Source organism: Choloepus didactylus, chromosome 2 (assembly GCF_015220235.1).
Source record: "Choloepus didactylus isolate mChoDid1 chromosome 2, mChoDid1.pri, whole genome shotgun sequence".
In the NCBI taxonomy this organism is placed as follows: domain Eukaryota; kingdom Metazoa; phylum Chordata; class Mammalia; order Pilosa; family Megalonychidae; genus Choloepus; species Choloepus didactylus.
The window spans coordinates 35833004-35905092 of record NC_051308.1 but is presented as its reverse complement, the minus strand read 5'-3'; the positions used below and the strand labels follow the sequence as shown (position 1 = coordinate 35905092).

The window sequence follows — 72089 nt, the reverse complement described above, 5'->3', positions numbered from 1 at the left end:
TAACTCAAAATGGACCAAAGATCTCACTATAAAAGAAAGTACCATAAAACTCCTAGAAGATAATGTAGGAAAACATCTTCAAGACCTTGTGTTAGGCGGCCACTTCCTAGACTTTACACCCAAAGCACAAGCAACAAAAGAGAAAATAGATAAATGGGAACTCCTCAAGCTTAGAAGTTTCTGCACCTCAAAGGAATTTCTCAAAAAGGTAAAGAGGCAGCCAACTCAATGGGAAAAAATTTTTGGAAACCATGTATCTGACAAAAGACTGATATCTTGCATATACAAAGAAATCCTACAACTCAATGACAATAGTACAGACAGCCCAATTATAAAATGGGCAAAAGATATGAAAAGACAGTTCTCTGAAGAGGAAATACAAATGGCCAAGAAACACATGAAAAAATGTTCAGCTTCACTAGCTATTAGAGAGATGCAAATTAAGACCACAATGAGATACCATCTAACACCGGTTAGAATGGCTGCCATTAAACAAACAGGAAACTACAAATGCTGGAGGGGATGTGGAGAAACTGGAACTCTTATTCATTGTTGGTGGGACTGTATAATGGTTCAGCCACTCTGGAAGTCAGTCTGCCAGTTCCTTAGAAAACTAGATATAGAGCTACCATTCGATCCAGCGATTGCACTTCTCGGTATATACCCGGAAGATCGGAAAGCAGTGACACGAACAGATATCTGCACGCCAATGTTCATAGCAGCATTATTCACAATTGCCAAGAGATGGAAACAACCCAAATGTCCTTCAACAGATGAGTGGATAAATAAAATGTGGTATATACACACGATGGAATACTACGCGGCAGTAAGAAGGAACGATCTGGTGAAACATATGACAACATGGATGAACCTTGAAGACATAATGCTGAGCGAAATAAGCCAGACACAAAAAGAGAAATATTATATGCTACCACTAATGTGAACTTTGAAAAATGTAAAACAAATGGTTTATAATGTAGAATGTAGGGGAACTAGCAGTAGAGAGCAATTAAGGAAGGGGGAACAATAATCCAAGAAGAACAGATAAGCTATTTAACGTTCTGGGGATGCCCAGAAATGACTATGGTCTGCTAATTTCTGATGGATATAGTAGGAACAAGTTCACAGAAATGTTGCTATATTAGGTAACTTTCTTGGGGTAAAGTAGGAACATGTTGGAAGTTAAGCAGTTATCTTAGGTTAGTTGTCTTTTTCTTACCCCCTTGTTATGGTCTCTTTGAAATGTTCTTTTATTGTATGTTTGTTTTCTTTTTAACTTTTTTTTTCATACAGTTGATTTAAAAAAGAAGGGAAAGTTAAAAAAAAAAAAAAAAAAAACAAGGAAAAAAAAAAGATGTAGTGCCCCCTTGAGGAGCCTGTGGAGAATGCAGGTGTATTCGCCTACCCCACCTCCATGGTTGCTAACATGACCACAGACATAGGGGACTGGTGGTTTGATGGGTTGAGCCCTCTACCATAAGTTTTACCCTTGGGAAGACGGTTGCTGCAAAGGAGAGGCTAAGCCTCCCTATATTTGTGCCTAAGAGTCTCCTCCTGAATGCCTCTTTGTTGCTCAGATGTGGCCCTCTCTCTCTGGCTAAGCCAACTTGAAAGGTGAAATCACTGCCCTCCCCCCTACGTGGGATCAGACACCCAGGGGAGTGAATCTCCCTGGCAACGTGGAATATGACTCCCGGGGAGGAATGTAGACCCGGCATCATGGGACGGAGAACATCTTCTTGACCAAAAGGGGGATGTGAAAGGAAATGAAATAAGCTTCAGTGGCAGAGAGATTCCAAAATGAGCCGAGAGATCACTCTGGTGGGCACTCTTACGCACACTTTAGACAACCCTTTTTAGGTTCTAAAGAATTGGGGTAGCTGGTGGTGGATACCTGAAACTATCAAACTACAACCCAGAACCCATGAATCTCGAAGACAGTTGTATAAAAATGTAGCTTATGAGGGGTGACAATGGGATTGGGAAAGCCATAAGGACCAAACTCCACTTTGTCTAGTTTATGGATGGATGTGTAGAAAAATAGGGGAAGGAAACAAACAGACAAAGGTACCCAGTGTTCTTTTTTACTTCAATTGCTCTTTTTCACTCTAATTATTATTCTTGTTATTTTTGTGTGTGTGCTAATGAAGGTGTCAGGGATTGATTTAGGTGATGAATGTACAACTATGTAATGGTACTGTAAACAATCGAAAGTACAATTTGTTTTGTATGACTGCGTGGTATGTGAATATATCTCAATAAAATGATGATAAAAAAAAAAATGTATATGGAAGGGTGTCCCCAAATAGTCAAATCCATCCTGAAAAAGATGAATGAAGTAAGAGGATTCACACTTCTCAATCTTAAAACTTATTACAAAGCCACAATAATCAAAACAGAATGGTACTTCTCACAAACATCGAGGACTAACAATTTAGTAGGCCAAGCACTTGAATCTTGGGGCTTGCCTTTATGAAGCTTGTTACTGTAAAGGAGAGGCTAAGCCTACTGATAATTGTGCCTAAGGGTCTCCCCCAGAGAACCTATTTGTTGCTCAGATGTGGCCCTCTCTCTCTCTATACTCGCTCGGCAGGTGAACTCACTGCCCTCCCCTCTACTTGGGACATGACTCCCAGGGGTACAAATCTCCCTGGCAACACAGGACATGACTCCTGGGGATGAGACTGGACCTGGCATCATGGGATTGAGAAAATCTTCTTGACCAAAAGGAGGAAGTGAAATGAAGTGAAATAAAGTTTAACTGGCTGAGAGATTCCAAGTGGAGTTGTGAGGTCACTCTGGAGGGCATTCTTATGCAATATATAGATATCCCTTTTTAGATTTTAGTGTATTGTAATAGCTAGAAGGAAATACCTGAAACTGTCAAACTGCAACCCAGTAGCCTTGATTCTTGAAGGTGATTGCGTAACTATATAACTTACATGGTGTGACGGTGTGATTGTGAAAACCTGGTGGCTCACACTCCCTTTATCTAGGGTATGGATGAATGAGTAGAAAAATGGGGACAAAAACTAAATGAAAAATAGGGTGGGATGGGGGATGGAATGATTTGGATGTTCTTTTTTACTTTCAATTTGTATTTTTTATATTCATTCTTTCTCGAGTAATGAGAATGCTCAAAAATTGGGGTGATGAATGCACAACTATATGATGGAAATGTGAACAGTTGATTGCTCACTATGGATGATTGTATGATATGTGAATATATCTCAATAAAACTGAATTTAAAAAAAAAACAGCATGGTACTGGCAGAAGAACAGACATATAGACCAATGGAATTGAATTAAGAGCTCAGAAATCAATCCTCAAATTTATAGCCAACTGATTTGTGACAAGGGGTCAAAGACTATCAACTGGAAAAGAACAGTCTCTTCAACAAATGGTGTTAGGAAAACTGGGTCTCCATATGCAAAGAAGATGGACCCCTACTTCACATTATAAACCAAACTCAACTCAAAATAAATTAAAGATCTAAATATAAGAGCCAGAACTATTAAACTCCTAGAAGAAAATGTAAGGAAGCATTTTCAGGACATTGTATTAGGCAATGGTTTCTTAGACTTTACACCTAAAGGACAAGCAACAAAAGAAAAAAATAGATAAATGGGGCCTTATCAAAATTTAAAACTTTTGCATCTCAAAAGATTTTATCATGAATGTAAAATGACAAACTGCAAAGTGGGAGAAAATATTTGGGAACCACATATCCAACAAGGGTTTGATATCCAGAATATACAAAGAAATCCTTCAACTCAAAAACAGAAAGACAAACACCCTACCCCCTATGTGGGATCTGATTCCCAGGGGTGTAAATCTCTGGGATATGACTCCCAGGAATTAATCTGGACCTGACATTGTGGGATTGAGAACATCTTCTTGACCAAAAGGGGGATGCAAAATGAAATGAAATAAAGTTTCACTGGCTGAAAGATTCCAAATGGAGTCAAGAGGTCACTCTGGTGGGCATTCTTATGCACTATATAGATAACCCTTTTTAGGTTTTAATACATTGGAATAGCTATACGTAAATACCTGAAACTATCAAATTGCAACCCAGTAGCCTCGACTCTTGAAGACTATGGTATAGCAATGTAGATTACAAGAGGTGACAGTGTGATTATGAGAGCCTTATGGATCACACTCACTTTATCCAGTGTATGGATGGATGAGCAGAAAAATGGGGACAAAAAACTAAATGAAAAATAGGGTGGGGGGTGTTTTGGGTGTTCTTCTTTACTTTTATTTTTAATTCTTATTTTCACTTTTTCTGGTACAAGGAAAATGTTCAAAAAATAGATTAGGGTGATGAATGCACAACTACATGATAGTAATGTCAACAATTGATTATACGCTTTGAATGACTGTATGGTAAGTGAATATATCTCAGTAAAATTGAACTAAAAAAAATTTTTTTAATGGGCAAGAGATCTGAATAAACATTTCTCCAAAGAAGATACACATGGTCAAAAACACAGGAAAAGATGCTCAAAATCATTAGCCATTAGGGAAATGCAAATCAAAACCACAACAAGATACCAGAATGACTACTGTTCTAGTTTGTCAATGGTGCTGGGATGCAAAATATCAGAAATGGATTGGCTTTTATAAAGGGGGTTTATTTGGTTACCAAGTTACAGTCTTAAGGCCATAAAGTGTTCAAGGTAACCCATCAACAATTGGGTACCTTCACTGGAGGATGGCCTATCGCATCTGGAAAACCTCTGTTAGCTGGGAAGGAACATGGCTGTTGTCTGCTCCAAGTTCTGGTTTCAAAATGGCTTTCTCCCAGGATGTTCCTCTCTAGCCACAGCTCCTCTTCAAAATGTCACTCTCAGTTGCTCTTGGGCTGTTTGTCCCCTCTTAGCTTCTCCAGAGCAAGAGTCTGCTTTCAACGGCCATCTTCAACTCTCTCTCATCCGCAGCTTCTCTCTCAGCTCCTGTGCATTCTTCAAAGTATCCCTCTAGGCTGTAGCATACTTGCTCCTTCTGTCTGAGCTTATATAGTGCTCTAGTAAATTAATCAAGGCCCATGCTGAATGGGCGGGGCCACACCTCCACGGAAATTATCCAATCAGAGTTATCACCCACAATTGAGTGGGGCACATCTCCATGGAAACACTCAAAGAATTACAATCTAATCAACACTGATACATCTGCCCACACAAGATTACATCAAAGATAATGGCATTTTGGGGGACATAATATATTCAAACCATCACAACTACTATTTTAAAAAAATAGAAAATTACAAGTGTTGGAGAGGATGTGGAGAAATAGGAACACTCAGTCATTGCTGGTGGAAATGTAAAATGTGCAGCTGCTGTGGAAGACAGTTCAGTGGCTCCTCAGAAAGTTAAGTACAGAATTACCTTGAGAACCTGCAATCTCACTTCTATATAACCAAAAGAATTGAAAGCAGGGACTTGAACAGATATTTGTACACTGATGTTCATTGCATAGTGGCATTATTCACAGTTGCCAAAAGATGGCAGCAACCCAAGTGTCCATCAAATTATGAATGGATAAACAAAATGTAGTATATATATATGCAATGGAATATTATTCAATTGTAGAAAGGTATGAAGTTCTGATACAGGCAACAACACAGGTGAACATTGAAGACATCATGTTGAGTAAAACAAGCCAGACAGAAAAGCACAAGTGTTGCATGATCTCACTGAAACAAAATAATTAGAATAAGCAAACTCATAGAGTCAGAAGCCAGCAAATTAAATACCAGAGGACAGGATGGGTGTAGAGAACAGGGAATTAATGGTTAAATTGTAGTAAGTTTCTATTAGGGATGACAGAAAAGTTTTGTTAATGGATGGTGGTGATGGTAGCACAACATTGTGAATGTAATTAACACCAATCAATTATATATTTGAATGTGGGCTTTCCACCTGGCTTCAACCAGAGAAAATCTGTTTTTATCCATTCTACATATTGGGGTTCTTTGAAAGATTTTGTTAAAAAAAAAAAAAGGATATTGTGCAATCAAGAGAGAGAACCAATACAGTAATTGGAAAGGGGGAGGTTTGAATAGGGAAAGCTGTTCACAGACAGGTGACTCAAGAGGCACTCTACTTCAAAACCATCCACGTGGGGGTAGGGATACCAGGGAAAGCTGCTGGCCACTGGGTGCTGCCAACTACCATGCACTGCTGGAGACAGAGCTGGAGAAGCCACTGGTGTGCTGCAGGAGATGCCAAGAAAGCACACTAGAAGTGGGAAACAAAACCCTTTCCTCTTGTAATGTCTCTCCAGAGCCCTCTACTGACACAGTTTAACACTCTGTCAGCTAGTAAACAAAAAATATTTAGAGGGCCCATGTCTATTTTCCCAGAGCAGGCAAAAAAGGGTGAATTTGGGGCTCAGAGACAATAAGTCAATTACTGAATAACTGACTAAATGACTTTAAAAGAATTAAAAACAAAAAACAATCACCACTGGTCTACAGAATTCAAGTCCAAAATCCTGTGCAAACATACATTCCCCTTATCTTCTGGATGTTCACATAGTTTATGCTATTTGCTTTTATTGTTGTTTATATTTGAAATATCTTTGTATTCTTCTTCACCTTCTAATTAAGAACACCTTTGAGAGTATCTCAAAACCATCATCCTTCTGGGTCAAGCTGAAATGTAACCTCCTCTGTGAAGCTTCCCCCGATCCTTCAAGTCAGAAATCATTATTTCTGCTTATATGTTCTTACAATTTTTGTTTACACACCTTTCTAAAGGCAAAAGAACATAGCTAGCAGAATCATTTTTGTCTGAAGTACAGTCCAGGCAATTCAGTTTTTCTTTCTGAATATTCAACTTTAGGAAGACTGCACATAAGGGAATAAGGAGACAACTGTCCAGCCTGCCAGATCAATAGAACCATTCAATGGATCCATGGGGTGACTGATATTGCAGCCACAGTCACACTCTCTTGGAGTTGAGAAGCATTATTTATATATCTTAGTATTTTCCCAGTGCCTTGACCTTTTAGCAACCAATAAACAAATGCTGAATTGAAAGTTTGGTGTGCTACCTTTCTCTCAAGTCAAGGTTTTAAATGAAAAAGAATGCATCTAATGATGGAATATCCGACATTAGCCATGATAGGAAACATCTTATCTACTCAAAAGATGGGCCTTTAAAGACACAATTAATTGTGATCCATTGAAATTCTATAACTTCTTTTTAGTTGGGACAGGAGCTCACCCTTAATACTAAAAATACTACAAAACTGCTTTTTTTTTAAATCTTTATTGAAATTGTTCAGATACCATACAATTATCCAAAGATCCAAAGTATACAATCAGTTGCCCCTGGTACCATCATACAGCTGTGCATCCATCACCACACTTAATTTTTGTTCAATTTTTATAAACTTTTCATTACTCCAGACAAGAAATAAAGTGAAAGACGAAAAAAGGGGAAAAAAAAAAAAAGGAAAGGAAACTCAAATCCTCCCATATCCCTAACCAACCCCCCTCAATTGTTGACTCATACTGTTGGTATAGTACATTTGTTACTGTTTATGAAAGAACATTATTGAAATACTACTAACTGTAGTATATAGTTTGCAGTAGGTATATATTTCTTCCCTATATGCCCCTCTATTATTAACTTCTAATTGTATTGTCATACATTTGTTCTGGTTTATGGAAGAGATTTCTAATATTTGTACAGTTAATCATGGACATTGCCCACCATAGGATTCAGTTTTACACATTCCCATCTTTTGACCTCCAACTTTCCTTCTGGTGACATATATGACTCTGAGCTTCCCCTTTCCACCTCATTCACGCACCATTCGGCACTGTTCGTTATTCTCACATCTTGCTACCGACACCTCTGTTCATTTCCAAACATTTAAGTTCATCCTAGTTGAACATTCTGCTTATACTAAGCAACCGCTCCCCATTCTTAAGCCTCATCCTATATCTTAGTACCTTATATTTTATGCCTATGAGTTTACATATTATAATTATTTCCTATCAGTGAGACCCTGCAATATTTGTCCTTATGTGTCTGGCTTATTTCACTTAGTATATTGCCCTCAAGGTTTTGTCATCAACCCATTTTTTTTTTTTAAGATGGTTTTGTTCACACACCATACATTCCATCCTAAGTAAACAATAGATGGTTCTCTGTATGGTCATATATTTATGTGTTCACCACCTTCACCACTATCTATATAAGGGCATCTACATTTCTTCCACAAGGCAGGAGGGAGAGTCAAAGAAGGTAGAGAGGCAAAAGAAAGAGGAAAAAAAAAATGACAGTTAGGAAGCAGCAAAAGGAAAAATAACTTTAAATCAAAGTAGAGTAAAGAGTCAGACAACACCACCAAAGTCAAGTGTGTAACATGCCTCCCCTACCCCTCCCTCTTATCTGCATTTACCTTGGTATATCACCTTTGTTACATTAAAGGAAGCATAATACAATGATTCTGTTAGTTATAGTCTCTAGTTTATGTTGATTGCATCCCTCCCCCAATGCCTCCCCATTCTTAACACCTTGCAAGGTTGACATTTGCTTGTTCTCCCTCGTAAAAGAACATATTTGTACATTTTATCACAAGTGTTGAACACTCTAGATTTCACCAAGTTACACAGTCCCAGTCTTTATCTTTCCTCCTTTCTTCTGGTGTATCACATGCTCCCAACCTTCCTCTCTCAAACGTATTCATAGTTATTTTTGTTCAGTGTACTTACATTGCTGTGCTACCATCTCCCAAAATTGTGTTCCAAACCACGCACTCCTGTCTTCTCCTATCACTCTGTAGTGTTCCCTTTAGTATTTCCTGTAGGGTGGGTGTCTTGTTCACAAAGTCTGTCATTGTCTGTTTGTTGGAAAATATTTTGAGCTCTCCCTCATATTTGAAGGACAGCTTTGCTGGATATAGGATTCTTGGTTGGCGGTTTTTCTCTTTCAGTATCTTAAATATATCACACCACTTCCTTCTTGCCTCCATGGTTTCTGCTGAGAGATCTGCACATAGTCTTCCTTTGTATGTAATAGATTGCTTTTCTCTTGCTGCTTTCAGGATTCTCTGTCTTTGACATCTGATAATCTGATTATTAAGTGTCTTGGAGTAGGCCTATTCAGCTCTATCCTGTTTGGAGTATACTGCGCTTCTTGGATCTGTAATTTTATGTCTTTCATAAGAGATGGGAAATTTTCATTGACTATTTCCTCTATTATTGCTTCTGTCCCTTTTCCCTTCTCTTCTCCTTCTGGGACACCAATGATATGTACATTCTTGTACTTTGTTTCATCCTTAAGTTCCCAGAGACGTTGCTCATATTTTTTCATTCTTTTCCCTATTTGCTCCTTTGCATGTAGGCTTTCAGGTGCTTTGTTCTCCAGTTCCTGAGTGTTTTCTTCTGCCTCTTAAGATCTGCTGTTGTATGTTTCCATTGTGTCTTTCATCTCTTGTGCTGTGCCTTTCATTTCCATAGATTCTGCTAGTTGTTTTTTTGAACTTTTGATTTCTGCCTTATGTATGCCCAGTGTTTTCTTTACAGCCTCTATCTCTTTTGCCGAATCTTCTCTAAACTTTTTTAATTGATTTAGCATTAGTTGTTTAAATTCCTGTATCTCAGTTGAAGTGTACGTTTGTTCCTTTGACTGGGCCATAACTTCGTTTTTCTTGGTGTAGGTTGTAGTTTTCTGTTGTCTAGGCATCTGACCCTCTAGGCCACCCCGATCAGGTTTTCCCAGACGAGAATGGGCTCAGGTCACAAAAGGAGGAGATATTCAGTATCCAGTTTTCCTGATGGTTTTTCTTAGAGGATTGACATACCTGTGCTTTTCTGCCCAGCAGGTGCACTTGTCAGCCTGTCACCAGCTGATATAAGAGGGTGTGGCCCGTGGCTCTCCTCCCCCAGGCTTTGGGGTCTGGTTCCAGTAAGGCAGGCAGTAGAGCTGGGCCCCTCCCTTTCCTCTTGGGAAGCTATGCTCCCTCCGGAGAGGTCATCTGCATATCAATAAGTTCTTTGTTTCTCTGACTTTGCTGGTCAAATTGCTGTGATTTTAAAATGGCTGAGGCTTTCTTTACTGCAAAGAGCTGCAGGCTGAAAATGGCTGAGTCTTTCTCCACAGAGAGAGAAAGGGACTGAAAGCTCCCAGATTCACCCATCAGCCAGGAACAGCACCCGATCCTCTGGGCTCCCCGTCCTGAGACAGATATGTCCCCTGACTGTCTCAAGGTCAGTTGTCACAAAAAGCCTCTGTCTGCTTGTTGGTGATTTGCTGTCTGTATTGAGCAGTTAACATTAAAACCCCAGTTGGAGCTGGGCTGAGAGAGTGCTGCTCTCTAGCACCGCGAGGCTTCCGTGAGGGAGGGGCTCTTGGCTCTCAGTTCTCAGCGCGGGTCTACAGTTTTTATTTACAGATTTTATGCTGCGATCTCGGGCATTCCTCCCAATTCAGGTTGGTGGATGATGAGTGGACAGTCACGTTTGTCTCCCCGCAGTTATTCCAGGTTATTTACTAGTTTTTTGGTCATTTATGAATTGTTCCAGGGGGGACTAACAGTCTTCCACTCCTCTCTATGCCACCATCTTAGCTCCTCCAAATCTGCTTTTAAAAATGGGAAAAAATTACTGGTTTTAGTTGGGGTTCTCTAGGGAAACAGAACCAACAGGAGGTATCTGTAAATATGAGATTTTATAAAAGTGTCTCATGCAACTGTGGGGATGCATAAGTCCAAATTCTGTAGGGCGAGATGCATGAGTTCAAATTCCATAGGGGGCAGGATGCACAAATCCAAATTCTGTAGGGCAGGCAGCAAGCTGGCTACTCCAATGAAGGTCTCTGATGAACTCCCCAGGAGAGGTTGGCTGACTGAAGAAAAAAATGTCTCTCTCTTCTCCCTTAAAAGTCTTCAACTGATTGGATTAAATCCAGCTGACTGAATTTTCTCATTGAGGAAGACATGTCCTTCGTTGATGTAATCAGCCACAGATGCAGTCAATTGACTGATTTAATAAACAAGCCTTCTGGTTTATTAAATAGCCACAAATGTCCTTACAGTAATGGTTAGGCCAGTGCTTGCTTGACCAGACACCTGGGCACCATCACCTAGCCAAGGTGACACATGAAGCTAACCATCACAGAACCCATCTTTCTATGGAGGTGCAACTGAACATCTTAAATCACCCCTCACCATTTCCCATCATACCCAGTCTCACATGGTTTGGAGCTATGTACCCCCGAAAAACATGTTCTTAAATTTAATCCATTCCTGTGGGTGTGAACCCTTGTAAATAGGGCATTTTGATGAAGTTACCTCAGTTAAGGTGTGGCCCAACCCAATCAGGATGGATCTTAATCCTATAACTGGACTACTTTATAAGTAGAATAAATTCAAACACACAGAGAGAAAGCTGCAGAGGGAGAGCATCTAGAAGCTGAGAGTCAAAGAAACCTGGAAGAGAATGGAGAGGCAAGGGAGGCCACGATTACAATGTGACAGGATCCCAGGACTAAGGATCACTGGCAGCCAAACCCAGAATGCCAGTCTTTGGGAAGAATGCACTGCCTTGATGAGGTATGGATTTGGACTTGATTTGGACTTAGCCTCAAAACTATGAGCCATGAAATTTCCATTGTTTAAGCCAACCTATTGTATGGTATTTACTTGAGCAGCCAAGAAAACTAAAACACACACCCTGACCAGGAAGGTAGAAGGATAAGGAGAGCCAGGATAATGTACACTGCCTACATTACAGTAAATTGACTTTATCACCTTTAATCCAAGTAATCCAAAACTTCACTCCTTTGTTTTCTCAGCTCATCCTCATATCAACTATGTGAAGTAAAAGAAGGAAGGAAATATTATTCTATTTTATAAATGTGAAACTAGAAACACATAGGTATCAAGAAGTTTGTATCCATCCTGTACTTGAGTCCTATGGTAATTTGCTGGCACAAAATCACATTTAGAACCCAGTTTCCCTTCTAAAATCCAAATATTTGTTTTAGTTACAAATATTTGTTTTGATTGGAAAACATACCCAGAACAAGTATTGATTTTAATCATTTAAATAAAACAATTTGTTTTGAAATTCTCTTTATTTAAAAAAAATGTGTGGGGAATATAAAGGCACATCTCCAACATACATAAACAAATGGCAATCTAAATGAACTGACTGACAGGAAGTGGCTTAAATTGTTCCCTAAATGTATCCTATTGTTTAGAGCAGAGGTTACCCTGCCCTGGATGTTAACTATTTGACCATACATGGAGAGCTAAGGGAGTAAGAAGGTTTTTCACATGCCCACTTCAAACAAAAACAAATCTGCATGTAAGAATTGGATTTACAAAATAGATAAATTAAGGAGTGACAAAAAGGATTTTCTATGTGTTCTCCTTATATTGAGAGTTCCCATAATGTATTTAAAGTATGATTCCGTTTACAAAAATCTGATTTCAATCCAACCTATTAAGAAAGTTTTTATTAATAAAACAATAGAAAATGAATTTAATTTAGACCAAATTGCAATAGATTCTATGAAGAGATAGCAATTCCTAAGTAGAAAAGTGAAATTACAATTAGTGGGGATAAAATTAATATATTATCAATATATAAACATGTGTCAGAAAATGTAAGCATAAAGAGTATACTGAAATGCTAAGCAACCCCAGGGTAGGGGAATTTAAAAACAAAACTTCAAAGGATTTTGCAGCCTGGAACAATGGTAGGTAAAATGACCAACAGTTTACATGCCCAGGGAATGGGAAAGGATGCCTACTCTCATAAGCTAAACATCTCCACCACCTCCAACTATCTCTTCACTTTAGTTCCAACCACCCTTCCCTTAGCCCCTAGTCATGCTTAGCTTTTTTCTGCAGTCTTCATATCTAACCATGCAAAAATTAGAGTCCAAAACAAAACTCCAAGAGAAAGGGCATATTGGAAACACGACAATTAAGACCAAGAACTAAGGAATGGAAAGCTTCAAACATGCTCTGAACACCTTTAATTTTCTCGTAGGATATTATAAGGATACAAAGATATGGTGTGCCAGTTTGAATGTATTATGTCTCCCAAAATGCCATTATCTTTGATGCAATCTTGTGTGGGCAGACATATTAGTGTTGATTAGATTGTAATTCTTTGATTGAGTGTTTCCATGGAGATGCGACCCACTCAACTGTAGGTGATAACTCTGGATAATTTACATGGAGGTGTGGCCCCGCCCATTCAGCATGGGCCATGTTTAGTTTACTGGGGCACTATATAAGCTCAGACAGAAGAAGCGAACTTGCTACAGCCAAGAGGGACACTTTGTAGAATGCACAGGAGCTGAGAGAGGAGCTTCAGCTTACAGAGACATTTTGGATTTGGCTTTTGAAAGCAGACTTTTGCTCCAGAGAAGCTGAGAGAGCACAAATGCCCCAAGAGCAACTAAGAGTAACATTTTTGAGGAGCTGAAGCCTAGGGAGGAATGTCCTGGGAGAAAGCCATTTTGGAACTAGAACTCCAGAGCAGATGCCAGCCACATGCCTTTCCGGCTAACAGAGGTTTTCCAGACACCGTTGGAAAGATACCCGATCGTTATGTGTTACCTTGAACACTTTATGGCCTTAAGATTGTAACTGTGAAACCAAATAAACCCCCTTTTATAAAAGCCAATCCATTTCTGGTGTTTTGCAATCCAGCAGCACTAGCAAACTAGCACATATGGAAATAGTAAGCAAATTTTAAAGACTCTCTATTTTGAAATAACTGCAAGATAATAAAAGGCACTCATATATGCTCTTCATCCAGATTCAGAAATTGTTAACATTTTGTCATATTTGTTTTATCATTCTCATTTTCTATCTATCTGAACTATTTGAGAGTAAACTGAGATATAGATATCATGCCCCTTTACTCCTAAATACTTCAACATGTATTTCCTAAGAATAAGGTCATTCTCTTACAAGATTACAAAATAATTATACAAGTCGGGAAATTTAACATGATTAGAATGTTATTATGTAATATACAGTTCAAATTCAAATTTTTCCAATTGTTCCAATAATGTCCTTTATAGCTATTTTCCCCATAATCCAGTATTCAATCCAGAATTACCCATAGATTTAGTTGTCATGTCTCTTTAGTCTCTTTTTAATTTGGCACAATTCCCTAGTTTTTGTCTTTCATGGCATTAATATTTTTGCGTATTTTTTATTGTGAACTTTAACATAAATACATAACAGTGATAACTTTCAAAGTACGACTTAACAAGTACAGAGCAAATTTCAAAGAATGTTATGGGTTACAGTTACACAATTTAAGTTATTTCCATTATTGTAAAATATAACATATATACAGAAAGGTGTTAACTTTCAAAGTACAGCTTAACCAGCAGTTATACAGGTAATTTAAAAAAGTATTATGGGTTACAGTTCCACAGTTTCAGTTCTTTCCTTATGTGAAATATAGGATATATACTGAAAAGTGATAACTTTTAAAGTACAATTCAATGATCAGCTATAGAGCAAATTTCAAAGAATGTTACAGGTTACAGTTCTACCATTTCTGTTATTTCCTTCTAGCTATTCTAATATCCTAGCATCTAATAAATATATATATATATTTATGTTTATATTTATATTTATATTTATAAAGTTTTAGTATTTATAATCCATTGTTAAATCCTATCTTGTCTGTTGCTATCCCTTCCTCTCATTTAATCAATTTCTTGATCTTCAGGAGTTGCAGGCAGTCACCACCCTAACTTGTTCATATTGAAAGGGGGTGTCAACAGTATGAGAAGGTGGCTGCATCTTATTGTTATTCTTAAAGAGGCTGTTGCCTCTGTATTTTAGGACTTGTGTGGCATAGGAACACTGGTGGATTTAAGTTTCTGAGAGATCAACTTAGTGTGTGAATCTTTTATAGAATCTCAGGGACTTAGAAATTTTGGGACTACTGGTAAGGACATGGCATACTGTGGCCATTTGGGATATCTGGCTGGAGCCTGCATAAGGAAAACTTCTAGGATAACCTCTCGACTCTATTTGAGATCTCTCAGCCACTGTAACCTTATTTTGTTATCTTTCTTTTACCCCTTTTGGTCAGGTAGGCACTTTCAATCCCTCACTGCCAGGACCAGGATCATTCCTGGTAATTATATCCCACATTGCCAGGGAGATTCACTCCCCTGGGAGTCATGCCCCACGTAGGGGGGAGGTTAATGAATTTATTTGCCGAGTTGGGCTTAGAGAGAGAAAGGCCACATCTGAGCAACAAAAGAGGTTCCCTGGATGTGCTTCTTAGGCATTTAGGCATAATTATAGGAAGGCTTAGCTTCCCATTTACAGCCCTAACTTTCACAAAAGCAAGCCTCAAGATAGAGGGCCTGATTTACTAAGTAGGGGGTTCCTAATTTCACATATATTCTGTCCCAAGGTAAACAGACAGTTTCTCACATTATCTTCACTTAGTTTTACAGTCATCATCACTCTCAATTTTAAACAATTATCATAACAGAAAACATCCCAGAATTCTTATCAGCCTCTAATTATTCTTCACTAGAATTCATGTAGTGCTGTTAAGAGATAATACTGTCTATAATATGTAATGGGTAGTTTTTCCATATATCACTCTGTTGTTAACTCTTTCTTCCAGTGTCATACCTCACAAGTATATCAAGCTTACACTTATTATATTTGGAGTGCTACTATGTGGGTTACATGCCTTTATAAACAACCACTTTCGAACATGTTCTCCTTCAATGTGGCACTGAAACTTAAAATCCCATTAACAAACCATCATCACACCCTCTGTACTGGTTTGTATATATTATGTCCCCCAGAAAAAGCCATGTTCTTTGATGCAATCTTGTGGGGGCAGACATATTAGTGGGGATTAAGTTGGAATGTTTGGATTAGGTTGTTTCCATGGAAATGTGTCCCACCCAACTGTGGGTGATAACTCTGATTGGATAATTTCTGTGGAGGTATGGCCCCACCCATTCAGCATGGGCCTTGATTAGTTTACTGAAGCAGTGTATAAACTCGGACAGAAAGAGCAAGCTTGCTACAGCCAAGAGGGACACTTTGAAGAATGCACAGGAGCTGAGAGAAGAGCTGCAGATGAGAGACAGTTTGAAGATGGCTGTTGAAAGCAGATTTTGCTCCGGAGAAGCTAAGGGAGGAAAAATGCCCCCAGAGCAACTGAGAGTGACATTTTGTAGGCAGGAGCTGTGGCCTAGAGAGGAACACCCTGGGAGAAAGCCATTTTGAAACCAGAACTCTGGAGCAGATGCCAGCCAAGTGCCTTCCCAGCTAACAGGTTTTCTGGATGCCACTGGCCATCCTCCAATGAAGGTACCCGATTGTTGATGCATTACCTTGGACACTTTATGTCCTTAAGACTGTAACTTTTTAACCAAATAAACCCCCTTTATAAAAGCCAATCCATTTCTGGTGTTTTGCGTCCTGGCAGCAAAATGTATAGTGTTTGAACAAAACCATCTTAAAAGAAATGGGTTGATGAAGAAACCTTGAGGGCACTATATTGAGTGAAATAAGACAGAAACATAAAGGCAAATATTGCAGGGTCTCACTGATATGAACTAATTATAATATGTAAACTCATAGATATGAAATATAAGTTACCAGGATATAGAATGAGGCTAAAGAATGGGGAGTGGTTGCTTATTATGAGCAGAATGTTCGACTAGGGTGAACTTAAATATTTGGAAATGGACAGGGGTGATGGTAGCATGTAATGAGAATAACTAACAGTGCTAAAAGGTGTGTGAAGGCAGTGAAAAGGGTAAGCTCAGAGTCACACATGTCACCAGAAGGAAAGTTGGAGGTTAAAAGATGGGAATGTATAAAACAGTGAATCTTGCAGTGGACAATGTCTGTGATTAACTATACAAATATCAGAAATCTCTCTCACGAACTAGAACAAATGTATGACACTATAACTAGAAGTTAATAATAGAGAGGCATATAGAGAAAAAATATATACCTATTCTAAACTATATACTACAGTTAGTAGTATTTTAACATTCTTTCATCAACAGTAACAAATGTACTATACCAAAACTATGAATCAATAATGGAGGGGGGGCATGGTCAGGGGTATGGGAGGATCTCAGTTTCCTTTTTTTTTGTCTTTATTTCTTTTCTGGAGTAATGAAAATGTTCTAAAAATTGAAAAAAAAAATTGTGTTGATGGATGCACAGCTGTATGGTGGGCCATGGGCAATGGATTGTACATTTTGGATCTTTGGATAGTTGTATGGTATCTGAACAATCTCAATTAAATATATATATATATATATATATATATATATAAAGTGGGTCAGCAGGCATCCTTGTCTCATTCCTGATCTTAGAGGGAAGGCTTTCATTCTCTCACCATTGAGTACTATGCTGGCTGTCGGTTTTTCATATATGCCGTTTATTATATTGAGGAAGTTTCCTTCAATTCCTATTTGAAGTGATTTTAATCAAAAAAGGATGCTAAATTTTGTCAAATGCTTTTTCAGCATCTATTGAGATGATCATTTGATTCTTCCCTTTCGATTTGTTAATGTGTTGTATTGCGTGGATTGATTTTCTTATGTTGAACCACCATTGCATGCCTGGGATGAACCCCCCCTTGGTCATGGTGTAGTTTTTTTAATGTGTCTTTGGATTCGATTGGCAAGTATTTTGTTGAGAATCTTTGCATCTATATTCATTATGGAGATTGGCCTCTAATTTTCCTTTCTTGTAGCATCTTTATCTGGTTTTAGTATTAGAGTGATGTTAGCTTCATAAAATGAATTAGGTAGTGTTCCATTTTCTTCAATTTTTTGAAAGCATTTGAGCAGGAACGGTGTCAGTTTGTCTCAGAAAGTTTGGTAAAAAATCCCTGTGAAGCCACCTACCCCTGGGCTTTTATTTGTAGGTAGATTTTTGATGACTGATTGGTTTGTTAAGGTTTTCTCTTTCTTCTTGGATCAGTCTAGGCTGCTCATGTGTTTCCAGGAAATTATCCATTTCTTCTAAATTGTCTAGTTTATTAGCATACAGTTCCTCTTATGATTTTTTAAAAAATTTCTTCAGGCTCCACAATGTCACCCCTCTCATTTATGATTTTGTTTATTTGGGTCTTCTCTCTTTTTGACATTGTCAGTCTAGCTAAGGGTTTGTAAATCTTGTTGATCATCTCAAAGAACCAACTTTTGGTTTTATTTATTCTATTGTTTTGTTTTCTGTTTTTTTGTGTTTGTTTTGTTTTGTTTTGTTTTGTTGTTTTTGTTGTTGTTGTTCTCCATATCATTTATTTCTGTTTTAATCCTTGTTATTTCTTTTATTCTACTTGCTTTAGGGTTTGTTTACTGATCGTTCTCTAGCTTCTTCAGTTGTTCCGTTAGGTCTTTGATTTTAGCTCTTTCTTCCTCTTTGATGTACGCATTTAGAGCTATAAATGTCCCCTTCAGCACTACCTTCACTGCATCCCACAGGTTTTGATATGTTGTGTTCTTGTTTTCATTCATTTCTAGATATATAGCAATTTCTCATGCAATTTCTTCTTTGACCCACTGGTTTAGGAGTGTGTTGTTTAACCTCCACATATTTGTGAATGTTCTGGTTCTTTGAGGGTTATTGACTTCTAGTTGCATTCCATTATGGTTAAGAGAATATGCTTTGAATAATTCAATATTTTAAAATTTGTTGAGGCTTGTTTTATGCCCTAGCCTATGATCTATCCTGGAGAAAGTTCCATGAGCACTAGAGAGGAATGTATATCCTGGTAATTTGGGATGTAACACTCTATATATGTCTGTTAAGTCTAGTTCATTTATTACATCGTTTAGGTTCCCAATTTCTTCACTGATTCTCTAGTTGTTCTATCTATAGAAGACAGTGGTGTATTGAAGTCTCCCACTGTTATTGTAGAAATGTCTATTGCTTCCTTCAGTTTTGCCAATGTTTGTCTCATGTATTTTGGGGCACCCTGACTGGATGCATAAACATTTATGATTGTTATTTCTTCTTGGTGAATTGTCCCTTTTATTAGTATATAGTGTCCTTCTTTGTCTCTTATGACATCTTTGCATTTAAAGTCTATTTTTTTCTCATATTAGTATTGCTACCCCTGCTTTCTTTTGTCTGTAGCATGCACAGAATATTTTTTTTCTTCCTCTCACTTTCAATCTCTTTGTGTTGCTGGGTCTAAAGTGAATGTTTTGTAAACAGCCTACTGATGGTTCATACTTTTTAATCCATTCTGTCAATCTGTATCTTTTAATTGGTGAGTTTAATCCATTCACATTCAATGGTATTACTGTGAAGGCAGTTCTTAAACCAGCCCTTGTGCTAGTTTGGATGTATTATGTTCCCCAAAACACCATGTTCTTTGATACAGTCTTGTAGGGGCAGACGTATTAGTGTTGATTAGGTTGGAACCCATTGATTTAGTGTTTCCATGGAAATGTGACTCAATCAACTACGGGCAAGACCTTTGACTGGATAATTTCCTTGGAGCTGTTACCCCACCCATTCAGGGTGGGTCTGAATTAAATCACTGGAGCCATATAAAAAGCTGACAAACAGAAGGAACTCAATGCAGCTGTGAGTGACATTTTGGAGAGCAACTGAGAGTGACATTTTGAAGAGGAGTTGCAGCTAAGAGAGAACAAAATGCCCCAAGAGCAATATTTTGGAGAACGCCATTTTGAAATGCAACCTGGGAGCAAGCAGACACCAGCCACGTGCCTTCTGAGCTAACAGAGGTTTTCCAGATGGCAATGGCCACCCTTCAGTGAAGGTACCCAATTGTTGATGCCTTACCTTGGACACTTTATAGACTTCAGCCTGTAACTTTGTAACCAAATAAACCCTCTTTATAAAAGCCAATCCATTTCTGGTATTTTGTTTAATGGCAGCATTAGCAAAGTGGAACAGCCCTCTTATCCTTTGTTTTTTAGTTGTCAGATCTATTCTTCCCTCTCTCTCTTTATTTCTTTAAATTACCCTTACTAATATTCTTCAGTTTTTTCCCTTCTCCAGAATGGAATTAATATTTTTGAAGAGTATAGGCCAGTTATCTAGATTTGTCTACCTCAAATACAGGTTATGCATTTTGCAGGAATACTACATAATATTGTGTCCCTTTCAGGATATCATATTGGGAGACACTCATATTGGATATTCCCATAATTCATCATGTTAACTTTGGTCACTTGGTTATTGTGGTGTCCACCAAATGTCTCTGTTGTAAACTTATTCCTTCCTCTTTGTAATTAATATGTAATTTGGGGGGAATCATTTTGAGACTATGTAAATATATTCCGGATCACTTTTTTTCCTTCTATTGTTAGCATCTTTGGTGATTCTTGCCTAAATCTATTATTTTTTAATTGAGATAGTCACATAGCATAAAATTTACTATTTTTAAAGTATGTTCAGTGGATTTTAGTGTATTCAGTGCTTTTTAGCATATTTGAAAGGTTGCACAACCATCACCACTTTCTAATTCCAGAACATTTTCATCACCCTCCAAAAGAAATGCCTTACCACCTAGCAGTTATTCTCCATTCCTCCTACCCCAGCTCCTGGTAACCAATAATTTATTTCTATCTCTATAGATTTAACTATTCTGGACATCTCATATGAATGGAATCATATGCTGTAATGTATGGACTTTTGTGCCTGGCTTCATTCACTTAGCATGTTTTCAAGATTCGTCCATGTTGTAGCATTTATCAGTACTTAGTTCCTTTTTTATTTGCCTATATCAGTTATTACTATGATTCTTGAAACATGGTGATAGTCTAATACATCATTCCTTTTACATTTATTAGGCAACACTTTTTTTAAATGCAATTTTATTGAGATATATTCAGTTAACATACACTCATTCAAAGTGTGCAATCAACTGTTCACAGTATCATCATATAGTTGTGCATTCATCGCCACAATCTTTGAACATTTTCATTACTCCAAAAAATAAAATTAAAATTAAAATAAAGAGTTTCCAAAACATCTCCGTTCCCTCTTCCCCCCATTTTTCATTTACTTTTTTTAATACAGTTTTATTGAGATATATTCACCCACCCTAAGTCATCCACAGTGTACAATCAATTATTCACAGCACCATCATACATTTGTGTATTCATCACCAGAATCAATTTTTGAAATTTTTCCTTACTCCAAGATACAAACAAAAGCAAAAAAGAACACCTATATCTTTCCATCCCCTCCATCCCATCCTATTCTTCATCTAATTTTTGTCCCCATTTTTCCACTCATCTGTCCATACACTGGATAAAGGGAGTGCAAGCCACGAGGTTTCCACAATCACACAGTCACACTGTGCAAACTACAAAGTTATATAATCATCTTCAAGAATCAAGGTCACTAGGTTGCAGTTAGACAGCTTCAGGTATTTGCCTCTAGCCATTCCAACACTCTAAAAACTAAAAGGTGATACCTATATAGTGCACAAGAATACCCTCCAGAATGACTTCTCGACTCCACTTGAAATCTCTCAGTCACTGGAACCTTATTTTGTTTCATCTCTTTTCCCCCTTTTGGTTAAGAAGATCCTCTCAATCCCACAGTGCTGGGTCCAGACTCATCCCCAGGAGTAGTTTCCTGCATTGCCAGGGGGATTTACACCCCTTGGTGTCATGTTCCACATAGGGGGGAGGGTAGTGAATTCACCTGACAAGGGGGCTTACAGAAAAAAGTGGCCACATCTGAGCAATACAGAGGCTCTCTGAGGGGGATTCCTGGGCACAATTATATGTAGGCTTAGCTTCTTCCTTGCAGCAACAAGCCTCACAAGGGAGAGCCCTCAGATAGACGGCTCGACCCACTAAATTGGCAGTTTTCAATGTTTGTGGTAAAATACACAATAACCCAGGAGAGGAAGTCCAACATTTCCGCATTTCTCTCCAATTCCTCAGGCGGCCCGCAAATACACTTTTACTCTCTGCCCATATCACTCTGGGATGTACTGGGATTTCACCCCAGCTTGTACAAACTCATCAAGTCCCACTTCCCTTTCACAGTTCCATGCACCTATGGTGTTCAAACAAACTGATCATAGAGGTTAAATTATCTAGTGTACTACAGAAAATATAGATCCCGCACCAAATAAATATCTCCTCCCTTGGTCTCACACAAAAGTTGTAGATTTAAAACCCAGTCAGTATTGTCCTTTACCCTTTGGTCTGATTTGCCTTAGTCCTAACCACATCCACTTAGTTCATGTCTCTAATTGAAATCTGAACACTTTCCCAGCTCTCAACAGTTGCCTTATGGGGTAATACTGACATTCATAACTGCCAAGCTCTAGCTCCAAGTCTCAGATGTCACACAGATACCCAAAGTTCCCGAGATCACCAGGTAAGCAACATTATTTTTATCATCCTTTGTCAGGAAGCTCTTAAAGAAAGCTAGACAAGTGAAGTTAATTTCAGTAGGGAGCGTTACCTTGCCCTCAGGTAGTTTCCAATCTTAGATTTTAAAAAGGCTTACAAAGATCACCTTTCTAGAGGTTTGCTTGACGGTCCCTCACTTCCTCCTGAAGGAACAGCAATTTCTGTGTCTTTCTCCCGCCAGTCACTCACAGGCTCCTCCCCGTCCTCCTGGTGGCCCTCCCAGGCAGCTGTAAGAAGAGGAGGAAGTGACGCAGGGGAAGTGTCCCTGTTCCCCTTGCAGTGGGGGGAAGGAATCAAACCCCCAAGATGGCGGCGGCGTCGGAGGAGCGAATGGCCGAGGAAGGAGGCGGCGGCCACAGTGATGGCTGCTCCTCTTCGGCCGCCGGCTCTGCTCAGAGACAGCCCCCACCGCCGCCACCGCAGCCCCTGCAGCCGGCGTCCCAGGCGCCCCCAGCCCTGGCCCTGGCTCCGGACCAGCTGCCTCAAAACAACACGCTGGTAGCGCTGCCCATCGTAGCCATCGAGAACATCCTCAGCTTTATGTCCTACGATGAAATTAGCCAGCTCCGCCTGGTGAGGCCCGCCCCTACGAGAATCCCCGCCGCCCTTTCCCCTGCTCTGTTTTCTGGGGAGGGGAAGAGAGCGGAGCGCGTTCCCCGGGGAAGGAATCTGTCCCTTGCCTCAGCTGCGCCAGAGCACGAAGCGCGCCTTTCTTACCCCAAACTCTTATCCGTGTTAGTCCGCAGGAGTTGGCTTGATCCCCATTCTGCCCTTCCTTCGGGTCTGGCGGTGACGGGACTTGAGGGTACTCTCTTTGGGGGCCTCTGTTCACTTCACCCGGAAGCCAGGCCGGAGAGATAGCAGGAGTTAGAATTTCCACGTTCCACCCGGCCTGCCTTTTGTATACTACCTTCCGTCTCCCGGCCGGGGTTTGAAGAGAGCACTGGGAAGTAGGGAAATGATCCCACCCAAGGTTGGTTTGTCGTGCAAGAATAATGTATTGTTTCCCCCAACCCACCCAGGCTTTCTTGTGGGAGAAGATCAGGTAGGGTTGATCAACTCTTCCCAAACCCAGGTAGATGTTCTGATGAATTTGAACGCATTTTCGTAGCCTTAAACCCAGTGCCCTAGTTGACCAATAAAGTAGAGTCCTGGTTAATTACCATTCCAGCTTTCCTCTCCCCTGCCCCCTGACACTTTCTGTCCGTAGTGAGACAACTTGCCCCTAGACAGGATTTTTCTTCTCTCTTGCAATTCATTTTGTAACTAGTGATTTTCGGCCACCCTTCAGCTGTAGGAGAGGTTTTATACCATAACACCTTGTTAGTTCAGTCCATGATTTTTTAAGTAATGAATTTGCCACTGGGATTTTACTTTAGTCCAGACGTTTGACTAATGTCTTAGTTTAGTCCGATATTTTGCTTCCTTTCGGTGAGTTTATCTTTCTTAAGCGGTTAAGGAAATTGAAGGAGGTGGACATTTTGAAGTGCTTGCAAACCGATTCTGTGTAGAAGCTAAAACTACGGTCGGGGTTGTTTTAAGAGGACAAAGACATTCCTGAGTGTGCTGTGTGGCATTTTCTAATGAATACACCATATTTTGGACTGACACCTCCAGTTTAAATTGACCATAATTGCATTTTTAAAGGAAATCTTATAAATATTCATTCCCATTTGATGGCCAGTTTTTTTCTAGTCAACACAGCAGTTCCACCATGCCAGTCTGCAGGATGGAAAATTTTTCGATTAAAAGTGATATTTCAAAATCGATGGGCCTTGAATTTCCAAAAATTTCGTCGAGAATTTCATGTATAATTTTAAGTATTCCTTCAGAAATTTTCAAGGAATGGTTCTCATCAAGATTCATGCTCTGTAGGAATGGTCTCTAGAAATTGGGCATAACATTTGATTGAATTGAGCCATTCGACCAGACAATGGTTTTGTAAAGCTTGGAATGTTCAAAGTTCTGTTTTATGAGTGTTAAGGAAAACTGCAGTTGATTGGCTTGTTAGCTATTTTACTTCTTAAAAAATTAAAAACATTTTTAAAGGGACAAAATCAGCCTTCCCTAGGGACATAATTTATTAATAAATGATATCTCTTTCAAGTGAAATGGTCAACTGCATTCTTAATTTTTAAGCAATTATCTATTCTAGCTTTTAAGAATAAGGATTTGTAATTTCAAGCAAAGATTTTTAATGAGTCCCTTTCTTACCCACCCAACCCTACCCCCAGGAAAAATTTCTGCAGCTAGTTTTACTCCTGCAAAGATGGTTTTTCATCTGCTTTAGTAATGGGGATCTATTCTTTTATTATACCTTTCTTCACCTAAAAATGAATTAATGGATAATTCTTAAATAGCTTGATTTATCTTTTGTAGGGATTTGAAAGTGTCTTTAGTTTTAGATTCATTAGTCTGGTGTCAGAAAGTACAATTCAAGTAACATAGGTGTAAGATGTTCTTTCTTGCCACTAGATGTCAGCATTAATTTAATTATGATCTTTTTATGAAACTGGCCATCAGGAGACAGAGCCTGCTTTATATGTCTTTTCAGTTTAAGTGATCATTTATACCTAAGGAATTGTTTGTGATAAAAACAAGGACCTTTAGTCTATATGTTACTATCTCATGTATAAATTAGTTTCTTTTATTCTGAATGTTTTTTTGTGCGTGGAATTAAGGCTGGATATGCTTGGGAGTGATATTAAGAACGGAATTAGTTTCCATAAAGCTAAATGTCAATTGTTTGGTGACTGCCAAGGCAGTTTATGTATTGTTTGGGTCTTAGGTTTTTTTTTTTCCTTTTCTTCCCAGTTTATTTGCCTTATTAGGACTTTAATCATAAATATTTTTAGCACACAAATTACAGGAAAGGTACACAAATCCATGTACTTATTACCTGGTATTTTGTTTAACATATTTGCTATAAGTTGAATTGCTAAAATAAGCTCTTATAATATTTATGCAGTTTAGTTGATGATAGTCTTTGCTTCCTGTTGCCATGAGTAACTGAGATTTGACTTTCCAGCCCAGTGATTTCCAAGGACTGTCAGAGTTCCTTATTAAATTGGATTTTTTCTTACCATTTTCTACCACTGACTATCATTCTAAAAATATACCCAGAACCTGGAAATCCTAGTAACGCAGAAATAGCTCTTTAAATATTTAACTCCTCCAATGTATTTAAAATTAATTTGCTGAACACAACTTTTGAAATAACAAAACATGTACTTTGAGTTGTTTTTCCAGTATAACAGATGAATTTATGCTGATTCAGCATTAGTCTGTCACCTAGGCCACCTTGACAGGTATGTGACAGACTTTGAAACAAGTGGCAAAGGAACAGATCAAAGCTAACTGAATCTATAACTGTGGCTCTTGAATACAGTGTTCTTCTCCACTGAAAAATAAAGCTTTTGAAAAGAAATTTTCCCAAACTGTTTTCTTCTGTGGTTTAAATGGAACTCCTGTAATTTTTAATGGAATCTTGTTACTTGTTCAAGACATGAATTTGACTAAAGACTAGATTCAGAGTCTTGCTCATTACTTGGAATGAAATTTTCCAGGTGGTAATAAGATGTATGAATACATGTTTTTGGCTTAAGATACTGCTCCAGAGCACTCAAACTAGTTAAATGTTACCTGTTTATAGTTCTTTCATATGTTTTCTTCAAATAAGTTAGAAAATGTCAGTTACAGGGAGGGTTGATTTGTAGGAAGTGGGAAGGGAGATAATTAACCATGACTTTTTGTTTGTTTGTTTTTTAAGTAAGCTAGCTGTCTTGCTCCTATCTCTTGCACTGTAACAGTGTTCTCAACTTTTTTGCTTCGGGACACATTTACACTCTTAAAAGTTATTGAGTACCCTAAGAGCTTATCTTAGAAAAATTCTAGAAGACACAATAATACTCAGAACATATTCTAGTAGCTGTCAGGGAAATAATACTATCACATCTCATGTTGCCTCTGGAAAACTCCACTGTATACTTATGGGAGAATGAGTGGAAAAGGCAAATTATGTCTCAGTGTTATGAAAACAATTTGCCTTGCAGACCCTCCAAAAGGGTCTAGAAAACAGTTTGAAAACCACTGCTCTGTATTGCTGGTTTTCATTTTTATTTTATTTTTTCCATCTCTTCATTTGGCATTTGAGTTTATTAATAGGTACCCAAGTCCAGGTAAGAAATTATAATATCTTGGGGATAATTCACTTTCCTGCTAATTCTGGTGTCACAAAGTGAAAGGGTTCAATCAGTAACCCTATCCACAATATCATCATCAAAACAAGGTACACACCTTCCTTGAGCATACTTAACAAAGCACCAGGATAAGATACAAAAATAGTAAATATTGAGTGTTGAAGTTAATCAGGAGAGCTTAATCAGGGAAGGCATCCTGAAGATAATGAGTTTTTATCCAGTTAGTAAAGGTGGAAGAACATTTCTAGCAAAAAAAAGAAAATAATATAGAGTAATAAAGTAATTTGAGACAAGTGACTTAGAGGGATTAAGATGATTTTGGATTTGGACATATGATGTTTTAGATGTCCTAAATTAGTGGTCAGTCTCCCCTCTTCCCTGCAACCTTGTTTATCTTACAGGTGAGTCAAATTTAAGAAACCATTTTTGAGAACCTCCAGAGTTGACAACTTATGGTGGGGGGAGCAAGTAACGACATTTTCAAAACAAAACCATAACCTCCATCTCTTATACCATTGTCATTTCTCAAGAAACTCATTATAAGAACCTATATATACCTGTACATTCTGAGTAGTGTAGATTCTTAGAATATACCATATGATAAAGGATGACCTATGCATATAAATTTAATTTAATGATTTTTGAAACCAGGAGCAAAATTTAACCTTTGATAGAGGTTTTTCCCAACCACCTACTTCTGGCATCCTGCACTTAAAATTGATTAAAACAAACATCAAGCTATTTAGTTCCCCCAAACATCTCAGGGCTCCTCTCCAAACACATGCTTTCCCTCTGCCTATATGTTTCCCTCTCCTGGAAAATATCTGTGCCTTCAAAAAACACCTCAAGTGTACTACCTCAGTAAGCCCTTTTCTGTCTTTTCTCTGAACTTTACCAAGTAATGTGTCTAAATTCCATTGCTTCATTATTGTACTTGCGCCTACTATTGAAATTATCTTTGGAAGGACCTGTTTTCCTACTACCTTTTAAGTTCTTCAAGATTGAGGATATAGTCTTTCATTATGAGCCCTCAAGGCTTTCCACGGTCTTATCTTGTATCATAGGTAAATACTCATGTTGAATAAATGGCATGGTTCTTAAAACATTTCACTGCTCTGAGTATAATGAAAGGTATGTTACTGTGAAATAAAAGTGTTTTCTGTATAAATAGTGCTGAAAACTCATTTACTTAATATTTACCTCCCAACAGAAGACTAGAAAATCAAAAGTTTTAAAGTTTTTGGTTTCACTCTAGAATCTCTTAACTTATCTTACAAGACTATTTTAAGAAGTTGCATAGCTAAAAAAAAAAAACTCATGAGAATAAAAACTTATAAACTGCTCTGAAGTTAGTATATAATTAACAAGAATAGCCATTTACAATAGAATTTCAAGGCTCCTTCATTATAATTAATACTCAGTTCTTATATTAATGAGGAAAGTAATGTTAAAGATAATAAGAAACCTGAGAATATCAGAAAAGCTTTTCTTTTTGGCTTTTTTGGTGCATTGTAGGAATTCTGGGAGCAGACATTTCCAATTTTTTTTTTCTCTCAATTAAAAAGAATTCATTTTTTCTCCAAGTGAATATATGGGGAAGGGTACCCAGAGAAAGCTGGCCAGGATTTAAAATTTGATGTAATTCTCCCTGAAAATAAGTGAGAGTCAACTATACAGCACTAAAAGTGATCTTTGGGAATAAACACCAGATTTTTTAATAAAGGATGAAGATATGAAAGAGGTGACAAATTTTTGTTCATATTTTTGTAGGTGAGAAAAATTAAGATGTGTTCATGGAAAAAGCAAAAAGGGCAAGAGAAAAGCCAAAATGGTGTGACTCATTCATTGTTCATTTTTTAAATTATTTTATCACCTGTTGTTAACTTTTTGCCACATTTGTTTTATATGTTTGCTCATTCTTTATCACACATATTGTACTGAACCATTTGAAAGGAAGATACAAATATAATGCTATTTAATCTTAAAATACTTCTCTTACATAATCACAGTATCACTTCTAAGAGACTTAAGTTTGATATACACCATTATCCAGATTTCCTGTTTGTCCCCAAAATGTCGTTTAGAGCTTTGCTGTGGGGGCAGGAAGGGTCTTAGATCTGTAAAAGGATCACAAACTGCATTTATTCTCTTTTTAAAAATTTTTGTAGTATGTATATATAACATAAAATTTGCTATTTTATTCATGTTTAAGTGTACAATTCATTGGCATTAATTACATTCACAGTGTTGTGCAGCCATCAGCATTATATATTTCCAAAATTTTTTCATTACCCTACACAGATACAGTGTTCCCATTAAGCACTAATTCCCCATTCCCACCTCTCTCCAGCTCCTTTTACCTCTAATCTACTTTCTGTCTCTAAATTTGTGTATTCTAGATATTTCATGTAACTGGAATCATACAATATTAGTCCTTTTGTGTCTGGGTTATTTCACTGAGCATAATTTCAAGGTTCATCCATTTTGAAGCATTTTTCAGAACTTCATTCCTTTTTATGACTGAACAGTATTCCATTGTATGGCTATCCCACATTTTGTTTATCCATTCATCTGTTGATGGACACTTGGGTTGCTTCCACCTTTTGACTATTATAAACAATGCTGCTGTGAACATTGGTTTGCAAATATCTGCTTGAGTCCCTGCTTTCAATTATTTGGAGTATATCCCTAGAAGTGAAACTGCCAGATCATATGGCAATTCTGTTTAGCTTTTTGAGGAACAAACTGTTTTCCACAGGGACTGCACCATTTTACATTTCCCATCAGCAATGTATGAGAGTTCCAATTTCTCCACATCCTGGCAAGCATTGTTATTTTCCATTTTCTAAAATAATAGCCATCTTAGTGAGTGTGAAGTCATAACTCATTTCCCTAATGGCTAGTGATGTTGAGCATCTTTTTATGTGCTTATTGGCCATTTGTGTATCTTGAGAAATCTCTGTTCATGTCCTTTGCCCATTTTTCGAGTGGTTTGTCTTTGTTGTTGAGTTGTACGCATTCTTTATATATACTGAATATTAAACCCTTATCAAGACCCCTTGGCTCTTTGCCTGAGGACCCCTGTCCCTAAAGTGGGGACCTCTCAGGCCTGTGGGCCACATGGATGCCAGTGGGAACACTGGGTTTGCTCCCCAGGGCACTGGTTTGAGGGCAGAACTGCTTATCCCCCAGGCCAGTCCTCTCTTCTACCTTTTTAAAAGCTGCCTTTGCCTTCCTTTAGGTCTCCCCTCCTCTCCCCCTCCCAACTTCCCCTTCTTGCTGCCTGAAGACCACTTAGTGGGCCCTTGACCGTGAACCTTGGGAAACAGAGTTCACAAAGTGATGGGGGTAATTCAGAACTTAAGATAAGAACCTTGTAGAATTCTTACAGTGGCCTGGCCATTCTGCCTTCTTCCAGTTCAGGATTCTAAAGGTAAATGCGAGCTTTGGGAACCCATGGTGCTTCCCTTAGGTGGTCCCAGGAGCCGTGCCCTTTGCTTCTGCCACCTGGAGTGGTGCTCTGCCACCCTCTCCCCTTTTAGCCTCAGCCAGCCCCACAGAGGCAGTGTTCTTAGAGTTGTCTGTGGGTGTGGACAGTGAGGGTCCTGGCTGGGGGTGACTGGAAGGTACAGTGCCCTCTCTGCAAGCTGGCTCTGTCCAGAGTCTGTGAAACAGACCCTGGAGGATCAGGGTTCCTGATTTGACCTCGATGAGCTCCCTGTTCACCTTTGGCTTCTCTGCCCTCCGCCAACTCCTCCCTTCTCTGCTCCCAGTTCCTATGAAAATCAAAGCCATTTAAAGTGCCAGCACAGGGCCTGAGAGCACATAGCCATCCTTAAATAAAGGTTTGCTAAGCTGATGAAAGAATGGAGCCAAAAAAAAAAAAAAAATCTTATCAGATAAATGATTTGCAACTATTTTCTCCTTTTCTGTAGGTTGTCTTTTCACTTTCTTGATGATGTCCTCTGATGTATAAATATTTTTAATTTTGATGTAATTCCATTAATCTGGTTTTTTGTTGGTCATGCTTTTGTCATATTTAAACACTTTTTGGAAATCCAAGGTCCCAAAGGTTTTCCCATTTTCTTCTAAAGAGTTTTATGACTTCAGTGCTTAAATTTAGATCGTTGATCCATTTTGAGTTAATTTTTGTATGTGGTATAGGGTAAGGATCCATCATTCTTTTGCAAATGACTATCCATTTTCTTAGCACCGTTTATCGAAGAGACTATACTTTCCCTATTGAGTGGACTTGACACATCATTGTTGAAAATCAATTGACTATAGATAACCCTTTTGTTTTTATAGTGCATATTTTTCCCACTCTTTCAGTGTGCTGATAGTTTTTGACAGTCACTGTCATTGTATATTAGGCTCCAGGATTTTATTTTGCTATCTTGGGTAAATTACCAAATTGTTTGGATTTTTGTTTTAATAACCAACTAAGCAAAATTTCTTTTCTTTAGGTGTTTCAAATTAATTAAATTGGATTTTAAATTTGGATCTGGGTGAAGGTCAGGTGTGACACAATGGGAATCCGAGACCATATGCATGAGAAAAGATAGTTTGTTACTCCTGGGTCCCAGAGAGAGAAAGGGGTGCCATGAGGGTTATACAGGAAGCTAGATGTCTCAAGTGGCTCAACCAGCATACAAACAGTGAAAGGGAACTGTGGGCATGTGACTTTATTGTGGCCCGGCAGTGGAGGTTAGTAGATTTCCTATGGAGTCAAGGATTGGTTAGTTCAAAGCAAACACATCCGTGCAAAAAGGGGAAGAGATTGGGGATCTGAGAGCAGTGGGGATAGTTAGCTTATCGTTGGGGCCACCTGTGGGTTCTGAGTGTTATGGCCACAGATGTGGGTTTCAGCTCTGGGAAATCTAGGCTCCATGAGTGGAAAACTGTTTATTAACCAGGCTAAAGGTCAGTACTTAAGCAAGTGGCTTAGCCAAAGTAAGACAGATACTGAGGCAGCACACAAAGATTTTGATAGTTCTGAGCGCTTGGGAAATTATTAAAATACCTGTACATTTAGAGCTACATTTTAAATTGAGATAATTTTGCATTCCAAGTTAGCTTACATTGTCAGCAATTATCATTAACTGCTTAACTTGAGGAAAATCAGTACATTTCTGTTTTCCATAGGTCATTTTGCTTCTTTCTGAATCCTCAACAGAAGATGTATGTATGATCTTTTGTGTCTTTATTTTTGTGGTACCAGCCAATCAGTGCTTATTGAACATTCCCAAAAAGACAGTACCACATTAAATACCAATCTTTTCTCACAATATTCATTACTTAAAACCCTTTTCCCTTTTGGCTTTTGGGGTGTAATTTCAGGTTTCATCTTTGCGACCCCTTATTTTCTGTTATTTTTGCCAGCTTTTAACTATAAATTTCAGTTGAGGTTTTAGCCTTTATATTTTTTATCTTTCACTTCTTCATTTGGGGTTCCTCTACAGTGATTTCAACTATCTTCATGTGAAATTTCCAGAACCATAATATTTAAGTCCTGATATGACAGTTGCTTGCAGTAAATGACCAGACAACTGTTCCCAAACCAGATCTTTTAAAAATAATGGGTGGCAATTTCTTGTTACTATCTCATTTACCCTGCTAAAAACATGGGAGTGTTTATTCTTCTCACGTTTGCCCACACATATGTATCTTCAGCAGTAGTTTGTTTTCTAATGGTTTTTCAGTCTGGACTTTGTGCCTTTGCATGTACCATCACCTCTAATTAAACAGTCCTTCCCTTCCTTCCTTCAAAACCTAACTCAAATCTTGTGTAAAAAGTGAAGTCTTTCTTGGTTGACCCTAACTGATTATTTCTTTACAGTCTCATCACCTAGTCAATACTGAGATCTTCAGTTGAGTTTCTAGATCATTAAACAATATCTAAATCTTAGCAGCTAGCTAGACTCAGTGCAGCAAAATTCTAGTACAATAAAATAATTTAGGCAGTACCTTGAAACTTAATTGCAATAGTATTTGACCATAATTTTTTTCCTTTGTAAATACATTGCTGCTAAAAAAAATTTTTTTCCATTATTTCATTTCAGAATTTATCAACAAGGTTGTAGACAAGACAAAAGTGTCTTTCTATAAGGTTGTGGTAGAGGGTTCCTCAGTTTTACTTCTTAATCAGCCATATATACATATATATATATATGTATATATATATATATGTAATCAGCTATATAAATCTAGATGATTTAGTTTTAACAACAAAAGAAGTTTCTATAACACTCAATTTGTATTCCAATCTTTCGGCTATTTTTTCTTCTACTTGATATTATCTTTTGCTTTTCTACCATGACAGATGAAGATTTAGCCCTCTTATACTCTTCCCCCTCATCACACACGTTGACACACATTCCTTCCTCCAATACCAAAAAAAAAAAGTTTATTTTTTTCCCTCACATGAGGTTCAATGCAGGTGTTTCAGTAATGTGGTTACTCAGGATTTGGGCACTGGTTTTCACAGTGTGGTCTGGGAATGCCGGGGGTTCCTGAGACTAAAAAAAATTTCATTGCAATACTAAGATGTTATTTGCTTTTTTTATTCTCATTCTACAGTGGAGTTTTCTAGAGGCTAAGTGACATGTGATAATGTCATCACACTGATAGCTAATGGAGTGTATGCTTGTGTATTCATGTGTTTTCTAGAATTTTCTAAGGTAAGAATACCTCAACAGATAGAATGCAGAGGCAGATATGCAAATTCAGCTCTCTTCTATTAAGCTCCACATCAAAGAGATTTGCAAAAATGTGAAATAATACAACTCTCTAAATATTTTGTTTTGGGAGAGTTACTTCTCTTCAATAAATGGGGCTGGGAGAACTGCATGTCCATATCCACAGGAATGAAAGAGGACCCCTACCTCACACCCTATACAAAAATTAACTCAGAGTGAGTCAAAGACCTAAATATAAGAGCCAGTACCATAAAACCCCTAGAAGAAAATGTAGGGAAACATCTTCAAGACCTAATAATAGGGGGTAGCTTCTTAGACCTTACCAAAGCACAAGCTGTGAAAGAAAAAATAGATAAATGGGAATTCCTCAAGATTGCATGCTTCTGTGCTTCAAAAACTTTGTCAAAAAGGTAAGAGTCGGCCAACTCAATGGGAGAAAATATTTGGAAACCATGTATCTGATAAGGGTTTGATATCCAGTATGTATAAGGAGATCTTACAACTCAACAACAAAAGGACAAACAACCCAATTATAAAACAGGCAGAAGATATGAATAGACATTTTTCCAAAGAGGAAATACAGATGGCTAAAAAGCACATGCAAAGGTGTTCATCTGCCTTAGCTATTAAGGAAATGCAAATCAAAACCACAATGAGATACCATCTTACACCTATAAGAATGGTTGCTATTAAATAATCAGGATACCACAAATATTGGAGAGGATGTTGAGAAAATGGAGCACTTATTCACTGCTGGTGGGAATATAAAATGATACAGTCTCTGTGGAGGACAGTTTGGTGGTTCCTCAGAAAACTAAGTATCAAGTTGCCCTACGACCCAGCAATTCTGCTACTTGGTATATACTGAGAAAATCGGAAAGCAATGGCACGAACAGACATTTGCACACCGATATTCTGAAAGCTTTGGATATTGTGAATAATGCCACTAACAATTGCCGGAAGATGGAAACAATCCAGGTGTCCATCAACAGATGAGTGAAGGATAGACAAAATGTGGTACATAGATATGATGGAATATCATGCGGCAATAAGAAGGAATGAAGTCCTGAAGCGTGCAAAAACAGTGATGAACCTTGAAGACATGATGCTGAGTGAAATAAGCCAGACACAAAAGGATAGATATTATATAATTTCACTAATGTGAATCACCTATAAAATGTAAACTTAAAATGTAGATTATGGGGAAGATGGTGGCTAGGTGAGACAGGGCAAAAAAAACACCTCTGTGAAAAATACTAGATAAAAACCAGAAAGAGACCAGGAATGCCACTTCCAGCGATGCAGCAGCCGGACAAGGTCTGCTAAATCCACAAGGGCCGTGTACTTGGTGAAACTGGGAGTCTGCATTCTGAAACGAGTGAGTAAGCCGGCTGAAAGTCCCACGGCCATGCTGTGGTGTGGGGCCCGGGAGCAGCTGCAGATACAGCAGTGAGAACCACGCAGTGAAGCACTGCAGGAGCAGGCTATAGCCAATGCCTCGGTGTCTGGCGTGGAGGATAGCCCTCCCCACACCTGCTGCTGGTTGTCCTGGGGCCAGAAGGACAGAGGGGAGAGCCAAAAGGAGAAAGAAACCGCACCCCTTGCAGCCGGCTTCCAGGCGTGCTGGCGACACTCCAGCCCGGGGCCGTACTTACAGCCCAGAGCCATGCTAGGAAACCCAGTCTGACGGGGAGTGTATCCCACAGCACCCCGCACACGCCACAATATCGGCCATGGACAGTGGCCTTGGGTGCAACCACGGCTAGTTATCCCAGAGTTGGGAAGGCGGAGCTGTGCGAAAGGGGTGGGGGGGGTTGAAACACCCCATTCAGCCATTTTTGCATCAGGCTGGGAGCACCCCTGCACGGCCTGGCAGCCCGGGGCTTCCCTTAAGGGAAGGCACGCACTTGTGATGTAGTATAGCCTTCCCTCACCAGAGGTCCTGGAAGATCACAGCTATCAAGCAAAGCAAATGCCAAGAGGCCAAAAACAACAGAAAATCTTAAAGCATTTGCTAAAACCAGACGATATGAGAACCCAATCCCAAACACCCAAATCAAACGATTGGAGGAGACACAGTACTTGGCACAATTAATCAAAAGACTACAGTCAAAGAATGAGAACATGGCACAGGATATAAAGGACATAAAGACCCTAGAAGAGCATAAAGAAGAAATTGCAAGATTAAATAAAAAAATAGAAAATCTTATGGAAATAAAAGAAACTGTTGGCCAAATTAAAAAGACTCTGGATACTCATAAGATTAGAGGAAGCTGAACAATGACTCAGTGTCCTAGAGGTCCACAGAACAGAAAATGAAAGAACAAAAGAAAGAATGGAGAAAAAAATAAAAAAATAAAAAAGGATCTCAGGGATATGATAGATAAAATAAAACGTCCAAATTTAAGACTCATGGGTGTTCCAGAAGGGGAAGAGAAGGCTAAAGGTCTAGAAAGAGTATTCAAAGAAATTGTTGGGGAAAACTTCCCAAACCTTCTACACAATAGAAACACACAAAGCATAAATGCCCAGCGAACTCCAAATAGAATAAATCCAAATAAACCCACTCCGAGACATATTCTGATCAGACTGTCAAATACGGAAGAGAAGGAGCAAATTCTGAAAGCAGCAAGAGAAAAGCAATTCACCACATACAAAGGAAACAACATAAGACTAAGTAGTGACTACTCAGCGGCCACCATGGAGGCGAGAAGACAGTGGCATGACATATTTAAAATTCTGAGAGAAAAATTTCCAACCACGAATACTTTATCCAGCAAAACTCTCCTTCAAAATTGAGGGACAGCTTAAATTCTTAACAAACAAATGCTGAGAGAGTTTGCCAATAAAAGACCTGCCCTACTTCAGATAGTAAAGGGAACCCTGCCGACAGAGAAGCAAAGGAGAGAGAGATATAGAGAATTTTAACAGACATATATAGAACCTTACATCCCAAATCACCAGGACACACATTTTTCTCTAGTGATCATGGATCTTTCTCCAGAATAGACCATATGCTGGGACATGAAACAAGCCTCAATAAATTAAAAAAAAAAAAAAACCAATTAAATATATTCACAAGCACATTCTCTGACCACAATGGAATACAAATAAAAGTCAATAATTTTTGATTTGTAACTCCACTATTTACTTCTTACAGGATCTAAAATACATAAACTCTAATGACGAATCAATGGTTTTGGACTCAGTGTAAAATATGTAATATTTGACAAGAACTATATAAAGGCGGAAGAATGGAGGAGTATAGGAACATAGTTTATGGGTCCTATTGAAGTTAAGTTGGTATCAAAGAAAACCAAGGTGGTTATGGATTTAAGAGGTTAAATTTAACCCCCACAGTAAACACAAAGAAATTATCAGAGAATATGACCATAGAGATGAAAAGTAGAGTATGGTTTATGAGAAGTGGGGGAAGGGGCAATGGGGAGTTAAGAAATGAGTATAGGGTTGCTGTTTGAGGTGAAGGGAAATTTCTAGTAATGGATGGTGGGGAGGTGATAGCATTACAACATTCTAAATGTGATCTCACTAACGGAATGCTAGGGAGGGGGTGGAATGGGAAGATTTAGGCTGTATGTATGTTTCCACAATTGGAAAAAAAAAAAAAATTCTAAATAGATGACAATTGAATGCCAAGGATGATCCTGCATGGGATCTGAGGATGGAGGACAGGAGGCTCAAAGGGACACAGTTGGGACTAAGGGGGAAAAAAAAAGGAAATATAGAATGTAAGCTTTGTATCAATGTTGAATTTCTTGAACTCCTTAGCTGCGCTTAATGGGATTGCATAAAAGAATGTTCTTGTTCATGGGAATTGTATATGTGAATTATAGTGTTTGTTCAAGGATGTCTGCAACTTGCTCTCATGTTCAGAAGACAGAGCAATAGATGATGGATGATAGCGAGGGAGGGAGGGAGGGAAAGAAAGAAATGACGGTATGACACCATGTTAAAGTTGATGGATCGGGGTATCGGGGGAGGGGGGTCAGGGTATGCTGTATATGGGGTTTGTATTGTTTTTGCAACTGTACCTGTAACTTTGAATTTATTTCAGATAAAATTTTTAAAAATATAAATATAAGGGAACTAGAGATAGAAGCTAGAGAAAGGGGAGTGGGTACCAAATATGTACAGATTTGTTAGCGAGGTTGATCTTAAATGTTTGGGAATGGATAGAGATGATGGTAGTTCATTATTAGGTTTATAAAGAAATAGTGTCTATTGAAGGTGAATATGATTGAAAGGGGTTGTCTTAAGTCATGTCACTGATAAACACTACAAGCATAAATAAGTTCTTACAGGAACTACTTCAAATGTATGACAGTTGTACAGAGTTAATAATAGAGTGTTATATGGGAAAACTTACTATTGCATGCTATGGACTATTTTTAACAGTAATGCCTTACTAGTACCACTCCAATACTAGGGATAAATAATTGGGGGGATAAGGAATATGGGGTATTTTGGCTTTTATTTTTTGTGTGTCTGTGTCATTTTTTCTTTGGAACAGTGAAAATTGTCTAAAATTGAGAGTGATGATCATTGTACAACTAAGTGGAGATAATGTGAGACATTGTATACTTTGGATAGAATATGTGGTATGTGAGTATATCTCAACAAAAACTGCAGATTCAAAAATTAAAAATAAAAATACAAGTGCTAGAGAAGATACGGAGAGAGGTATACTTATTCAGTGTTGGTAGGGAAGTAGAATGGTATAGCCCCTCCAGAGAGTAATATAGCAGTCCACAGGAGGCTGAATACAGCCCTTATGAAACTTATTTCTGTAATGGTGAAGCTAAGCCTACTTAGAAACACGCCTAAGAGTCACCCCCAGGAAACCTCTTTTGTTGCTCAGATGTGGCCTCGCTCTCTAAGTCCAACTCTGCAAATAAAACTCATTACCTTCTCGCCGACATGGGGCATGACTTTCAAGGGTTTAAGCCTTCCTTGCAACGTGGGACATGACTCCCAAAGATGAACCTGGCCATGGCATCGTGGGATTGTCAATACCTTCTTGACCAAAAAGGGAGAAAGAAATGTAGCAAAATAAGGTTTCAGTGGGTAAGAGATTTCAAATAGAGTCGAGAGGTTATTCTGGAGGTAATTCTTAGGCAAGTTTTAGTCAGATATTGCAAATTGCCACAGTATGCCAAGCCCCAACCAACAGTATTCCTGAAAACCCTAAAGAAAACCCAGCGCTCTAAGAGTATAAAAGTTTTACTTATTAAATTTATTTTTCAGAAACTTAAAAACCTCTGGATTGCTCCTATGCCAGATAAGCCCTAAAATTTAGAAGTACCAGTCTCTCCCAGAACATCAACCAGTTGCATTCCCCCACCTCATAATGTCAACAGCCCTTTTCAACATGAAGAAGTTAGAAAGGTCATTGTCCAAATATCCCTGAAGACTGAGAGAATGATCAAATGAGGGGAAGGAGTTGTAACAGAGAAGTTAGGATTTAACAAATGATTATGACTACTCAATCATTATATAGATATTTCTTTTTAGTTTCTAGTGTATTAGAACAGCCAGAGGGAAACTCCTGAAATTGAGGAACTGTAACCCATACTGTAGTTAGGAATTTGCTCTATAATTACTTGTTAAACTGTACTTCGAAATTTACCACTTTTCTGCATATGTTATATTTTACAATAAAAAGTATTTTTAAAAAAGGTTATTTATGTTAATGTGTATTAGGTTTATTATGGTTATTTTTTTAAATTCAGTTATTGAGATATATTTGCATATCATAGTCATTCATGGTGTACGATCAACTGTTCACAGTACCATCATATAGTTGTGCATTCAGCACGCCAGTCTACTTTTTGAACATATTCCTTATACCAGAAAAAGTAAAAATAAGAATAAAAAATAAAAGTAAAAAAGAACACCCAAATCATCCCCCACACCCTATTTTTTCATTTAGTTTTTGTCCCCATTTTTCTACTCATCCATCCATACACTGGATAAAGGGAGTGTGATCCACAGGGCTTTCACAGTCACACTGTCACCCCTTGTAAGCTACATTGTTATACAATCGTCTTCAAGAGTGAAGGCTACTGGGTTGCAGTTTGATAGCTTCAGGTATTTACTTCTAGCTATTCCAGTAGATTAAAACCTAAAAAGGGTTATCTATATAGTGCGTAAGAGTGCCCACCAGAATGACCTCTCAACTCCATTTGAAATCTCTCAGCCACTGAAACTTTATTTTGTTTCATTTGCATACCCTTTTTGGTCAAGAAGGTGTTCTCAGTCCCATGATGTTGGGTTCAGATTCATCCTCGGGAGTCATATCCTGCATTACCAGAGACATTTACACCCTTGAAGTCAGATCCCACATGGGGGGTGGGGCAGGGAGTTCACCTGCCAAGTTGGGTTAGCTAGAGAGAGGGGGCCGCTTCTGGGCAACAAAGAGATACTCAGGGGGAAACTCTCAGGCACAATTATAAGCAGGATTAGCCTCTCTTTTGCAGTAACGAGCTTCGTAAGTGCAAGCCCCAAGATAGAGGGCTCAGCACGTCAGACCACTAATCCTCAATGTTTGTGAGAACATTAGCAATAACCCAGGTGATGAAGCCCAACACTTCCACATTTAACCCCAGCTCCTCAGGGGCCCTGCATATATATTTTTATTCTCTGCCCAAGTTAGTTTGGGTTGTGTCACTATTACTAACCTGTACAAACCTACCAGGTCTCACTTCCTTTTCAAAATTCCATGTAATTGTGGTATTTGAACAAACCGTACGAGTTAAATTGTTTAGAAAATACAGATCTTGCACCAAATAAACATCTCTTCCCTTGGTCTCACATGGAAATTGAAGTTGTAAAACAAAGTATTGTCCTTTACCCTTTTGCCCGATTTGCCCTAGTCCTAATCAGATCTGCTTCATTCATATCTCTAATTGAAGTCTAGACTCCTTTTCAACTTTTTAAACAGTTGCTGTATGTGCTAATTCTGACATTCATGTCTGCCAAGCTTCAGCTCTGAGTTTCAGGTGTCAAACAGATGCCCAAAGTTCCAGGGATCGGTGAGGTTATACACAAAGGGATCAGCATCTCAGAATCTGGAGATAGCCATTACAATTCAGGAATAGATGTGACTGCTGTAAGAGCTTACAATCTAGGGACCATTACAATAAGCATTCCCCTGATAAGCTGTGTTCTAAGATTCAATTCTGAGTTTACATATTGTAGTTAGCCCATATTGGTGAGGCATTATAGTGTTTGCCCTTGTTTCTGTCTTAGTTCACAAAATACTGTCTTCAGGATCCATTCACCTCGTTGAGTGTCTCACAGCTTCACTCCTTCTCACAGTTGTTCAGTATTCCATTGTATGTACACACCACAGTTCACCATTCTGTTCATCAGTCGAAGTACCTTTAGACCACTTCCACCTATTGCAAATCATGCATACTGCCTCCATAAACACCAGTGAACAAATACCCATTCATGTCCCTGCTCTCAGATATTCCAAATATATGCCCCCTAAAGAAGCTGCAGGACGTTATGGCACCCACATACTTAGCTTCTTGTGGAACTACCACACTGTCCTCCAGAAAGTCTATAATATTATGGGTATTTTCTGCAGTGGACACCAAAGAAGTGTTGATGACTGATTTAGTTTAGTTAGAAATAGTTCCCACCACATTTTAAAATATCATTTATTAGAAATCACTCTTTGTATTGGCACTTAAGATTTCTTATATTTTAATTTATTTTTAAGTTGAAAACAACTTTTCCTTAATACCTTTAATTTGGCATGCTTTGATTTAGGAAGTGTCTGGTACTTAATATTAGAATGCTTAAACCTTCATTAGCTTCAACCCAGGTACCACAATTTTTATCCCCATATTTTATCCCTATATTCTCAAGAGAAAGCAAACTTACATCAAGAGTTTCAGGTACTATGTGAGAGAGAAGCATTAAGACAATCCCTACCTACTTAACTTGGTCTTGATATAGATTTATCTCTGTCTTATACTTTCAACATCCATATCTCTGTTCAGTGAGAATTAATGTTCAGGTCGATGACTCTGAGTCACTGCAGAATTCTCAAGGATCAAGTAAAAAAATTTTTTTTCTACAATAGATTTAACTAAGACAAATACGCTGGTATATCTCAGAAATATAATAAGTATATGGAGCAAAGTTTTCAATTTACTACTAAATCAAATTTTATTTAACTGGTATTTTTATGTAGCACTTTAGAGTTTAGCAAGTGATTTAATCCTAGTGATATCCCTTTAAGTTTGATATTATCCCCATTTTACTGATGGCCACTAAGTCTTCCAAATAGTAGCTCAACAATACATATAGGTTAGACTCAAATTTAGGTGTTCTGGCATCTGATCTTGTGCTTTTACTGTACAAAAATACCCGTATTCTTTAAGGATTCAGGGTAGTTGAAATTCTGCTATGAATTGACATATTTTTGAGGTTGTAACTGAACGTAGCATAGGGCATTGGCCATTGTAAACTCCATGGTTAACCCAAACCACTAGAAATAAATAAGAATTCTTATTCTGATTATTAATGATACAAACTTTGTGTGAGTTTGGCCTCAGTTGAATACACATTTTTGGCTAAAGGGATTTTTCTTGTTTCAGAGCATTAAGAACCTTCAAATATGTTATTTTGCTGATCTTCAGGACTATAGTCTCTGGGAGTAATAGTGGGAATACATTAACAACATTCAGCCTAAAGTCAATGATAATACTGCATTTAGGCAAAAGAGTAATTTCTTAGTGTGATATTGCAAGTGTTACATAGTATGAGAGGATCACCAATATAAACTGATTCAAAGATTTAGAAAGCAAACTGGGGAACAATGCCAGCACAGAGAACTTGCAGCCATCAGTTACAAGTCTACCCATGGTTAATTGTCTATTATTAATTTGGTTATTTTAAATTCTCTCTCTTCCTCTCTCCCCATAGGTTTGTAAAAGAATGGACTTGGTCTGCCAGAGAATGTTGAATCAGGGATTTCTGAAAGTTGAGAGATACCATAATCTATGTCAGAAACAAGTTAAAGCACAACTCCCAAGGTATGTGGTGGTTAGCAGTGATAGTAATTTACAGTTGGGAGTTTTGTTTGTTTCTTGATATCTTTATATCTCAGAAAGGGTTTACATGTTAAATGGTTTCCAAGTTTTTGTCAGAAAGGATACATAGATTATAGTAAATGATTTCTACTATGGTTTTTCCACTCTTGCCACTTCTATTCAATGTTGTACGAATTGCAGGGCAATTAGTCAAGAAAACTAAATAAAGCCCAAATCAGAAAGAAAAAGGTAAAATTATCTCTTATTTTTATATGTAAAAAATTCTAAGGAATACACTTAACTATTGGAACTGTAAGTGCATTCATCATGGATATAGGATACAAGATCAATAAACAAAAATCAGTTATATTTCCATACACTAGCAATGAATAATCTGAAAATGCAATTAGACAGTTTCCCTTACAATAGCATCTAAAAGAATAATGCCTAACAATAAATATAAGAAAGAAGTGTGAGGCTTGTACACTAAAAATTACAAACATCACTGAAAGAAATCCAAGAAGACTTAAATGAATGAAAAGACATCCCTTGTTTACATATTAGAAGACTTCCTAATGTTAAGATGGTTATATTCCCAAACTGCTCTACAGATTCAGTATAATTTCTGTCAAAATCCCAGCTGTCTTTTTTTGCAGAAATTGAAGACTGATTGTAAAATTCATATGGAAATACAAGAGACTCAACAATAGCCAAAACAATCTTAGAAAAAAACAAAATTGGAAGACTTCCTGATTTCAAAACTTACTACAGAGTAATCAGGGTGTTGTGGTACTGGTATAAAGATCAGTGGAATAAAAGTGAGTCCAGAAATAAACCCTTAAAATTATAGTCAAGTGAGTTTTGACAAGAGTGCCAACACAATTCATTGGAGAAAGAACATGCTTTTAACTGAATATCCACATACAAAAGAATGAAGTTGAACCCCTTCTTCCCACCATATACAAAACTTAAAAAGGATCACAGACGTAAATACAATATAAGAGCTAAACTATTAAATTCCTGGAAGAAAACATAAGGTGAATTTTCATGAGCTTGAAATTAGGCTATGGTTTTTGGACACCAAAAGCACAAGCAACAACAGAAGAAAAAAATAGATACATTGGACTTCATCAAAATTGAAAACTTTGTGCATCAAAGGACACTATCAAAGTGAAAAGTCAACCCACAGGATGAGAAAAGATATTTACAAATCATATCTCTGATAAGGAACTTGTATCTGGAATATTTAAAGAATTCTTACCCCTCAACAATTAAAAGACGAATAACCCAATTTAAAAGTGGGCAAAGAGTATGAATAGACATTTCTCCAAAGAAGATACAGAAATGATCAGTAGGCAGATTAAAAATATGCAAAGAAAAACCACCATAAGATACCACTTTATACCCTCAAGGATGGCTAAAATGAAAAAGACAAACAATAACAAACATTGGAGAGGATGTAGAGAAATTGGAACCCTCTCATGTATTGCAGGTGGGATTGTAAAATGGTGTCACCACTATGGAAAACAGTCTGGCAGTTCCTCAGAAGATTAACAGAGTTACCATATGACCTAGCAATTTCATTCCTAGGTGTGTACCCCAAGAGAAGTGAAAACACATCAACACAAAAACTTGTACATGAATGTTCATAGCAGCATTATTCATAATAGGCAAAAAATGAAAAGTCTGTCTACCAGCTCATGAATGAATAAGCAAAATGTGGTATATTCATACAATGAAATATTATTTGGCAATTAAAAGTAATAAAGTACTGATACATGATATGAGATGTATGAACCTTGAAAACTGTCCTAAGTGAATGAAGCTACACACAAAGGCCACATACTGTATGATGCTGTTTACATGAAATGTCCAGAATAGGCAAATCCACAGAATCAGAAATAGATGCCAGTGTCTGTGGGAATGGGAAGTGACTGCTAATGATACAGGTTCTCTTTTTAGGGTGATGAAAATGTTCCAAAATTAAATAGTGGTGATAGTTGTGCAACTGGGAATATACTAAAAGCTACTGAATTTTACACATTTAAAAGGGTGAATTTTACAATATTTGAATTATATCACAATAAAGCTGTTTAGAAAAACTATAAAGGTTCTGAATTTTATGGACAAAAACATATAGTCTTTTGTCTATATGTCTGTGGGTAACTCTTTCATTGACCTATTTTCTCTGTAATAACCATTACACTTTATACAGCCAAAAAAAACTAGTTGATTTTTAAAATAAAATTTTCTTCAAATATTTTATTAATGAGTACTAGTTCTTGGCAAGGATTTCTGGGTATAGTAATTCATTTATCTTTACAGTTAGATTATGACCAACTGTAGATTTCTAGTTTAACACCTAAGAGTTAGACTGTTTCATTAGGCATTTTGATTCCTTAACATTTTCATTCATAGTACTGTTTTAATAGTTGCCTTTTTTATTGTAGGAGAGAGTCAGAAAGGAGAAACCATTCATTGGCTCGTCATGCAGATATCCTTGCTGCTGTTGAAACAAGACTATCATTGTTAAATATGACTTTCATGAAGTATGTGGATTCCAATCTCTGTTGCTTCATCCCAGGAAAGGTAAAGTAGAATTACTTACTTAGATCAGCTGGATTGCACTATGTAAACTTTAAATCATTGTAAAGTTACAAAGTGAGTTTTGAAATGCCAGTATTGTTCCTCTTCCTCTGAGGTTCTATGAATGGATTTGTTTCCCTTCTGTACAGTTATCAAATATCTAGCATTTGTGTGATCTTTATATTTAAAGTTCTAATTATGAAATGTACTGTAGCAGCCCTAATTTTCTTTAGAGAAGCTTATTAAGAGTTCATACTGAAGAAAAATTTTTGAGTACTCTTTGCTAAGATGGCAGAGATGGAGCAATGAACAAGATAGGTGCTGTTCCTACCTTCAATATTTTTATAACTTTTAGTAGTGGAGGTTGGGAGAGACAAGCTGGTTTTTGTTTTGTTTGAGAAATGCTTCATAAGGCAACCTATAAACTTCAAGATAGGGACACAGTAAATAATGGCTTTATTGCAGTATGCTGAGAACCAAGTTTCACAGAGAATGGAATTAAAGGTCATTTTGCAACTTGGTTCATCCTGGGAAAAGGTTCCCTTAAGCTGAAACTAATTAATACTTCCCTTTTTTTATTTCCATAGATGATTAAAATCGCAAAATTTTATATGTACTTTCCCTGTTTTCAGTTTTACGTGATGCTTGGTTTTGAGGGAAATGCTGTTTCTTATAATTTTATTTGAAATTTTTCTTGGTATTTCTCACTTTCTTTATATTAGCTACAAATGCTTTGTAGCTAACAATAAAAGGGTGACCAGCTAGAAACCTTAGGTTCAGATTCTTACGTCAGATTTTATCTAAATCTGAATTACAAGCCTTAATTCCTCAGTATTCCTGAGAAGCTTAATGGTCTCAAGTAAGTTGTCCGCTATAGTTTCATAGTTTTTATTGTGTAATACATTGTTAAAAGTGTGAATATTTTAAAAATATTTTACAGTTTTCATGACCTTAGAAACTGTTCATTTAGTTGTTAGCTAAACGAAAGCTCAATATGTAGACAGATTTAGATATAGTTAAAATAACATGATATATATGTATCCAAAAACTATACCCAAGGTTTACAAATGAAGTTTTATAAAAAAGTTTTATTGGAACACATTCACTCCTCTTCTCTTAGAAATCGTTTGTGGTTGCTTTCACAACTACAACAGCAGAACTGAATAGTTTGTGATAGACTCTGTCTGGTCTGCAAAGCCTAAAATATTTATTATCTGGTCTTGACATAAAAAGTTGCCAGTCTTTATTTTTAAGTGATCAGGACCATCTCTTCAAATGGTAGTCTTTGCTGTCTAAACATATAAGGTTAAATTCAATTGGGTCCTATTGTTTTAATGAAACTACTTTTCATTTTAAATTCTAGTATAAAATAAAGGAACAAAACTGAAGTGACAGCATGGGAGAGCGTCTTAAGTTTTCAAGATGCATTAGGTCCCCTTGGCCATGTGCTCTGGGTAGCTCTTTAACTGTAGCATTTACCTTGCAGGCAGTAGAATAGCAGTTGGATAGGAGTTTTGTACCTAACTTTATCTTATAATGTAAAAATCTACCTATGCTTTTCTCTTGTAACTGCTGTTATTTTACATTTATGAAGCACTTTCTAATACTCAGCTCTTTCATATGCATTATCTCATTTGCTTCCCATCACATCATGTAAGATAGATGATATATTAACTATTCTTATTTCATTTAGGAAAACTGAACTCTAGAGAACTTAAGTGATTTGACAAAAGCTACACCTGTGTCTTCGCATTTCTGAATTATTTTCAGTTACACTCTTGTTTTCTTCCATTTTCCTTGATAGCATGCATTTCTTCACAAGAATTACTTTAATTTCTGTTTTCTCCTGCAAACCTCCCAAGAAATTGAACTATTTTTTTTGTTTTAATTCATACTTAATTCAGCTTGGATTATTTTGTTTCTTAAAAATGCCTTCTTTGTACGTGATGTGTTGCCTAAAACTATAATGTATCCACTCAGAATATTACTGTTTTATTTATTTATTCTTGTGCTTTTATTTTGAAATAATTTTAAACTTACAAAGAAGTTGCAAAAATAATACAAAACTGATATAGATTTCCAATATACGCCCTCCCCCAGATAGCCATATACAGCAGTTTTTAAATTTTGCCATATTTGCTATATCATTCTCGCTATCTATCTTCTGTCTGTCTGTATATCTGTTTATTTATTTTCTAAACATTTGAGAGTGGATTGTATACATCATGCTCCTTGAACACATATTACTTTCCTGTACCTTTCCTAAGAATAAGAATATTCACTTACATAATCACCATAAGTACAGTTACAAAGTTCAAGAAATTTTAAATTGATATAAAGCTTACAGTCTGTAATCCAATTTTTTCATATGTCCCAGTAATGTCCTTTTCGAGTCTTTTCTCCTCCATTGTTAGATTGGCATTTTCCATTGTCTCTTTAGTTGCCCTTTTTTTTTTGAGAGAAAAGTAATAGATTTATAGAAAAATCATGCATAAAATACAGAATTACCATATACCACTATCATTAACACCTTGCATTACTGTAGTACATTTGTTATAATTTATGAATCTAAGTCACTTCCCATTTACATTTTCTCAAGAAGCTATGGGAATAGATGGTTTATCAAAACAAGAGCATAAATTATGTACAAAGACTTGGGATGAGAATTCTTGGGATAATGGTGAAGAGATCCCAGGAAAACTACTCAGATACAGAGGGGTAACTATTCCACATTAGAGTGTGTCAGAAAGCTCAAGGAGAGAGATATCTAACGAGATGAAGTTAGTAGTATACCTGATGTCCTTGAACGTGTTTACAAGAGATTCAGGTAATTGGGAATGAATTAGTAATAAAACTCAAGTCTTGCCGCCATTGTGCCAAACTTATGTACATGTGATGGCTGGTTCCCCTGGATGCCTTTCTGCCTTTGTAGGCCACAACTTCCTTACCAGCTCTTAACTGCCTGTCTTTGAACTATTGTATAAGAGAGAAACCTCTATTTTGTTTAATCTGCTTTTTAAAAAACAAAACAAAAAAGCCACCTTTTAACTCTTAAAGAATACAGAAAGTGGTGCAAGAAAAGAAAATGTGTATACAAATAGCTCATGTATGAATAATGTTTGTATAATCATAATGTAACTTGGATATGGATCTAATAAAAACCACATAATTATATTGGGAAGGAGGGATGGTGCTATATGTTGGGGTAGAAGTGGAAGAGAAAGAGCTAAATTCTCATATTTCATTATAGGAAATAAAGTATATGATCCCTAACACCAAAAAATCAGCAAGTAACAATATAAACAGGTAATTAGAACTATAAAGGTAAAACTTAAATGACTAAAAAAGTAGAAAGTAGTCATCTCTGGGGAATAGGTCATAAGGGAAAGGATGGAAGGTGGACAGCTGTTTTTCGTATCAAGTCTTATAAAGCTGTTGAATTCTTTATGTTCATGTAAAATTGGATAGAAAAATAAATATATTGCATGGGAACTTGAAAAAATAAAGCAAATTATGCTTTTTGAAAAATAAATGACTGCGCTTATAAAATTATATAATAATTGATTCTCCATTGACTAATGCAGAAGTCCGACTTTATTATGGTTAGCTTTGATAAATTAACATAAGATTCTCTCAACTGCAATAGTCTGAAGGTGTAAATGATATTCATGGTATCATTTATTACTGTACCAATCTAAGCATAAGCATGATACAGTGAACTGTGTATGTTAGCAATGATGATGGTTGTTTATTACATTTGATTTGTTACCATACTTTTTTGAAGTAAGCAGAAATTTTATACCCAAGCTCTTCAAACAATATTACAAACACAAAGTATCCTTTTAAAAAGTGTCCCAAATCAAACTGAAGGCACATCATCAAAATAAAACACTGACATGAAGAATTCTTTGAGGCTATAGTATTTTCACATTACTTTGTTTTTAACCATTGGAATGTTCAGTAGGTCACAAGTTAAACATTTTTTAAAGACATGAAATAATGTTTTTTTGTTTGTTTGTTTGTTTGTTTTTTAAATACAACCATAAAATAGAGGAACTTAAGCAGAGATCAGATCTGCTTGATACATAGGATGGGGCAACCTCATACATAATACAACATTAATCTTTCCCCAAAAAAGCTTGCTACAAAAACTCCCATGTTTCATGTTTAAAAATAAAGCAATCTCATTTAGAAAACTCAAGACATTAATAAAGCCTATTCTTCCCCTCAGATTTATAGTTGCTTATCTTTATTTTGAAACTAAATTTATGAGACAAGGACACATTTTGTTACACTAAAAATCACAGCCAAGAGCAACAAATTACAAATGTTCAATTTTTAAAAAACAAAAATGTTTTCCTTCCTAAAATGTAAACATACCGTAAATAAAATATACATGGTATTCCAGGTATAGAAATACTGGTAATTCACATATGAAAGAGATGTATTTTGGTATATTTGGTGGTAGGATTTTTGTTTGACTTAAGTATAAAGCACTTCACCAAAAGAACCAGGCTGCTATTATTTAAAACATCCACACTTAGACTTCCAGGAATATGGCGGAGTAGGGAGCTCCAGGACTCAGTCCTCCCACCAGAACAACTATTAAACAGGCAGAAGCTGTTCTGGAACAACTATTTTAAAACTCCAGAGGACAGAAGAACACTGTACAGCATCCAGGGAAGAGCAGAAGTGGCAGATAAATTATTGTAAAGAGCTCTAAATTGCTCTCTGCACAGTGGTGGCTACCAGCATCCATGCCCCACTCTTGCAGCACGCCAATACAGGGTCCAGTCCCAGGCTAACCGCTGGTGACAAAAGGGGACATAAAAATCCTCTTCCCCAAGAACAGGGGTAGGCACAGCCAGTTACTGATCATGGCTTTTGATTAGCGAATTCAGATCACTAGTTCCCAGCTCTAGTTTCAACCAACCATAGACGAAGGGAACAGCAGCCATTTTTTCAACCCATCCCCAACAAAGGCAGAGGCAACAGTTGTTACAGCCCTCCCTGGGCAGGAGCAAAGGTGGTGAAGATTGAAAGATGCAGTGCTTCCTTGGAGTTGTAGGGGATAATTAGCTGAAGGGCTGCATTTTTGCTAGGCAGGCTAGGAAAGCTCAACTTCAGGGAGCCATAGGAGAAACTTTGGGTACTCTTCCCGATCCCCTCCCCAGGGCACTCTGGAACCCGTCTGCATCCCCTTCATGGGTCCCTGGCCCTGTTTTGGCTGGGAAAGACTGACTTGGAAAAGTCCTCTCCAGGGTGTCATTCCTCCCAGAATTTGCCCTCCAAGAAAAAGCAGCTTAAGACAACAAAAGGAGTATAAAAAACTGTAGAGGCACAGTCTGGGACAAAGGCCTGAGAGCTTCAAACACCTGGAAAAGGGAGGTCTGTCTCCTGAGAAACAGAGGGACAACCAAACTCCTATAAGCAGGGGAAATCCAAAACAACTAATAAGCAAAAGCCCGGGACAAGACAGAGGCCCAGAAAGGGGAAACTGGCACACTGCATTCTTCTTGGGCAGACCTTTCTGACAGGAGGGCAGAAGCTCAAGAAAATCTCTTATCACCAACTGGTTAAAAAATCAAGAAAATCCCAAGGAGTAAATCCCAGACTTAACATTTTAAAATATTAAAATGTACAGTGTGCAACAAAAGAGTGCAAGACAAACAAACAGGAAATGGTGGCCCATCCAAAGGAAAAGGACAGAAATACAGAAACACCAATGAAGAAGACAAGAATGTAGACATACCAAACAAAGCCTTTGAAAAACTGATCTTAAAAATGTTCAAGGAGATGAAGAGAAAGTACTGAAGGATATCAGGAAAACAATGAAAAACAAAAATAGTCTAAGACAGTTATAGGACACCATCAAAAGCACCAATATATGCATTATGGGAGTCCCAGGAGAAGAAAGAGGGAAAGGGGCAGAAGGAATAGTCAAAGAAATAATGACAGAATTTCCCAAACTTAGCCAGAGATGTGAATATGCACATCCTAGAAGCTCAGAGAATACCAAACAGAATAGACATGAAGAAGAATACACCCTGTCATAAATTGATTATACCATCAAATGCAAAACAAGGAGAGAGTTCTGAAAGTGGCAAGGGAACAGAAATATGTTATATACAAGGCCCAATCAGATTGAGTGCTGATTTCTCATCAGAAACCACAGAGGCAAGATTGGTCAGTGGGTTGAAATACTTAAAGTGTTGAAAGAAAACAACCACCAGCCAACAATTTTATATCCAGTGAAAATTTCTTTCAAAAATAAGGGAGATTGATTCTTGGAGATGATTGTACAACTGTGTAGCTTATACAGTTATACCTTATGGCTCACATGCCCTTTGTCCAGTGTATGGACAGATGAGTAGAAAAACGGGAACAAAAATTGAATGAGTGATGGGGGGCTTAGGGGATATGGGATGTTTTGGGTATTCTTGTATTTTTGTTTTTGTTTTTAGAGCGGTGAAGGTGTTCAGGGTTGATTTTGGTGATGAATGCATGGCTGTGTGATGGTACTCTGGACAGTTGATTGTGCACTGTGGATGGCTGTGGGGTGGTGAATATATCTCAGTAAAACTGATTTGGGGGGGTAAAAAAGAGGGAGAGATTAAGACATTCTCAGGTAAACAAAAGCTGAGGGAGTTCATCACCACTAGGCCGGCCATCTAAGCAGTCCTTAAAGGGAGATCTTCAGACTGAAAGGAAAGGACACTAGGCAGTAGTTCAAAGCCACATAAAAAAAAAAATAAAGACTTGCATTAAAGGTACCTTTTTGGGTAATTATACATGCCAGTATTATTGTATTATTTGGTATTTAACCCCACTTCTTACTTCCTATGGGTGCCAAAATGCAAATGCATAAAAAATAATGGTAAATCTAGGTTTCTGGATGTATAAAATACAAAGATATAAGTGGTAATAAGTACAGAAAAAAATGGTGGTATAAGAAAAGTATATGTGCCTGTTATTGAAGTTGGTATCAAATCAAATATGATTGTTATAATATTTAGGATGTTAACTTTTAACCCCATGGTAACCAAGGAAAACATATGAAAAACATATCCAGATAGAAATGAGATGGCACTCAATATGATACAACACAAAAATGCAAATAAATATAAAAGCAGGCTTTAATGGACGAGAGGGACAAAAAAGTTATAAGACTTACAAAAGCTAAAGAGCAAAATAGCAGAAGAATTTTCTATATTATCATTAGTGACTTTAAATGTAAATGGATTAAAACTCCAGTGACAAGGCAGAGATAAGCAGAATGGATAGAAAAGCATGACCCAACTATATGCTGTCTGCAAGAGACTCAACCTTAAATTCAAATATACAAGTAGGCTGAGGTGAAAGGGCAGAAAAACTATACCATTCAATTAGTAACCAAAAGAGAGCTGGGGTGGCTATACAATTATCAGATAAAGTAGACTATAAGTAAAAAACAGTTACGAAGGGCAAAGATGGTCATTATGTCCTGATAAAGGGTACAATTCAACAGGAAGATGTAACAATTATAAATACATATGTACCTAACAGCAGGGCACCAAAATAAATAAAGCAAATACTGACAGATGTAAAGGGAGAAACTGACAGTTCTACCTTAATAGTAGGAGACTTTAACATGCCACTCTCAATAATGGATAGAATATCTAGTCAGAAGATCAGTCAGGAAGTACAAGACTTGAATGATACACTAAACCAACTAGACCTGACAGACATATCTAGAACATTGCATCCAACAAAAACAGAATATACATTCTTCTTAGCACCCATGGATCATTCTCCAGGATAGGCTATATGTTGGGTCACAAAACAAGTCTCAATAAATTAAAAAAGTATTGAAATCATTCAATGTATGCTTTCTGACCACAGCAGAATGAAACTAAAAATCAGTAACAGAGGGAGAAATGAAAAACTCAAAAATATGTGGAAATTGAACAACATACTCTTAAACGGCCAATGGGTGAAAGAGGAAATCAGAAGCAAAATTAGGAAGTATCTTGAGGAAAATGAAAAGTACAACATCCCAAAACTTATGGGGTGCAGCAAAGGCAGTACTGAGGGAAATTTACAGCTCTAAATGCTTATATTTAAAAAAAAGAAAGATGTCAAAGCAGAGACCTAACCTTAAAACTGAAAGAACTAGAAAAAGAAGAGCAAACTAAATATAAAGTGAGCAGAAGGAAGGAAATAACAAAGATTAGAGCAGAGATAAATGAAACAAAACAACTAAAAAAACAAAAAACCACAATACAATCACCAAAACTAAAAGTTGGTTTTTTGAAAAGATCAATAAAATAGGCAAACCTTAGCTAGACTGACAAAGAAAAGAGGCTACAAATAATGAAAATCAGAAATAAAAAGAGAGATATTACTACCAACCCTGCTGAAATAAAAAGGACTATAAGAGGAAACTATGAAAAACTGTATGCCAATAAATTAGATAACCCAGATGAAATGGACATATAAACTACCTACATTAACTCAAGAAGAAATACAACATCTCAACAAACCAGTTACTTGTAAAGAGATTGAATCAGTAATCAAAAAACCTTCCAACAAAGAAAAAGCACAGGATCAGATGACTTCACAGGGGAATTCTACCAAACACTCTAGGAGTTAACTCCAATTCTGCTTAAACTCATCCAAAAAATTGAAGAGGAGGGAACACTCCCTAACAAGGCCAACATCACCTTCATACCAAAGATGGATAAAGATACCTCAAGGAAAGAAAACTATAGACCAGTACCTCTTATGAATATAGATGTAAAAATTCTCAAAATACTGACAAACTGAATCCAACATCATATTAAAAGAATGGTACACCATGATTAAGTGGGATTTATGTTGTGTCAATATAAGAAAATCAATTAATGCAAAATACCACATTAACAAAATGAAGGGAAAAAACACATGATCATCTCAATTGATGCAGAAAAGGCATTTGACAAAATCCAGTACCCTGTCTTGATAAAAACATGGAACACTAAGATTAGAAGGAAGCTTCCTCAACATGATTAAGGACATATATGAAAAGCCCACAGCTAACATCCTACTTAATAGTAAAAGACTGAAAGCTTTCCATCTGAGATCAGGAACAAGACAAAGATGCCCACTGTCACCACTGTTACTCAACATTGTACTGTAAGTTCTTGCCAGAGCAATTTGGTAATAAAAAGAAACAAAGGCATCCAAATTGGAAATGAAGAAATAAAACTTTCCCTATTTGAAGATTATGTGATCCTATATACAGAAAACTCTGAAAAATCCACAACATAGTTCCTAGAGCTAATAAAGAAATTCAGCAGAGTGGCAGGGTATAAGAACAAAACTCCAAAATCAGTAATGTTTCTATACACAAAAAATGAAGAGTCAGAAGTCAAGAAAAAAATTCCATTCACAATATCAAGCAAAATAATCAGGTATTAAGGAATAAATCTAACCAAAGATGTAAAGGTCTTGTACAAAGAAAACTACAATACACTGCTCAAAGAAATTAAAGAAGAACTAAATAAATAGGAGGATTTTCTGTGTTCATGGATTGGAAGACTGAATATCATTAAGATGTTAGCATTACCCAAAGCAATTTAAAGATTAAATGCAACCCCATCCGAAGTTCCAACAGCCTTCTTTGCAGAAACAGAAAAGCCAGTCATCAAATTTATATGTAAGGTAAGGGACCCCAAATAGCTAAAGCCATCTTGAAATAGAAGAACAAGGTTGGAGGACTCATACTTCCCAGTCTTAAAACTTATTACAAAGCCAGAGTAATCAAAACAGCATGGTACTGGCCCAAGGACATAGACCCATGGAACAGAATCGAGAGCTCAGAAATCAAACCTCACATTTGTGGCCAACTGAGTTTTGACAAGGTGGCAAAGATCATTCCATCCAGAAAGAACAGTCTCTTCAACAGATGGTTTGGGGAAAACTGTATCTCCATTTGGGAAAAAAGAAAAAAAGGAGAACTTTACATCACACCATATACAAAAATCTACTCAAAATGGATCAGAGATATCAGATTCCTAGAAGAAAAACTTAGGGAAGCGTCTTCAGGACCTTGTGTTAGGCAACGGTTTCTTACATCAAAAGTGCAAGCAATAAAAGAAAAATAGATAAATAGGACTTTATCATGAAAGTAAAATGACAATCTATACAATGGGAGAAAATATTTAGAGACCACATGTCTGATAAATGATTAATATCCAGAATATATAAAGAAATCCTTTAACTTAACAAAAAGACAAATAGCCCAATTAAAAAATGGTTAGAAGACTTGAACAAACATCTCTCCAAAGAAGATACACAAAATTCTTGTGCCAAAACGCACAAGAAAAGATATTCAAGATCATTAGCCATCAAGGAAATGCAAATCAAAACCAGGAAATTTCACACCCATTAAAATGGCTGCTATTAAAAAAAAGAGAAAAAATAACAAATGTTGGGTTGGATGCAGAGAAATAGGAACATTAATTCATTGCTAGTGGCAATGTAAAATAGTGTAGCCACTGTGGAAGACTTTGGCAGTGGTTCCTCAGAATGCTAAAGAGGCAGTAGTCTAAGGAAAGTTCAATAGCCATCCCAGCAAAAGAGTTAGGAACCAGAATTTATAAGAGCTTCGTTTCTTCTCCACATATGTTGTTACGCCTTGTGTTTCCCTGTTGCAATTATTAAAGCACGAAAGGATCTCTTGCTATCTCCAGGAGCAAGGAAGTGGGATCTGAGAAAGCCTCATTCCAATCCATAGCAAGTCTTAGAGAAATAAAAATTCAAGAGTTGGAGCCTGTGGTAGCAATGCAAAAGAGAGAAGGAAATCAGGTTGACTTCTGGGGCTTTAGAAAACAGATCAGGGCTGGAGTTAAGTGAGCTTGGGGAATAAGACAGTATCAGTTAGGGTAATCCCCCACCCTCAACACCATGCAGGATTTAATTTCTTAGTTTAGTTTGCTAGTTTCTTTAGCAATTTATGTATCTCTCTTACTTTTATCACTTATTTTACACATCTGTCTCCCCAATTAGACTGATTTCCTTCAGAGCAGAAGCCAAATTTTGTTCATGCCGAGTCCCTAGCCCTACCACAATGCCTGGTACCAAAAAGGTGCCTAATAAATAGAAGTATGTGAAGTATTGTAACAGGCCCCAAAGCTTTGTATTATAGATGGCAGTGCTGTCAATGACCAGTACATCCTTTAAATCATTCAGTAGGTCTTTACAAGGAGTCACTTCTCTCCCTATTTATCCATTTTCTTTTTCTGATACACTTTATAATTGTGTAAAATAGCACACTTTGGAGAGTATTAAAACTAAAAGTGTGCATTCTATGAGATGCTGAAGGTTCATTTCTGATTACCTATCCTGGACAAATACTTGCACATTTACACAAGGAGTTATTTTATGGATGTTCAATAGAAACATCATTTAAATAAAATGAAATGTTGGAAACAATTTAAATTTCCATCAATAGAGGAAATGTTTTAAAAATATGGTATATTTATATAGCTTTTTTTTCATTATTATAAAACTTTAATTTTCATTTATTGATTTGGTATAAACAACCCATCCTATAAACTTCATATAATCATCTTTGAAAAGAAGGATAACTATTTTTGTTTTAGAGAATTGTTTTTTTTTAAAGGTGCTCTAAAAAAGAAAGTTACATCTATAAATAAAATTTCTTTGTGTTACTTCTTACAAAGCATCCTTCAATGAGTTTTGTACTATAAGTGATTTTGCTTCTTTGAAAGTAATTTGCACACTTAACATTTTTTATCTTCTTGGGGCAACTTTCTTTTCTCCACAAAAACCCAAGTAAGAGAACATTGTACCAATTTACTTTTACTTCCTTCCTGTTTGCTGAGTTTAAAATGGGTAGAGGAGAGAATGTGAAATTGGTACATGAAGTACATAAAATGCAAAGACCCTGGTTAATTGACAGCAGATCCATTAATAAAACATATCCTGCAAAAAAGAGTAATGCAGAACTTGAAGTGTCCAAACATGTTGTAGATGGCTGGTCAGGTGTTCCCAATGATACAGTAAATTGGTCAATTCACCATGACAGCTGTTACCCAGAGAGCAGCACCATAAGCAAAATAGAAACTCACCAGGGCCAAATATTCCTCCTTCTCTAAAAGTTTTAGCCATTTTCTATTAAGAAAAAAGAATCTGAAGTGCTAATGAGAAATTCATCATTTTAGGTGATCGATGAAATTTATCGAGTGTTGAGATACGTCAATTCTACCAGAGCCCCTCAGCGAGCTCATGAAGTACTTCAAGAATTAAGGGATATTTCCTCCATGGCAATGGAATACTTTGATGAGAAGATTGTTCCAATTCTAAAGAGGAAATTACCAGGATCAGATGTGTCTGGGAGACTCATGGGCTCTCCTCCAGGTACTCTTATTTATAATATGTTCAGTTTATAATCAGATTCATAGTCTTAATGTGCTTTTTTCGCTTAACCATGTATCTTAATTTTCTGTGTCGATAAATATTTATCTACAGCATCCTTTTTAATGACTGGATTATACACCATAACTGATCCTCTACTGTTAGATATATTTGTTTCCAGTTTTCAGCATTTAAACTAAACTCTGAAGACCAATTTTGTGGCTAAATCTTTGCACATATCCACAACTGTTGACTTAGAATAAATTTGTTGGAAGTAGAGTTGCTGGGTCAAAGATTTTATATATATGTACATGTGTGTGTATGTTTGTTGATGCTTCTGATTAGTTAATAACATTCATTTTTAAACAGAATTAAATACACCAGATAAAATCCAAAAGAATTCTTCGTGGAAATATCTAGTTTAAATGAGCCCCCAAAGTGTCTGCTGCTACTTTAGAAGACAGAGTGCGTAAAGCTATTTTGAACATTGTCATTTCTTCTTTGGTAGCTATTTTGCAAAAGTATATTGAATCCTAGAGATTTGTGCAGTTATCTACTGAGAGAATGTTCAGTGTCTTCACACCTTGAAAATATTTTAAATTAGGAAAAATGTTAATAAAACTTACTGTTTTATTGGATTAGTTAGCTCCTTACAATACTCAGTGGGTCAACTGAATGGCTTTTTGTAATTTAATAGTAAAGCCTACTGCATCTCAGAATTAATGTATCTATAATTTATTGAGTACCAGTTATATGCACAGCACTATACTGTGCCGTGTGGTGACTAAAAAGAAGGATAATATGTAGCGTCTGCTCTAAAGATCTTACTATTTCAGAAAGCAACACATATCAGACTCAAATTACCATAGACAAGAGAAATATTTTAAGGCATTGTCCAGTTAAATGCCAAATGAATAGCAGAGACAAATTATTAAGGAGGAAAAGATCATTCTTGGCTTGTCTGATTGAGACATCAGAAGAGGTAAGAATTGATCTGAGCCTTGATGTATGAATGGAAGATGAATAAGGAGGGAAGAAAGGAGAATGTATCAGTCAAAGAAAACATGGTTATATAGAAATATAAGGAGGAAATTAGCATGATACGTTTAGGGTACGATGGATGTATCTGGTCCTCTTAGAAAACCTTCAGGAGATAAGTTTTTTTAAAAAAAATAGGTTATTAGTTGAAAATATTAGTTTATGCCTATGGTACTCACCAGCTAAATTGATTATTCCTAAAACAAAATTGCTCCATAGCCATCCTGTAACCATGTCAGAAATTCTTTATGTTTTGTTATATACCCATTTTTTGATGGGAGTTTTTATTGCTTGACTAAAGACAATTTTACATATAACTAAGTGCAAGGAGAACTTAAAGCCATGATGGTCCTGTACTTACAATTTGAAACTTTATGTTTACTTATGTAAAATAAGATAGAAAATAACTTTTTTCTAATTTTGCTACTTGTAATTTCTTACTAAGTCCTAAAAACTGTTTTTAATATTTTAAATCCAAGTTTATGCCATTAAATGCCTTTATCCATTTGTTGGCAGTCCACACATTGCGACATCAGCATGAGAATCATAATTCGAACTAATTTATACCTAAAACAAGGCATCCAGTGAATCCATTAGACCAAGTAGATTGCAAAGAAGAAATTATCAGAAGTAATACAATAAGGATACTCCACTTTGAAATAACTTTAATTAATCAAATATTACTGGTAGGGAATTTTTGTTTATGCATTTTATTTTTTATTGTGGTAAATATATATATAACAAAATTTACCATTTTAGCCTTTTGAAAGCATATAATTCAGTGGCATTAGTTAGTTTTACAATATTGTGCTACCATCATCACCTTCCATTACTAAAACTTTTCAACACCCAAAACAGAACTCTGTACCCATTAAGTAGCAACTTTCCGTTTCCTTTCCACTAATCCCTTAGTGGGAAGGAATCTTTCTATCTCTGTGAATCTGCTTATTCTATATAATTCATGTAAGTGGAATAATGCGATATTTGTCATTTCATGTCTGGGTTATTTCACTGAGCATAATGTTTTCAGGTTTCATCCACAGTTGTATGTATCGAAACCTCCGTTCCTTTTTATGGTTGAATAATATTCCATTGTATGGATGTACCACATTTTGTTTATTCATTCATTGGTTAATGGACATTTAGGATGTTTCCACTTTTTGGCTATTGTGGGTAGGAAAATGTTTTAAATGATTAAGTGACCATTTTAAACTGTTTCTCCACAGTCCCAGGACCTTCTGCCACACTAACAACAATGCAGCTCTTCTCCAAGCAAAACCCTTCAAGACAAGAGGTTACCAAACTCCAGCAGCAGGTTAAAACAAATGGTGCTGGTGTGACTGTTCTCAGGCGTGAAATTTCTGAGCTTCGCACCAAAGTGCAAGAGCAACAGAAACAGCTTCAAGACCAGGATCAGAAACTGCTAGAGCAGACCCAGATCATAGGTGAACAGAATGCACGGTTGGCCGAGCTGGAACGCAAACTGAGAGAAGTAATGGAAAGTGCAGTAGGAAACTCCTCAGGATCTGGGCAGAATGAGGAGTCTCCTCGGAAACGGAAAAAGGCAGTGGAAGCCATAGACTCTCTTAGGAAATCTAAACGTCTTCGGAATAGAAAGTAAATTGGAATGTGCTTCTGGCTCCAGAGGAAGACGTGGCTTAGTTGCTTAAGCAGTTATGCATATCAGGACACTGTGAGCAACACAGTGTCCCCTTAGGCTTCTAGGCTTTTAGAACACAATTTAAACTTGAACTCTTATGGTTGGGAAATTCTTTTCCTGCTTCTCCTGGTTGTACTGATGCACAGAATCTTTTTACTTTGCAATGGATTTGTACTAACCAGATCTGTTCTATCATGTTTTGAGGAGTTAACTTTTTTCCTGTGCAGATAATGTTTAAAGTGAGTTTGTTTCTGCATATATGCACATTACATAAGGATCTTAAACCCAGCCTTGACAAACTAGAATTAAGTTTAAATACAGAAAATGTCCTGTTCACTTGAAAGGAAAGACCTACTTTTTAAATGGACACTATCTTGTTTAAAAAAAAAAAAAGTTAACTTTTTGTTATAAGTGACCTTTGTCTGGAATGTCTGAAAAGTAAATGCTTTTTGGTATTGAAGTAATGGGTAACTAAAATGGACTTGCATAGTATTGACTGTAGAAGGGGCCTCTACAGTATTGACTATATATTTTTATAAACTACTGGTAAGGGACTTACCCAGTTGTTATATACATGTTTTCAGATCTCTTGGGGCCATGTCCTACATCTGCATGGATGGATGCATGCATTGCCTAGTCAGTTCACTTAAAAACCTCTTGCACTGGTATGGATCTTGAACCGTTGTACTTCTCTACTTTTTAGAGCAGCTTCTTAGATTATTTAATCGCTTAGCATCTTCCACCACAACAGGGTGCCCCTAGAGAGGAAATTGTTGGTCCATTTGTCCTCCAGTTTTACGGGGCAAGAGACTATTGAATCCTGTTGCTTTATCTGTTCTCTGTAGGATTCAGGTACACTGGCTAAGGCAGTACCCCAAATTCCAAGGCTGTTTCTATCAATATCAGACCTCTGTTAACTAGTACTGTTCCTTACTCTGTGTTGCTCACTGGTCAAATGTGGTGATTGAGTAGGCAACAGACTTATGGGATGCAACTTTGCAATTGAAACAAAGTTCATTGAAAATAATTGTACTATGAAAAAGCATTTTGATCATTTCATTTCGGGGGGCAGGGTGACCTGAGAGAAGCTTTTTTTATTTAAATTTCAAGTTTTCCTTATCTTACAATTTTAAACAAAAGCTTTATTTTTTTTTTGCACTCCTCTTTTGAGCTTATAACTGGAAAAGCATGTCTTGCACTGTTCAACCTTCTGAGTGATCATTTTTAACAACCTCCAAATTGTATAGTCATTATTTTCCCCAGCTGTATATTTTTGAGGATTTATTCAACTATCACTGTCCTAGTTTTTTTTTTAGTTTTTTATTTTGAAATAATTTCAAACTTATAAGACATTTGCAAAAATAATACAATCCCCATAGAGAAAACTCCCACTTACCCCATACCCCCAGATACCCAGTTCTATCACTAGTTTTATTTTAATGTACTAAATGATATAGCTATTATTTGACTGTTAAATTCTTTTAAATAACTATTGTGTTGCGTTTCAGTAGATTTAGGTGTAATATAGAAAACCATCCCTTTCCAGGTGGGAGTTTGACAGCTGTATAAAACCTAAGGGTTTGGTATGTACCTTAGTTGAATAAAAGCACAAGGTTACCACCTTTTACAAGCATCCGACATAACATGGTTATGCATCCTTTAGATTAACCTCACCAAACGAAACTTTCCTATCCATTTTTAATATTGTCCTTAACATAATATTGTCCTTAGATTTTGATCAAGTCTATGTCTAACTTTGAAATTCCATTTACGATGTAGTATGTTTTCAATGAAAAACCATAAAGTAATATCTAAGTGTTTCATGGTTTGTTGGGAAGATATTTTTAAAATAAACAATTTCCATAAAAACATTTGTCAGCCAAGGTCATCCATAAAAGTCCCTGTCTGGAACTCATTTTCTTAGCAGGTCTCATTTTTGTAATCATAGGATGTAGCCATATTGTCATAACTTTGGAGGACTGGAATACTCATGGCCTTTAATAGTCTGCTTTTCTAGTATTGGAAGACTTTTTTAGAGTAACAAAGTACACGTGTGTAGGTTTTCTATGTATGATCCTTATGCATCAAAGGGACGTAACCTCAGATTATTTCTTTAATAGATGTTCATGAATTAGCAAGCATTTCCTGAATTTCTTTTTAAACTACATCTATATACCCTAAATGGAACTATAGTCTTCCATTAGTGAACATGAGTATAAGGCTTTCATAGTAAGCATTCACACTAGTAGAAGATAGGTTTTCTATTTCAAAATCCAAATTTCTACAGCATACAATTGTAATCGTGTCCATAAGGCTAATGAGCTGCACTTGTTAATGCATGAATGTTCCGCTAACAGTAGGGAGAATAAAGCACTACAGTTCAGTTGTTTAAGAGTAGCTAAGACACGTTAGGAAACTGCCTTCACCATTAATCAGTACAGTTATTTGATAGCTGTTATATTTGCATTTGGTTAGCATAGTGGTGTTTAAGGTTCAACAAATCACAAATTATTTTGAGCAACTAAAACTTGTCATTTGTTATAGGAAAATTGTATAGTAGCCACCTGAGAGAGAACCATCCTGCCCTGCATTGTAAGTTAGTAATTTAAATGCTGTTTATTTTTAATATTATGTTGTCTTAGAGCAACATTTCACAAAGTATTCCCATTGTCTTCCTTGGCTGTTTTTCAGAGGAGAGTTCTCTATTTTAATGGATCATGCCCACTTGTAAATTTATTATGGAACAACACTACAGACCTGTTTCAAAATGTGAAAAGGCATATATAAGAAATTAAGAGGACTGACCCCATTCCCTCACCCCAGCCAGATCCTTTGCTTATATCCTGCGTGGTCTTGGTTTACTTAACTCTGAGGTTATAGAACCTGTTGTTTTTCAAACTCCTCTTTTGATGTATAGAGCCTGGAAATAATGGGGCAAACATTATTTATAGAGACCACTGGGGTGTCATCAGGTCTAAAGCCACTGGTTTTGGAGGCAACTTTTTTTGTAAAACATGTATGTTTTTTGGAGTACTGAACCTTACAGGGGCTTGCCTTAATCTCTAGTAGTTTTGAGATGTATGCGCTTATTGTTCTACATGTAAAAATGTTAAAATATTATCTATGTAGCCCCAAAGGTGGGTAAAACAGAGTATAAGTAATGCCTAAATAAATAAGCTAAAAGGTGTCACTACAGCTGAATTTTTAAGAGAAAATGGGCATATGGAAATAGGCTATGTGTAATAAACAAAAATAATGGCACCTTAAGATTGCACTATTTTATGCATTATTTTATATGCCATTTCATAGCCTGCACTTTAATCTCCAAAGAAACAGTGTATGACGTTCCAGTTGTTCCTTATTAATGAACTTTTTCCTAAGACAGGGAACTTAATTCTATTTTACTATACTGAATTAGTTTCTTGGAGGTTGATTCCTTTTTTGAGTTCTCTGTTTCCTTAGCCATAATATTTTCTAGGATCTGGGAACTCCCTATCTTGTCTATTTCCAACAATATATAATCTTAATTTAATGTAATATAAATCTCATTTTTGGTGATCAGCACATTCTTATATCCTACTGTATCAATGAGTACCCACTTGTTACACTTACCGAACCCTCTAAAAATATATGCTGAAATAAGGTTTGAAGCTAGGAATAAAAAGCATTCTGAAGGGAAACATTCTGTATGATGCAGTCTCTTGGACGTTGATTAGTACTGATATAAAATCTAGTTTGATTTGCTATACAGTTTTTTGACTTGGAATATATCTGCATTCCTCTAACTAGTACACAAAAAGTTAATAAGTTAAAACTACTAAAAAACAATAACAGACTTATATAAGCCTGCCACTAAGGCAAATTATTAAAAAAAAAAAACTAAAGTAATCTACAAAATGAGACTGGTAATTAATTGACCACTGTTTACTATGATTTTACTTTCAATAGCAATACAATTATGTTGGTGATAAAGACAATAGGCTTAAGTAATGTTGGCCTATCCCAGCTTCCTAAGAATGTTTTTTAAATTTCTAAAGTTCACAAATTAAATCTTAAGCTTTTCCTGTTGCGTCTGAAGAAAACAATGAGATTTAGAGGCATTTATGTAATATATTGGGTCCACTGCTAAAGTATATTGGTCCATATTCAAAGCTAATACCAAAAGGTGTCAGAAGTGTTTAAAATTCCTTTATGTGGTACTATGTCTGTTTACCTATGCTCGTGGGCAGCAGTAAATTAACTAGTTTACCTTTTGGAATTTTAATTGTTTATGACCTAATTCAATTATTGGAAAATGAAAAGCACCTCCCGATCACACAACAGGGTACAGAAATAAATGTGTTGTTACCAGTGCTACTTGTTTTCTTTGTATTTCGTGCACAAAAGAATATGAAAACAAATACCATATTAATAACTACCATCTCTTGAAGCACTGTATTGTGTGGATTTTACATATGTTATTTTAGTCCTCACAGCCACTTTTAAAGGAGGTTATACTCTACATGGGAAAGTTGAACTCAGGTTAAGCAGCTTGTCCACAGTGTTTCACAAATGACTAAGTAGGATTTCAGCCCAGACCTACTTGCCTCCAAAGCTTATGTACTTCCCACTACACTGTGCTATGTTCTAATAAAGCTGGGAGCTGAGTTAGATTCTAAATTGCATTAATTCTAAATTCTAAGGTTAATAATAAATGGATGCTCATTCCATACATTAGCAACTAGAAGCAGTCAATGCCAAAGTCATGCTGAGTAGCATATAGAACTTACGAGCATGAAAAATCTGGACTTGGAAGCAACTTTTATTCCAAAAGTTTTTAGCAATGGATTCACCCTAGGCATGCAAATAGAAGGGAACGTTTTTATGGCTTCTAGAACCTGTAATCTTAAGTAGGAGGCAGTCCCAGTGGTAGATGTGTTCTAAGGCCTCTAGCCTTGGCTTATAGTCACCCTGGTATATATTATATATGCTACCAGTCAATACAAAAGTAGTAACCACTAATTCTTTGGCCCTGCCAGGGGAGAATACAGATTTTTTTTCCTCAACTTCCTTCCAGCTCCAAAACTAAATGCTTACTCATCAAATAATCAGATAAATCTTACTTCTTTAAGAATCAATGTTTCTTAAAGATGTAATAACCATGATGGAGAATTGCTGAAAACAAAGTTCCCTTAGGAAGAGTAAACTTCTCTGATACATGCTTTACCCAGCTTGTTCACAAAAAAAGACAGATGACTTTATGCTTAAGAGTAAGAGGGATAGCAGTATCCCAGCATCATGCTGTATTCTAGTAATCAAGATATCAAAGAAAGCCTAGAAAAATTAAGACTGCTGCTTTGTATCCCAATCTTCAGAAGGTAGATGAATAAAGAAATATTTATTTCTACATTTTCCAGATGGTTCAGTTGCTGCCTTGTAAGTCACATTGTTAGAAAACCAAGGATCTACTAGCACTCTTGTTTTTCTTAAAAAAAAATATATATATATATATATATATATATAACATATATATATATATCCTTTATTTATAAACTTCCCCATTTTGTAATTTATTTCCTGAAACAGTTCTTATAGGACCCATTAAAGATGATCTCTTGTCCAGAAGTGTCTCAACTTGTTTGTATATATTACTCTGGTTTTCGGTGAGTCATTTCCTCAAAGCAAAATTATAGGAAATCATGAGAGGAAAAAAAACATTGGTATTTGAGCAAAAAACACAAATTATGACTAGAAAGGATATACGAATCAAGGATGAACTTCCTGAAATTCAGTAAATTCTACTCACAGAAATCACAACTAAAAAGCTTTCAACTTTCTCAACTTTTGCATTTTTTCTTTAGATAGAACAAAAGTCAATTTCTAATTAACTGATTTAAGAGTCTGTGAAGCAGCACTGTAAATAATAAAGGCAGCTCCAAAACAGAAGACCTAAGGTGTGCACTTCTGTGTTCAAACACAAGCGAGCAGCCCTCTATTCTCAAGACTAAACAAAAGACTTAAAAGTACTTGGGAAAAGTGGAAGGGAGGACTAAATTGTTTTCATTTCAGGATGGGTGGGGGCTTACAATAGAGTGCTTTAGCACTGTAGACAGCCATTTTCCATACGCCTATGCACTGCCACAGCAGCTGCTCTCTATTCCTAAAATTTGTGTGAAATGCAGCTTGTGCCATCCTCCTAAGAGGACACAAAAGAAATGAATGTCAAGGGGTTAACACCATCCCAGCACATGGAAAGCTCGTGATAAATAGTGGTCATATATAAAGATACTGATATAGCTATGGAAATGGAGATAGAGATTATACACTCTGTGTACTAATACCACGGCACCGAGGGATCCTCTCTCCCCTTCCCCCTAGGGGCAGTGGTTACAGTGAGCATAGGTGTGGTCCCAGGTGGAGTGAAGTACATCTGGCTCTACTGGTCTCACTCCAGACACAGCTGCTCAAGGAGCTTACATAATGCACTGGCGTGAGTCTTGGCTTTAAAAAATACTCAGATGCTTATTTTTAAATGTACTTTCTCAAAGCACAGGAAACAATGTTGTCTAATCTTACAGGTTTTCAAGTCTCCCAGGGAAAGGTATTTTCAGTCTATCTTAGTTTTGGCATCTCTTAAAATCCTAGAGCATAACGAGACGGTCGAGATGATTTTAGGGAAATTAACAATATCTTGTTTTCTAGGAGTGATCTGCACAAGGTTACATGCCTTGATAACAGCAAGTCAGGGTCACTTAAATCTCTCCTCTCCTAACGATCATACTGCTTTTTGCACTGCTTACCTGCCCCTCTAACAGCCAACAGAGAGAAAACCAGTTGTTGAAGTGTTCTATTTCCACCATGGGCTGAGAAGTGAGACAGAAGGAGGGGACCTTGGGATGCCTTTAGTAGAATGAAGAGAGGCGCCTCTTCAAAACTCCCTCCAGTGCTGGGCAATAGATATTATCACCATCTTAAGAGGCAACTTGGTAAGCATTAAGTATATCTGCTCTGATACCAGAATAAATGGACTCCTAATTCCAGCTCGATCAAGTTAGCTGCTAGCATCTTGGGTACTTACTCTCTGAGGCTTAGTTTCATCATTTGTAAAACAGTTCTTACCTCATAGGGTTGTTGCAAAAATTAAATAATCCAAATAGGCCATCAGTCCCATGTATGTGCTTTACAAATGTTCTTGTTAAAGACAATGAAGAACAGTATCATGTTACTTGCACAAAACAACTCAAGTGAATTTCCATGATATATTTCTCTCCTGAAAAAAGCCAGAAGTTCCTGAAGGTCATTGCCTTGAAAAATGTGGACTGTAGATCAAAAGCCTTTGAATCACCTAGGAGTTTCTTTGAAATGTATAATCCTCATCCCTACCAGATCAAAATCTGCATTTTAAACAAGACCCCCAGGTGATTAGTTTACACTTTAAAAGTTGAGAAGCACTATGATTTCCTTGATACTGCACAATTCAGCTCCCCATATATTTAGCCTGGAGGGGGAGAGGGAGAAGGGGAGGGGAAAGGGGAGAGGGAGAGGGCAAAGGCCTGGGACAGTTTTTACTTCAGGTCATGACCATCAGCATACCTGAACAGAACAGTTTTATCATCTTGGGTGTTCTAAAAAAACTGTCTATTAAAATCCCCATCAGTATCATACCAGTCACTAACTTTAAAGAATAAAGAAACTATTTTAAAAATCTGAAGGTCCATCAATAGAGAACTCGTTAAGTAAATTGTGATAAATGCTTACAATGGAATACTGGGCAGTTATAAAAAGATAATGAAGACATTATTTGTATGCTAATATGAAAAGATCTCCAAAGATGATTGTTAAGGGGGGGAAAGCAAGGTAAAAAATGGTATCTATATGTTCTAGTTTGCTAATGCTGCCAGAATGCAAAACACCAGAGATGGATTGGCTTTTATAAAAGGGGGTTTATTTGGTTACATAGTTACAGTCTTAAGGCCATAAAATACATCAGCAATCGGGTACCTTCACTGGAAGATGGCCAGTGGCATCCAGAAAACCTCTGTTAGCTGGGAATGCATGTGGCTGGCGTCTGCTCCAAAGTTCTGGTTTCAAAATGGCTTTCTCCCAGGATGTTCCTCTCTAGGCAGCAGTTCCTCAAAAATGTCACTCTTAGTTGCACTTGGGGTATTTGTCCTCTCTTTTAGCTTCTCTGGAGCAACAGTCTGCTTTCAATGGCCATCTTCAAACTGTCTCTCAACTGCAGTTCCTGTGCTTTCTTCAAAGTGTCCCTCTTGGCTGTAGCTCCTCTTCAAAATGTCACTCACAGCTGCACTGAGTTCCTTCTGTTTGTCAGCTCATTTATATGGCTCCACTGATCAAGGCCCACCCTGAATGGGTGGGGCCATGTCTCCATGGAAATATCTCATCAGAGTTATCACCTACAGTTGGGTGGGGCACATTTCCATGCAAACAACCTAATCCAAACGTTCCAACTTAATCCCCACTAATATGTCTGCCCCACAAGATTGCATCAAATAATATGGCTTTCTCTGGGGGACATAATACATTCAAACCAGCACAGTATAGCATACTAACTTTTGCGTAAAAAAAAAAAACAAAAAAAAAAAACAGGGAACTAATGTACTGCTATCTAGTTGCACACATATGCATAAAGAAACCCTGGAAAAACATGCAAGAAATTAATAACAGTGATTATATATTGTGGTTGGGCAATGGGAAACAGGTGTTGCCTGGAAATGTGTTACCTATTCAAAAACTTAAATTTAAAATGCATGAATTATGGTCTTTTTTGAATGTAGTTTACATTTATTGTAACTGAATTTTGGCACATTTGATAGCAGTTATGATAGGGAAAGGGGGTGGAGAGAAAATAGTTTAAAGGATCGATGATTGGGTTTTCCATAATCTTTTTTTATTAGCTTTATTAAGGAATACATTAAATGCAATGAAATGCACCTATTTTAAATGTAGTTCTTTGCATTTTGTCAAATGTATATATCTGTGTAATCACCACCATAACCAGGATATAGAATATATAGAACAAAAGGTTCCCTTTGATCCTTCCGGTCACCCCCGTGCCCCACCCCAGCTTTAGGCAACCACCAATCTGCTTTCTATCACTATAAATTAGCTTTATCTTTTCTACAATTTTGTATAAAAGAAATAATACCTTTTTAGAAGAGGATGTATTCTTTTGAGAAAGACTTTTTCATTCAGAATAATGTTTTTGAGATCCATACATGTTGATGAGTGTTCAATAATTCATTCCTTTTTATTAATAAGTAGTATTCCATTGTATGGACATATCAGAATTTCTTTATCCAGTTCCCTATTGATAGATATTTAGTTTGTGTCCAGCTTTGGGTTATTATGAATAAATCTACCATGAACATTCGTGTAGAAGTCTTTGTGTGAATATGTTTTCATTTCTCTTGAGTAAATACCTAGGGGTGGAATGGCTGAGTCATATGATAAGTGTATATTTAACTTTAACTTTCAAAAAAGCCAAACTGTTTCCCAAAATGATTGTAACATTTTACATTCCCATCAGAAATGAATCAGAGTTTCAGTTGTTCCACATCCTCACAACATTTAGTATGATCAGTCTTTTTAATTTTAGCATAATCATTACAATGGGTGTGTGGTAGCATTTCATTATGGTTTAAATTTGTATTTACATGAAAATTGATGATGTAAAGTATCTTTTCATGTGCTTACTAGACATTTATATATCTTCTTTAGTGAAGTGTCTTCAAATTTTTGTCCATTATGCGGGGATTACTTGTCTAGTTATTATTGAGTTCTTTATGTATTCTGCATACAAGCCTTTATTAGGTATAGAAATTGTGAGTTTTCTCCCGATCCATTATGTCTCTTTATTTTCTTAACAGTCTGTTTTGAAGAGAAGCATTTAGTTTCGATAAAGTTTATTTTACCAACTTTTTCTTTTATGATTTCTACTTTTGCATCATATCTAAGAAAACTTGACCTACACCAAGGTCACAAAGATTTTTTATTATGTTTTCTTTTTTCATAGTTTTCAATTATATGCTAGGGCCTAAATCTATTTTGAGTTAAATTTTTTGTATGTTGTGAGATAAGGATTGAGGTTTAGCTTTTCCATGTAAACATCCAATTGTTCCAGCACCAACTGTTGAAAGGACTATCCTTCTCCCCATTGAATCATCTTGGCCCCTTCGTCAAAAACCAATTGACTGGCTGTCGCCATTTTCTCAGGCTTCAGCCCGCCTGCGCACGGCCAGACAATAAAACTCCTTTTGATCAAGTTTTCGTCTCTTCTCTTCTTGACTGAAAAACCTAACATATTGGCGCCAAAACCTGGTGTCAAGAAAAGAGACGACATCTCCAGCAAACGGGTGGGAACCCATCTGCCTGACTCCAACACCCACCACCAGCAAATAACCTCAGGGCAAGGATAAAGCACCTTCTCCCGCTCTCCGGCACTCTCCGTGTTGTCCGGGACAACATCACGGGAATTGCAGCGCTGGGTGAGAGCTGCCTTGGGTGGGGCCCAGGACCGTAGGCGTGAGCAGGACGGTGGGGCGCCACTATCCGCTCCTCCATCTCTGCACTGGAGCTTGAGAACTCTCAAAGGGGGGCACTCTCTCAATTGTTCCCAAGCTTCGGAACTGGGATTTCTCCTTACCCTATACACCTTCATTCTAATCATGGCTGCATGGCCACAGTACAAATTAGATAATGGAAAACGGAACCCTTACCCCCAAATTCTTTTAACCTTGACAATTACTGTCAGCATCTCAGCAAGTGGAGTGAAGTCCCACGTGTCCAGGCCTTTTTCAACCTGCACAGGCGCCCCTCCTCTCTCCCCTTTTCTCTGCCAAACTTATTCCGCTCATCAAATCCTTCTCCTCCTTCTCCTCCTTACGCAGCCCCTCCTAGCTAAGCTGAAACTGCTGTTAAACCATGGCCGGTAAAAAACCTTCCCCCCAACTCTAGATTCCACCTCAGAGTCTCAACCTTCCCATGAAGGACCCCTCCTCTCAACCTCAGCCTATCCTCCCCTTGCGAGAAGTCTCTGGACAGGAGGGGCCCATCCGTGTCCGTTCCCTTCTCTCCCTTTCTGACTTTTCCCAAACTAAACAGCACCTAAACTCATACTCTAAAAAAAAAAAACAAAACAAAACAAAACAAAACAAAACAAAACTGCCTCCTTTTCTCTTCCGTCTCAGAAATGCCCTCCTGCACTATGTAAATCTCTTTCCTGACGCGCCTGAGGCTACTCTACTCCTAAATATGCACTTCATTTCTCAAGCCACTTCTGAAATAGGCTGCAAACTCCAAAAAAATTAAAATCTGGCCTCCAAACTCCAAAAACCTAACTTTCGAGGTGTTTAATAATTAAAAACCTGGAGTGCTCTCAGCAGGATCAAGAGAAAAAAAAGCCAAGGCTAGCTCCAAAAAGCAGGTGTGTCAATTACTAACCTTAAGGGGAAAAAAACCTCAAGCCCTGTCGGCTTTGCAAACACCGAAGCCACTGAGTCTGACTGCTCTCAGGTACCTCCCAGCCAGAGAACATCAGACTCCCACAGCCAATCCAATCCACAGCTCAAGCTCCCCAATCTCCTGAGGCTCACAACTGAAAATGCCCGGTTACCGAAAAGGCTCCAGTCACCGCCATCACACTGGGGGAACCACGGGTAACACTCTGGGTCACAGATAAAAACATTTCATTCTTTTAAACGCGAAAACCACTTACTCCTCCATGCCTAAATTCTCCAGGCCACTGAGCCGCTTCTCAGTCTCTATTATGGGAATAGAAGGTGTAGGCCCCTGCAAACCCCTCCATTGCCTTATGCCCTCCATCCTACCTTTTTCTCATTCCTTCTTAATAATCCCAAAATGTCTCATTCCTATCCTGGGAATTCCTGTTAAAAAATTATGTATTTCTGTTTCAATAATGTATTAACTAAAGTGTTTTAAGTATTCAGCATTATTCTAACAAGTTTAATTTTAATGGTAATAGTATGTTATAAAATACTTGCTTAAGAACAGTTTCCAAGATTGTTTTAATAAC

General features: G+C 37.1%; 1 protein-coding gene across 1 annotated transcript; it reads left to right on the top strand.

The window, feature by feature from the left end:
* The first annotated feature begins 22699 nt into the window (after positions 1-22699).
* FBXO28 (F-box protein 28) lies at positions 22700-64408 on the top strand. The gene is made up of 5 exons (XM_037823100.1): positions 22700-22983; positions 42266-42375; positions 44823-44961; positions 57165-57360; positions 59622-64408. Exons 1-5 carry the CDS (start codon positions 22717-22719, stop codon positions 60014-60016), a joined length of 1107 nt encoding a protein of 368 aa, XP_037679028.1. The 5' UTR covers positions 22700-22716; the 3' UTR covers positions 60017-64408.
* The last annotated feature ends 7681 nt before the right edge of the window (positions 64409-72089 follow it).

Coding starts and splice junctions, on each gene's coding strand:
- FBXO28 (XM_037823100.1), top strand. CDS start 22,717: ATGGCGGCGGCGTCGGAGGAGCGAATGGCCGAGGAAGGAGGCGGCGGC. Junction 22,984..42,265: donor AAATTAGCCAGCTCCGCCTG/GTGAGGCCCGCC, acceptor CTCTCCCCATAG/GTTTGTAAAAGAATGGACTT. Junction 44,962..57,164: donor GTTGCTTCATCCCAGGAAAG/GTAAAGTAGAAT, acceptor TCATCATTTTAG/GTGATCGATGAAATTTATCG.